A 72,089-nucleotide genomic window follows, 5' to 3' on the forward strand; every position below is an offset into this window, starting at 1 on the left:
CTTTTCTGAAAGCAGGCTGCTTTTAACAGAATTATTGCTTTCTTCTTGAAGCCAGAGCACAGCCTGTTAAGTAGCTGAACCGGAAAAGCCAGAGACTCCGGGGTGTTAAGTGTGTCTACATATCGCAGACTGAAGTGATCTATGATTAGAACTGCGTTTGTGCATGTCTGACTAGAGCCAGACTGGGAAGCACGGGTGAACAGGATGCCAAGCTGCCCCACAGGTGAGGCTCAGAATGACAGGGCTTTGTTCAGGGTTCTGAAAAGGTTTCATTTTTCCCTTCTGTAACAGATATGAATGAATATAAAATTAAGTTTCAATATGGTGACATTTCTTGGAAGTCCTGCCCTTCTGCAAAAGCACCCAGTTGCTTTGTCACAGGTTTAAAACTGTAATTATTATATTCCTACTTTCCATATAGACGCACTTTGTAGTTCTACAATTACTGACTGTAGTCCATCTGTTTCTCGACATATCTTTTTAACCTGCTTTCATCCTCCCCCACAGGACCACCACAGAGCATGTATTATTTAGGTGGTGGACATGGTGGTGGTATGTTAGTGTGTGTTGTGCTGGTATGAGTGGATAAGACACAGCAGCACTGCTGGAGTTTTTAAATACCGTGTCCACTCACTGGCCACTCTATTAGACACTCCTACCTAGTTGGTCCACCTTGTAGATGTAAAGTCAGAGACAGTCGCTCATCTTTTGCTGCTGTTTTAGTTGGTCATCTTCTAGACCTTCATCAGTGGTCACAGGACGCTGCTGTTGGCTGGATATTTTTGGTCGGTGGATTATTCTCAGTCCAGCAGTGACAGTGAGGATTGCTGTGTCTGGTCCACTCATACCAGCACAACACACACTAACACACCACCACCATGTCAGTGTCACTGCAGTGCTGAGAATGACCCACTACCCAAATAACACCTGTTCTGTAGTGGTTCTGTGGGGGTCCTGACCATTGAAGAACAGGGTGAAAGCAGGCTAAAAAGCTATGTAGAGAAACAGATGGACTACAGTCCAGACTACAGTGTTTCTATATGGTAAGTGGTGCTAATAAAATGGACAGTGAGTGTAGAAACAAGGAGGTGGTCATAATGTTAAGCCTATTTATTTATTTATTTTGAGAAATAAATCCTTATAACCGAGACACTGTCCTTCAGTGTTGTTTCTATGCAAACGCAGCAACAAATCAAAATTCAAATACAATTAAAATTTTTGTAGCTTGCACTCTCAAGGACAAGGAGGGCTGCTGATTATCACCCAGACCCTTAAGCACCTTTACATTTTCTGACTGCTTTTTTGCACCTGCCAACAGTGGTTTCTCAGAGAGAGAGAGTATGAAGGACTTTACATACCAACACCTTGATCAAACAGCAGAAGTTGCTGTTGCAGCGAAAATAAGGGAAACTTTATCCGACCTTTCCTTGTGCAGACATATCCAATTGCGTCTACTGACAGAGAAAGTTAGCAGTGTGCTACAACTCAAGAACTTTAACTCTAGATCTAGACAAACTCTCACTGGTGGTGGGCTAGCGTTTGATGGGTTAGTGTGTTAGACTGCTGTTCCATTCAAGCACCCTATTTGGTGACGGATATCAAATAATATAGGCTACACAGATCAGCAACAACAATAAAACCATTAACAGGTTAAGTAAATAACATTGATTATCTCATTACAACAGCACCTGTCAGTGGGTGGGAATGATTAGGCAGCAAGTGAACAGTCAATTCTTCAAGTTGATGGATTGGAAGCAAGAAAAGTGGGCTTGTGCAAGGACTTGGACAAGGGCCAAATTGTGATGGCTAGAGTCAGAGCATCTTTAAAATGCAGTGGTTACCAACTACCAATAGTTTCCTAAGACAAAACAAACAGGAAGATGTTGACAGGGTTATGAGCTCCAAGGGCACATTATTGCACACAGGGAGCAAAGGTTAGCCCATCTGGTCCAATTTCAGGACAGCTACTGTAGCACTAATTGTTGAAAAAGTTCATGCTGGCTAAGATTGGTGTCAGAAAGTGCATGGCTGCTAATAAGACTTTGTAGCAACAGACTGGTAAAGGTACTCATGCTGACCCCTGTCTATTCCTGAAAATGGCTACAGTGGATATGTGAGCATCAGTACTACACCATGGAATAGAAGAAGGATGGCATCAGAATTCACTATGGAATGGAAGCAAGCCAGAACTTAGGCTCTGATGTTAAAGGTTTGGACTTGACTTCCAAATTCTGAAGATCTCAATCTGACTGAGAATGGGATTTACTGGACAAATAAGTGAAATTCATGGAGGTCCCACCCTGCAACTTATAGGACTTAAAGGACCTGTTACTAAAGTCTTGCTGCCAGATACGACAGGTCAACTTCAGGAGTCTTGTTAAGGCCTTGATGGGTCAGAGTCACCAGAAGGACCTACACAATATTAGGAAGGTGGTTTTAATGTTATGGCTGAACAGTGTACAGTCGACCCTTGACTTACGAATTTAATTGGTTCCAAAGGGCTGTTCTTAAGTCAAAATGTTCGTTAGTTAAACCTACTTTTCCCATAAGAAATAATGTAAATAGAATTAATCCGTGCCAGACCTCCCAAACCACCCTCTTACCTAACCTTTCTAATGTCTTAAATTTTCTTTTTTGTTATAAATACAAGTATATTTCCCTTAAATCTTAAATTATAGAATAGACATTCCTGTAATAAACAACAATAACCAACAATGAACAGTAGTACTGCACATAAAACACGTACATCACATTTCATACACCATAATACACCATCACATACACCATAATACATTTCCTTCTTTTATATAAAATGTATCTACCAGAAACAACACGAACTCTCATATTTCTCTATTATTTCCTTCTTTATTTCAATAGTGTTGTATTTTGTAGGTGTAATTGCACGAAAGAAAGAATACTTTACTCAGCGATTTCCTTCTTCTCTCTCACTCACTGTCTCCTCTGTCTGATACACAGTAACATCTACTGGCAGGAGTAATTATACAACAACAAATGTAATGGATTTTTTTCATTTTCTCAGATCTGCGCTCTCTCTGCACCTTATTTGGGGACATGTTAATATTGAAAACACTGGAAAAACAACGTCCGCTGTGCGAATGTTCACTCACTGTAAATATACAGTGTATCACAAAAGTGAGTACACCCCTCACATTTCTGCAGATATTTAAGTATATCTTTTCATGGGACAACACTGACAAAATGACACTTTGACACAATGAAAAGTAGTCTGTGTGCAGCTTATATAACAGTGTACATTTATTCTTCCCTCAAAATAACTCAATATACAGCCATTAATGTCTAAACCACCGGCAACAAAAGTGAGTACACCCCTAAGAGACTACACCCCTAAATGTCCAAATTGAGCACTGCTTGTCATTTTCCCTCCAAAATGTCATGTGATTTGTTAGTGTTACTAGGTCTCAGGTGTTCATAGGGAGCAGGTGTGTTCAATTTAGTAGTACAGCTCTCACACTCTCTCATACTGGTCACTGAAAGTTCCAACATGGCACCTCATGGCAAAGAACTCTCTGAGGATCTTAAAAGACGAATTGTTGCGCTACATGAAGATGGCCAAGTCTACAAGAAGATTGCCAACACCCTGAAACTGAGCTGCAGCACAGTGGCCAAGATCATCCAGCGTTTTAAAAGAGCAGGGTCCACTCAGAACAGACCTCGCGTTGGTCGTCCAAAGAAGCTGAGTGCACGTGCTCAGCGTCACATCCAACTGCTGTCTTTGAAAGATAGGCGCAGGAGTGCTGTCAGCATTGCTGCAGAGATTGAAAAGGCGGGGGGTCAGCCTGTCAGTGCTCAGACCATACGCCGCACACTACATCAAATTGGTCTGCATGGCTGTCACCCCAGAAGGAAGCCTCTTCTGAAGTCTCTACACAAGAAAGCCCGCAAACAGTTTGCTGAAGACATGTCAACAAAGGACATGGATTACTGGAACCATGTCCTATGGTCTGATGAGACCAAGATTAATTTGTTTGGTTCAGATGGTCTCAAGCATGTGTGGCGGCAATCAGGTGAGGAGTACAAAGATAAGTGTGTCATGCCTACAGTCAAGCATGGTGGTGGGAATGCCATGGTCTGGGGCTTCATGAGTGCAGCAGGTGTTGGGGAGTTACATTTCATTGAGGGACACATGAACTCCAATATGTTCTGTGAAATACTGAAGCAGAGCATGATCCCCTCCCTCCGGAAACTGGGTCGCAGGGCAGTGTTCCAGCATGATAATGACCCCAAACACACCTCTAAGACGACCACTGCTTTATTGAAGAGGCTGAGGGTAAAGGTGATGGACTGGCCAAGCATGTCTCCAGACCTAAACCCAATAGAACATCTTTGGGGCATCCTCAAGCGGAAGGTGGAGGAGTGCAAAGTCTCGAATATCCGCCAGCTCCGTGATGTCGTCATGGAGGAGTGGAAAAGCATTCCAGTGGCAACCTGTGAAGCTCTGGTAAACTCCATGCCCAGGAGAGTTAAGGCAGTTCTGGGAAATAATGGTGGCCACACAAAATATTGACACTTCAGGAACTTTCACTAAGGGGTGTACTCACTTTTGTTGCCGGTGGTTTAGACATTAATGGCTGTATATTGAGTTATTTTGAGGGAAGAATAAATTTACACTGTTATTTAAGCTGCACACAGACTACTTTTCATTGTGTCAAAGTGTCATTTTGTCAGTGTTGTCCCATGAAAAGATATACTTAAATATCTGCAGAAATGTGAGGGGTGTACTCACTTTTGTGATACACTGTATATATACAGTGTATCACAAAAGTGAGTACACCCCTCACATTTCTGCAGATATTTAAGTATATCTTTTCATGGGACAACACTGACAAAATGACACTTTGACACAATGAAAAGTAGTCTGTGTGCAGCTTATATAACAGTGTAAATTTATTCTTCCCTCAAAATAACTCAATATACAGCCATTAATGTCTAAACCACCGGCAACAAAATTGAGTACACCCCTAAGAGACTACACCCCTAAATGTCCAAATTGAGCACTGCTTGTAATTTTCCCTCCAAAATGTCATGTGATTTGTTAGTGTTACTAGGTCTCAGGTGTGCATAGGGAGCAGGTGTGTTCAATTTAGTAGTACAGCTCTCACACTCTCTCATACTGGTCACTGAAAGTTCCAACATGGCACCTCATGGCAAAGAACTCTCTGAGGATCTTAAAAGACGAATTGTTGCGCTACATGAAGATGGCCAAGGCTACAAGAAGATTGCCAACACCCTGAAACTGAGCTGCAGCACAGTGGACAAGATCATCCAGCGTTTTAAAAGAGCAGGGTCCACTCAGAACAGACCTCGCGTTGGTCGTCCAAAGAAGCAGAGTGCACGTGCTCAGCGTCACATCCAACTGCTGTTTTTGAAAGATAGGCGCAGGAGTGCTGTCAGCATTGCTGCAGAGATTGAAAAGGTGGGGGGTCAGCCGGTCAGTGCTCAGACCATACGCCGCACACTACATCAAATTGGTCTGCATGGCTGTCACCCCAGAAGGAAGCCTCTTCTGAAGTCTCTACACAAGAAAGCCCGCAAACAGTTTGCTGAAGACATGTCAACAAAGGACATGGATTACTGGAACCATGTCCTATGGTCTGATGAGACCAAGATTAATTTGTTTGGTTCAGATGGTCTCAAGCATGTGTGGCGGCAATCAGGTGAGGAGTACAAAGATAAGTGTGTCATGCCTACAGTCAAGCATGGTGGTGGGAATGCCATGGTCTGGGGCTGCATGAGTGCAGCAGGTGTTGGGGAGTTACATTTCATTGAGGGACACATGAACTCCAATATGTACTGTGAAATACTAAGCAGAGCATGATCCCCTCCCTCCGGAAACTGGGTCGCAGGGCAGTGTTCCAGCATGATAATGACCCCAAACACACCTCTAAGACGACCACTGCTTTATTGAAGAGGCTGAGGGTAAAGGTGATGGACTGGCCAAGCATGTCTCCAGACCTAAACCCAATAGAACATCTTTGGGGCATCCTCAAGCGGAAGGTGGAGGAGCACAAAGTCTCGAATATCCGCCAGCTCCGTGATGTCGTCATGGAGGAGTGGAAAAGCATTCCAGTGGCAACCTGTGAAGCTCTGGTAAACTCCATGCCCAGGAGAGTTAAGGCAGTTCTGGGAAATAATGGTGGCCACACAAAATATTGACACTTCAGGAACTTTCACTAAGGGGTGTACTCACTTTTGTTGCCGGTGGTTTAGACATTAATGGCTGTATATTGAGTTATTTTGAGGGAAGAATAAATTTACACTGTTATATAAGCTGCACACAGACTACTTTTCATTGTGTCAAAGTGTCATTTTGTCAGTGTTGTCCCATGAAAAGATATACTTAAATATCTGCAGAAATGTGAGGGGTGTACTCACTTTTGTGATACACTGTATATATATATATATATATATATATATATATATATATACAGTGTATCACAAAAGTGAGTACACCCCTCACATTTCTGCAGATATTTAAGTATATCTTTTCATGGGACAACACTGACAAAATGACACTTTGACACAATGAAAAGTAGTCTGTGTGCAGCTTATATAACAGTGTAAATTTATTCTTCCCTCAAAATAACTCAATATACAGCCATTAATGTCTAAACCACCGGCAACAAAAGTGAGTACACCCCTTAGTGAAAGTTCCTGAAGTGTCAATATTTTGTGTGGCCACCATTATTTCCCAGAACTGCCTTAACTCTCCTGGGCATGGAGTTTACCAGAGCTTCACAGGTTGCCACTGGAATGCTTTTCCACTCCTCCATGACGACATCACGGAGCTGGCGGATATTCGAGACTTTGCGCTCCTCCACCTTCCGCTTGAGGATGCCCCAAAGATGTTCTATTGGGTTTAGGTCTGGAGACATGCTTGGCCAGTCCATCACCTTTACCCTCAGCCTCTTCAATAAAGCAGTGGTCGTCTTAGAGGTGTGTTTGGGGTCATTATCATGCTGGAACACTGCCCTGCGACCCAGTTTCCGGAGGGAGGGGATCATGCTCTGCTTCAGTATTTCACAGTACATATTGGAGTTCATGTGTCCCTCAATGAAATGTAACTCCCCAACACCTGCTGCACTCATGCAGCCCCAGACCATGGCATTCCCACCACCATGCTTGACTGTAGGCATGACACACTTATCTTTGTACTCCTCACCTGATTACCGCTACACATGCTTGAGACCATCTGAACCAAACAAATTAATCTTGGTCTCATCAGACCATAGGACATGGTTCCAGTAATCCATGTCCTTTGTTGACATGTCTTCAGCAAACTGTTTGCGGGCTTTCTTGTGTAGAGACTTCAGGAGAGGCTTCCTTCTGGGGTGACAGCCATGCAGACCAATTTGATGTAGTGTGCGGCGTATGGTCTGAGCACTGACAGGCTGACCCCCCACCTTTTCAATCTCTGCAGCAATGCTGACAGCACTCCTGCGCCTATCTTTCAAAGACAGCATTTGGATGTGATGCTGAGCACGTGCACTCAGCTTCTTTGGACGACCAACGCGAGGTCTGTTCTGAGTGGACCCTGCTCTTTTAAAACGCTGGATGATCTTGGCCACTGTGCTGCAGCTCAGTTTCAGGGTGTTGGCAATCTTCTTGTAGCCTTGGCCATCTTCATGTAGCGCAACAATTCGTCTTTTAAGATCCTCAGAGAGTTCTTTGCCATGAGGTGCCATGTTGGAACTTTCAGTGACCAGTATGAGAGAGTGTGAGAGCTGTACTACTAAATTGAACACACCTGCTCCCTATGCACACCTGAGACCTAGTAACACTAACAAATCACATGACATTTTGGAGGGAAAATGACAAGCAGTGCTCAATTTGGACATTTAGGGGTGTAGTCTCTTAGGGGTGTACTCACTTTTGTTGCCGGTGGTTTAGACATTAATGGCTGTATATTGAGTTATTTTGAGGGAAGAATAAATTTACACTGTTATATAAGCTGCAAACAGACTACTTTTCATTGTGTCAAAGTGTCATTTTGTCAGTGTTGTCCCATGAAAAGATATACTTAAATATCTGCAGAAATGTGAGGGGTGTACTCACTTTTGTGATACACTGTATATATATACAGTATATATAGATATATATATATATATTTACAGTGAGTGAACATTCGCACAGCAGATGTAAATATTCACACTGTAAATATATATATATATATATATATATATATATATAGAGAGAGAGAGAGAGAGAGAGAGATGCTCGAAGTCAACTTGTTCGTGACGTCACGTGTTTCGCGAATTTCTGTTCGTAATCTGTAATTTGTTCATACGTTAAGTTGAAAAAGATCGCTCGTAACCCGAAATGTTTGTATGGTAAACCATTCGTAACTCAAGGGTCGACTGTATGTTTTAGTATATGTTATTTAATTAAGAATATAAAATGAAGTTGACAGGCAATGTTAATATTATCTGCAAAGGGAGGCATTTTAAAGTCTAAAGTTTGAGCTGGAGACATCTGGAATGATTATTTCAACCTGTACAAAAGGGCTTTATGGGTGGAGGCCAAGGAAAACCCCACTGCACAAAGAAAGGAATAAAAAAGTGATAGAACTTTGCCAGAACTTACACAGACAAATCATAACCAAAAAAGTTCTATGAACAGATGAATCCAAACTAGAGCTCTTTGGCAAAGCATATCAGTGTTATGTTTATAAACAACAGATTAAAGCCTATAAAGAAAAATGCAATAAACTTTTAAATTAGTAAAACATAGTGGAGGATCCATAATGTTGTGGGGCTGCTTTGCTGCCTCTGGGACTGAAGGCCTTGAACAAGTTACAGAAACAATGAAATCAGAGGATCATCCGAGCAAAATGTGCTCCCAAGTTTAGGAACCAGCAATACCACCATCGGTGGCCAGCAATAAGTCCTGATCTCAATCCAATTAGAAATCTTTGGAGAGAGCTGAGATCTGCTATTGGGAAAAGGAACCCTGTATTCAAAGGGTTGGGAGAATTGCAAAGGGAGAGTGAAAGAAACTACCAGCAGGCAGGTTTAAAGGTTTGGAGATTGGCATTTTGTTGAATGTACATGCTAATAAAATATTGTAATTATAAAAATTATATTGAATGTAGTTGGACATGCTATTAGAATATCCTTATGATACACAGTTGGTATATATTCAGTTATTTTTGAGGATATTGGCTTTCATACTAAACAATCAAGGGCGCCACAATTTTGCAACAGGCAATTCTGCACCAATTACCTGATGCAATCATGTAGGTGGAATTCATGCCACAAAAATATGGCTTTGTTGGAATAAGTGTTTAGACTAAAATAGCCATAAACATCAAAAACAACATTTAATAACTTAAATTAATTTAATGTTGTTCACATTAATATCAGTATTATGGAAGAGAAGCAGAAAAACGTTGGCATGTATGTATCTGATGAAATTGAATGCATTTGATGTTTAGATCGTAGCTAAATATTTATGGGCACTTGGGTGGCGCAGTGGTCTATTACACTACCCCACGACTGCTAAGATCCAGGTTCAAATTTCAGCGGTGCTATCAGGCGGGGTGGTATCTACACAGACATTACTGGCCATGTCTGAAGGGTGGTTGGAAGGGGGATGGCCAAAACCTTGTGATGGATTGTTGCTCTGTTCAGGGAATTCCCGTCTTGTGTCTTGTGTTTCCCATGGAATCATGTCTGCCCCTCCCTGAACTAGATATATGGGTTAATGAAAATGAAATATTTCTAGGTTTGATAAACTGAATCAAGCTTTTCATCAGATATACCAGTGAAATATTAGCCTTGGTGTTGGGTTTCAGCATCCAAAAAGCTAAAAATAACCCACGTCTTTAAATTTGATTTGATATACATTTGTTTTCATGTCGTTCATTGAGAAACCCCGGCTGAGACAGGTTACTAATATTGAAAAGTTATGACAGTGTGTGCTGCCGACACAGTCTGTATTTATGAGCTTCATTTATGTGTTTATGAAGTAGCCCCAGACAGCCACGGCATACAGCAGGCCCCAAGCTGCACGCATGATCAGCGGGAAACTGCATCCATGGCAACATCTCCATTTCACTCCATTATCATATTATTTCCAGATGTGCAGCCAGTGGTGTTTAGCATTGGCTCTGCCACAACTGTACACATCTCTTGTTTTCTCAAGATTGTTAGATTTGTTTAGTTAGGTGTTTAGTCAGGCAGAACGGTTCACAAGTAGGTGGTGTGGGTGCCGCACAGCACCAGGGTCCTCAGACATGGGTTCGAACCTCAGATTTGGAGGAGTTATGCATGCACTCCCTATGTCGGCTTACGTTTGTGTCTCCCACATTTCAAAAACATGTCTAAGTGTTTACGACGGCTACTATGAATGAGTAAACATACGCTAGATGTCCAAAAAATACAACCCCAAACCAGAAAAAGTTGGGACAGCATAATTATGTTGCTCTAAGATCTCAATGTACTTTTCTGCATTAATGCTGCCATCACAGACACAGCCCCATACCATGACAGACCCTGGCTTTTGAACTTGTTGCTGATAACAGTCTTGATGGTCCTTTTCATCTTTGATCTGGAGAACACGGCGTCCATTTTTTCGGATTCATCTGACCACAATACATGTTTCCACTGTGTGATGGTCCATCCTAGATGTCTTCAAGCCCAGAGAAGTCGACGCCGCCGTTAACATGGTTAACATAAGGCTTCTTTTTTGCACAGTAAATCCAACCTGATTCCTTGAATGGTTTAATGATATTATGCACTGTAGAGGGAGAAATATGCAAATCCCTTCCAATCTTTGTTTGAGGTACATTGTTTTTAATCATTTAAATCATTTTCTCACACATTTGTTGACAAACTGGAGATCCTCTGATCATCTTTGCTCATCAAAGACTCAGCCTTTCCTAGATGCTGCTTTTGTACCAAACCATGATAATTATCACCTGTTGACATCACCTGTTTAAAATCGCATCATTATTAAATTTTTTCACCTCACTACTAGCCCTAAATTGCCCCCGTCCCAACTTTTATTGGAATGTGTTGCAGGCCTAAAACGCAGGAATGGAGGTATATTAACAAATGAAATGAAGTTGAGCAGACAAAACATGAAATATCTTGGGTTCAAACTGTCTGCAATCAAATAAAAGTCAAAGTAAATGTAAGGAACACTGCATTTTTATTTTATTAGCATTTTCCATAGTGTCCCAACTTTTTCTGATTTGGGGTTGTAGTAAACACATGACCATAAGCTTTTGGACATAGTTTTCAAAAGACATGGGCATTGCATTGTGTTGCTCACTCCCCTTTGCACCTACAACAGCCTCCACTCTTTTGGAAAGCCTTTCCACAAGATTTAGGAGTGTGTCTATGTGAATTTGTTGCCAGGAACATTTGTAAGGTCAGGCACTAATGTCAAAAATCAGATAGTTTTTCAGATCAGCATAAAAAGGTAAGACAAATTTAATTTACCTCCTATTTATTAATACTTAAAGTAGGTTAAGAAAACTTATGAAATAAGACTTTTATGACTTTAAGACTCCTGGTCTTAAATGAAAAGAACATTCAAGATGTTTAACGTTCACATACAATCATCAAAATTAAATACCCGTTTGTGTCTCTGTCACACTACCATGATGCTGCTTTAAATGTGTGGCCACAATCGATGCATTGTTTTTACTACTGTTGAGGAATGGTCTGCCTGTAAACAGCTTTTGGATCCGCCCACCCGTTCACCTGCCACGCCTGTTTTTATACAGTGTTTTTCCCCCATTAACTTCCATTAATTTTTTTAAGTTTGAGATATCGACGCCTTTCTAACTCTAAATCGTCCGACTCGTTAATGACACTCCTGCTTGTATACAGCTTTTGGATCTGTGCACCCGTTCACCCGCCACGCCCGTTTTTATATGCTTTTTTGGCCCCATTGACTAACATTCATTTTTCGAAATTTCGAGATATCAACGCCGTTCCAACTCTAAATCATACAGCCCGTTGATGACACCCCGACTTGGATACAGCATTTGGATACGCACCCCCGCCCACCTGCCACGCCCATTTTTTTTGTCCCATTCACTTCAATTCATTTTTTCAAATTTCAAGATATCAATGTCGTTGCAATTCTGAATCGTCTGGCCCATTGATGACACCCCGACTTGGATACAGCATTTAGATATGCACCCCCGCCCACCTGCTGCACTGCAATCACACTCGCATTTTTTTCAGGAAATGCACCTCTCTAGTTATATTTTGTGTTTTGCTTGAAAAAAACTGTTAGACTATTTTGATGAGAAGGTTTGGCTTGCAATGTTCGAGTTCATTTCAAAGGTGTTCAAATGGGGTTAAAATTAGGGATGTATAAAGGGCACTAGATTTTCTCCACAACAGACTACAGTTTGTGCTCAGAGGCCTTAAACTGCTGCCCCAATTATTTACTATAACTGAGGCTAAACACCATTTAGTAAGGGATACATGCTCTTCGTCTTTTTTAGACCCTTTTTAAAGATTACAGAGGTGCTTTTAAATACAAAAACAATTTACAAATGTGGTCCATCCAACAAAAGGATCTGCTAAAAAACTGACCACATAGAAATGATTAAAAGTTTTGAATATTCAGTCAGACAATGTGGCATTGTTCTCTATCAAAGCTTGCCACAAATTCCTACATACTAAAACCACCCAGTCTCATTGTGCCCTGTTATGTGGCAATGTTGTTTTTGTGGTGCAAAAAGCAGCAACATGGGGCAGCTGGAATTCAGGAGTCAGGACAATGTTCAGAATGTCTGGAATGTCACTCACTTTCAGGATTTGAGCGGCTTAGTTTTGCGGACACTACAGGCACTTGGGAGCGAAAACCGACATCGCTATAAATCGCAAGGTGTTGTAAGCCAACTCTTACTGATCCTCGCACACAAAACATGATGTGTTGCCACATTCTTTATTTATTTATTTTGTTTTGACTCTGGGTGCAATGCATGAATTCACCCTGGACAGACCATAACAGGTAACACAACTACACCTTCACTTGCTCACTCACACCTAGAGATATCAAGAGACCTTCTGAATGATTTTGGGAGCTGGGAGGTATCCAGAACAAACCCATACAGACACAGGGAGAATGTATAAAAAATCCCCAGAGTCCTTGACCAAAGATAATTATTAACCCAGGTCCACAGAACCGTATGCAATGTGCCACCCACTCCAACACTGACGCAGCCCACATCCAAAATTGATTAATCTGTGGGGCTCTGGTCAGAAGGGTGCAGTCACACCACCTCAGAAGGCAGCTTGCTCGTCCAAGCAAAGCTCATTATTTTCTACTGGGGTGGGGGCCTAAATAAATATTAATAAGGCTCCTCAAGGAATCAAAGAATAAAAAACACTGAATGTATAGTAGTGGATTAAAACTTATGAGTGCAAGAAATATCTATTACTATTATTGTTATTGAATATTTGTAATGTTGAATTTTAGTGCATGCTTTCATATTTAAGACATCTTGTAGATTAAACACGAATTATTTATTTCTTCTAACATTACAATTAATATAATATAATAATGTGTGTGTAGGTTTGCCCTTTGTGACCACATACTCCCATTTTATAGATTTATATACAGTGGTGTTCAAAAAAATAGCAGTCCAGCACCATTAACTTGATAAATCAAAGTTTTTAGTAGAAATGCTATTTCTACATAGCAAAAAATGTACTTGAAAGTGTAGTAGAGTATTGAAAACAAAACAAGCCCAACAATTAGGACATGCATGTCGTTCATTATGAGTAATCGAAGCATTGATTGAAAGGCGGTTGTTCAAAATAATAGCAGTGAGATGTTTAATTGGTGAAGTCGTTCATTCTGCAGAAGAACGGGTGTAAATTTTGGCCCTTATTTAAGGTAGGAGGGTGGCAAATGTTGCACAGGTTGGTCATAGCGCGTTTCCTTCTGAAATACTGGGGAAAATGGGTTGTTCCAGACATTGTTCTGATGAACAGCGTACTTTGATTAAAAAGTTGATTTTAGAGGGAAAAAACATACAGAGAAGTGCAGCAATGATAGGCTGCTCAGCTAAAATGATCTCAAATGCCTTAAAGTGACAACCAAAACCTGAAAGATGCAGAAGGAAGCGTGGAACTACTGTTCGAATGGATCAAAGAATAGCCAGAATGGCAAAGGTTCAGCCAGTGATCACCTCCAGAAAGAACAAGGAACATCTGAAGTTACCAGTGAGTACAGAAGATGATTAAGTGAAGCCAATTTACCAGCAAGAACTCCTTGCAAAGTCCCGTTGTTAAGAAAAAGACGTTTCCTGAATGGGTTCAAATTTCCCAAAGAACACATTGACTGGTCCAAAGAGAAATGGCTCAACATTTTGTGGACTGGTGAAAGCAAAATTGTTCTTTTTGGGTCAAGTGGCTGTAGACAGTATGTCAGACGACCCCCGATCACTGAATTCAAGCCAAAGTTCACTGTGAAGACAGTAAAGCATGGTGGTACAAAACTATGATATGAGGATGTTTTTTATACCATGGTGTTACGTCTATTTATCACATACGAGGGATCATGGATCAGTTTAAATATATCAGAATACTTGAGCAGATCATGTTGCCCTATGTTGAAGAAGAAATGTCCTTAAAATGGGTGTTTCAACATGACAATGACCCAAAACATCTTGGTTACAGACAAACAAGATTGAGGTAATAGAGTGGCCAGCACAATCCCCTGACTTCAATCCCAGAGAGAACTTGTGGGCTGACGTCTGAAACGCGTTTTTTTGAGGCAAAACCCAAAATTGCAGAAGAACTGTGGAATGTAGTCTAATCATCCTGGACTGGAATACCTGTTCAGAGGTGCCAGAAGTTGGTCGACTCAGATCTCGGAAACAATTGTAATGCCACTAAATATTAGTTCAGTAATTTAAAGTAAAGTGAAACCTCAAACATTTTCAGTTTATAGATACATTTTTTGAGTTTTTAAAGAAAAATGCTGGCACTGCTATTTTTTTGAACAGCCTAATATTCATTTTTCTTAACTTTCTGTAAAGGATGAACACAAACTGGCTAAATGTTGTTAATGTTTTGATTTAGAATTGAAAGTGTAGTATTTTCAGTGCATTTGCATTTATGGAAATAAAAGTTATTATAATGATTTTGTGCTTTATTCACTTTTTTAAAATCACTGCTATTTTTTTGAACACTACTGTACAGTGGTACTTTGTAACTCGATGTCCCCTAAACTCAAAATATTTAAAACTTGACGCACTTCAGGGTGAAATTTGTACCCTTACACTCGACATTCCCTTAAATTCGACGTGCTCAGCCATTTAAAAAAATATTTATTTAATTTCAAATTAACAATGAACAGTCACTTGGCTTGGGCGGTGCAGTGAAACGTCAGTTTAGTGCGAATATGAGACGAATAACGTTACAGCTGGGGGTTCTGAGAAATTGTGAGAATCACCTTTTTCCAGTCTAAAACGCTTATCGTAAAAAAATAAAGCTTAATGTTTAATGGGATTAATGTACTAAAAGAACAACACAAGAACACTAAACTTCCCTTAATTATTACTGCTTATAAGTTCTCTCCACTAATTCCTTGTCTTTCCTCGCGCCTTTACTGAACGGAAACAGTAAAGAAGTGCAGGTTTCATTGTATTTTTATATTGATTTTCAACTGTTTTTCAATTGTATTTCAGTGTTTTTATATTATATTTGTGTTATTTTTAGTGTATAAGTGTCAAAAACAACCCCATTATTTTACATTAGCCCAAAATATATGCAGTTCCACAGGACCATGGAACGCATTAACAGGTTTCCCATACATCCTTATTGGAAATAATATCTTGAAACTCAACATCTTTTAAACTTAACGCCACTCCCAGAACCAATTAACATCGAGTTTCAAGGTACCACTGTTGTCACATTCTAAAGACTCATCATGTATTGGCCTTGCAAACATCATCCTTTTCCAGCAATAATGTGTGTTGGGTATTACTTTGTGGTCAGAGAAAACATACAATTATATAACTTTACTGTTTTATTCCCAATAAAACTGCTGATTTCCACCCATAAAGTCTCCATTATCATGCAACAGCTTTCAGTTCTGGAGGCTGAGGGTTAGCACATTCTTCCTCCCAGACATTCAAAGCCCAGAACATTATTTGATAAACCAGTGTATCTATGGAGGGGCTCACTGTTCTGACTGATAGGGAGAGCAGAGCCGAGCCAGTATGCTATCCTGGACCAATGGTTATGGATGGCTCTAGAATTGTTTGGCCTTAAGCTTTTTTTTTTTCTAGTCTTTTTTGTTGTAATAAGCAACTGACGTGTAACATGAATGGAGTGTGCAATAATGCAAATAAAAGTCAAAGAGACAAACAACATTAAATATTCTGTTTACATTTCTGTTAGTTTATTATCTTCTGACTCAATACGGGAAAGGATTGCTGATACAACAGTAACTAAATACATTTCTACAAAGTAACACTGTAATTCTGAAATGTCATAGTGTCTATTCCAGTAGAATCTCTGAAATACAATATATACACATATTTTATATTATACATTTATACTGGCGTAAACACTAACAATAGCAAAGCTTTGCAACTGTTATTTGTTTAAAGATTAGCTAACTAAACTTAAATACATTCTTCGCTCTGCTTAAGTAAATGGATTTTAAATGATAATATTTTCCGTCAATACACGTACAGTACGTTCTTTTTAAAAAATATATATTCTTTTAAAAAAAGTCCATTGGCTCAAACCACAATGTTAGGAAGAGGAATTCTTTAAAGGTAAAAATGATGCAAGCAGCACGGTCCTGGTGCTCACATTTTCTCTGTGTGGATTTAAAAAGCTGTTCTGTAATTTGTCATTTTTGTTAAGCATCCAGTTTTTGTTTAAGCTAAAATGGTTTAACTTGCCAATATTTGCTTTTAAAATAGTTGACTGTAACCACTTGAACTTCTGTCAAACTAATAGGATTATTAACTGAGGTTAGAGTTTCCTGCAGATCTGATATGCAGATGTATGTTACGATAAAAGAAACATAAGAAAATCTACAACATTGATGTGAATAATTACAGGAACATTAGCCAACCTTTCTTACTGTAGCTCAGAAACTGCACTTCATGAATAATGAAAATAGCTGAAAGGAAGGAGCTTTCCGACTCCACTATCAACTGCCTGAAATATTAATATAGCAACATGGTTAACTGCTAATTAGGACTGGATCACATCTATTTATTCATCAGATTAATTATATATATACTGATCTGACACACTGATCAACCATAATATTAAAACCACCTCCTTGTTTCTACACTTACTGTCCATTTTATCAGCTCCACTTACTATATAGAAGCACTTTGTAGTTCTACAATTACTGACTGTAGTTCATCTGTTTCTCTGCATGCTTTGTTAGCTCCCTTTCATGCTGTTCTTCAATGGTCAGGACTCTCCCAGGACCACCACAGAGCAGGTATTATTTGGGTGGTGGATCATTCTGTTATAATGTTAATGTTATGGCTGATCAGTGTATATATATATATATATAATCTTTATTTAATGACTTGAGAAAATAAATGAACCTGATTTTGATTTAAACTAGAATAATCATAATGGTAGTAGATTAGCTGGGAAGACGGGGGGGGGGTACACTTTAAATCTGCTCATGGACTCAACATATATTTATTTTTAATCATGACCTTCTGTTTAAAAGGCTTGAGCAGCAAAGCAAATGAGAAGCAGAACACACACACAACACTTTTTTTTTTTTGCAGTTCTATGTAATAGCTCTGGGTAATTTGTGCATAGATGGCACATTCCCAGGTAATGCCCGTTGGCCTATATTAGTCTAACAGTGTACACTAAGCCCAGCACACACGCACACACGCATACACACACACACACACATAGCTTATGGTCCTAACAATACCGGCGACAAAAAGCATACAAGGGTTGTTAAAGCATTTTCTTTCGAATCCCCAGTGGTGCTATTGGTCATTCAGACATGACTTGCAATGTTAAAAAAGGTGGCCAAGGCCCTGCGATGAACTACCATGCTGTCTGTGGGTCTGTGGTGTTACTGCATTGCGTCCAGTGATTCTGTGAAATCCGGACACACTACAACCATGACCAGGATAAAGCGACACAAGGCATATTAGGTGACATACACTAGAATAGTGATCTAAGTTAATGATTCGGTCAAGTATATTGTATTACATCACTATTTTATCTGCTGCTGTTCTGTTTCTTGTAGTCTTACTCCCTGAGAGTTTTCCTAACACTCTCATTGGCTGTTGCTTATTACAAGTTGGAAAACATTGGAGACCCTGCAACTGATTAGCAACTGGATGAATAATGTTTCCCCAGGAGGTGCGGTCCGGGTCCTTCTCCTTCTGTGTTGAGTTTGCATGTTCTCCCTGTGTCTGTGTGGGTTTCCTACGGGAGCTCCGGTTTCCACCCACAGTCCAAAAACATGCAGTCAGGTCAATTGAAGACACTGAATTGCCCTATAGGTGAATGGGTGTGTGTGTGTGTCTGCCTTGCGATGGACTGGCGCCCCGTCAAGGGTGTTACTGTGTGCCTTGCGCCCATTGAAAAGCTGGGATAGGCTCCAGCGCTTAAGAAAGTGAGTGAGTGAGTGAATAATGTTGCTAAACCACTCCCCTAACACAAGTGGCATAAGCCAAGTTTATGCGCCTACCTACTCTGAGTAAAAATCGGACCTAAAATCATGCAGTGTGCACTAGGCATTAATTCTAATCCATCACCAAGGAGTTTAAAGCATTGTGGGTAACCTCAAGCATTTTTTTGCTGCCCTAGGATAAATGAGTTCTGATTGGTCATCACATTAGTAGGTTTACTGTAACAGACTTCTACCACACACACGTTCAAGTTCTTGAAAATGGGCAGTTAGCTTGGTATGATATTTAAAAAATAATTAAGACAGCTTCCACAAAAACATCTAGTGGTTTCTTCTTGGTCATCCTTGTTTTCCACAACAATGGACACAATAAAGTCCGAATGTCACCAAAGGCAACTGGTTAAAAAGTTAAAACTGACGTTGGGAGGTTCCAGTTTCACAGTTTACAGGCACATTCCGGAGGTCTGTGGGTTGTGCAGCAAGTGCCAATGAGGAGAAATAAAGATCCTACGCGAGACCTCACGTGATCACTTGCTGTATGACAGACCGTTCGTGAGGGCATGACTTTTTCCCACAATGCAACCTCTTTAACAGGCGCTGGAGCTTATGGGCGAAGTTTTTGTTCATCTTTCTGTACATGAGCGGCATGGCAAAGCTGCTGGTAAACGCCAGCAGCAATGAAAAGCTCCTCAAGAAGGCGTAGGTTCCACCGGGTCGCATACCAGGTGCCTCAGCCACCGTCAGCACCAGCAGGGTGGTGTAGTAAGGTGTCCAGAGCACAAACTGGATGGCCACGCAGGCCAGAAGCAGCCTGTGAATGGATGGATCCATCCTTCCTGAGTCCTGGTCCAACGGTGTGGACTCTTTGCGAATACGCAGGATGAGGCAGAGCGCATACAGTACGGCGGCGGCCGGTACGGCATAGCCGATGAGCGTCATGATGGCGTCGGCTGCTTCTTTGTTCTGCATCTTGGAGCACTCCAGGATCTTGGCTGAGACGTGGTTGCACACGTAGAAGAGCAGGGAGGAGAAGCTTGTGAGCACGGCACCGCCCCAGATGAAGCCGCAGACGTGCTTAGTGTTATAGACGCTGGACATGTAGGTGCGCGGCAGTGCCCGCTCTATGTAGTAGTCCAGGCTGAGCAATGCCGTTGAATACATGATGACCAGGGAGGAGATGTTAAACAGGATCAGAAGGGTGATGTAAACCTCGTCGTTGGGCTCCCAAGCAGGCCAGAGAATAAAATCTGGACCCAGGAGCTCAATGGGAGCCACCAGGTTTAGCACCAGACCAGCAATGGCCATGTTTACAAAGTAGACGTCGGGCATGGTCATGGACACTTTGTTAGAGAGGTTCACCACAACCAGCAGGGCATTGTAGCAGAGGGCCACTGGAAAGCACACGATGAGGTAAAGAAGGGAGAATATTGACAGGGTAAGGCCCACATCTTGGCATAGAGCCAGTTCCGCACCGCCTTCCGTCTTATTATAAACCATGCAGCTCCACATTGCGAGAACACCTCCGTCTTCTTGTTCTGCTCACGGAAAATACTGCAGAAAAAAAGAATACACAGTGTTATTACACTGTTCAGATAATGTTAATTAACATCAAACTGTTCATACTGACTAGGTTAATATTAGTTTATTACATATGATTAAACTAATATTTAATGCTGGAACTGATTCTTTCTTATCAGCTTGATGGTTAGTCTCAAGATATTTTAAGCTAGTCTTTAAACATGCTAGAGATAAACTGGTAAAAAAAATCTATCAACACAGCAGACACAGTATGGTCATTGTGTCCACACTAACACCATTCATTCCACTTCACTGGCTACATAAAACAGCACCATGTGATGCACTGATCAGCAAGGCCCCTTCATTTCAGAGATTGGGCAGCGTCCTGTGACCACTGATGAAGGTCTACAAGATGACAAACTCAAACAGCAGCAATAGATGAGCGATCGTCTCTGACTTTACATCTACAAGGTGGACCAACTAGGTAGGAGTGTCTAATAGAGTGGACACGGTATTTAAAAACTCCAGCAGCGCTGCTGTGTCTGATCCACTCATACCAGCACAACACACACTAACACACCCCCACCATGTCAGTGTCACTGCAGTGCTGAGAATGATCCACCACCTAAATAATACCTGCTCTGTGGGGGTCCTGACCATTAAAGAACAGCACAAAAGGGGAAAGAAACAGCTGGACTACAGTCAGTAACTGTAGAACTACAAAGTGCTTCTATACGGTAAGTGGAGCTGATAAAATGGACAGTGAGTGTAGAAACAAGGAGGTGGTTTTAATGTTATGGGTAAATAGATGAAGGTATTTTGTTGTTACAGAATGTAATGGGAATGCTGTACAGCAAACAAAATAGCATTGCTATATTAGAAATAATAACACATTTTTAGGCAGAATTTCAATTTAAAATATAGTCAACTATAAGAACATTAAAATAAATAAACAGCATTCTGGAACAACATTCTTTATGCAACCTTCTATGCAACCTAGAAAAAAATATGGTACATAAATTCCCCTAATGTTTTTTTCTTTCTTTTTCAAAGCTATGTCAGCTGCTATAGCTATTATCACAGCTGAATAATAGGTTCCGTCTTGAAAAAGTCAAAGAGAGGGGTTGTTTGCTTTCTTTACTTGTGTACATAGAAATTAGGATGTTCTTTGCATGACTGTGGGGGCGTAGAGTTTACTTGATTTTTTTCAAGTCCTAGTGCTTCTAAGAATGTAAAGAGTGTTTTGTAGGGGACTGAGGTAAAGATTTTCCAGTGGTTTGTATTGTAGAATTTTGTTCTGGTGTTGTTCATCTTTTGGCATGCATAGAGGATGTGTTTGATAGAGGTTCTTGATCCACAGAGGGGGCAAGTAGGAGCCTGGTTTCCCTTTAGCAGGTAAATATGAGTGAGTCTGATGTGTCCTATGCAGCATATTGTGTAAATAATTAGTTCTCCTCAACACTGAATGGTATGAGAGAGAAAAAAAACTGTTGAATGCAGTGAAATGAAAAGGAAAAAATAAATAAAACTGTGATCTTGTGCACTTTATGCTTAGTTCACACTACACACCGTCACTACAGGTCACCGCTAGATGTGGCAGCTCGGAGGCAAATCTGCGTTCGCTCAGGGCTCGAAAACCGGCGCTCGATCGCTATGTGTGAGCTGTTCAACGACTCAATCTAAGACTCAGATAGCTCGCAGACTCGAGAAAAATATCTAGCATGTTAAATATCTGGACCTGTCGGCGACTCAAAATCATGTACTGTGAAAGGTGTTGCGATCAGGTTGTAATTGTTATGATTGTTATGAACACAAAATACAAAAGGGAAACCAGGGGGAGGAGTGTAAATATGTGGAACATGGGCATAATACAGTTTATATCAGAATATATCGGCACACACACAAGCTTTACAGTATTTGTGACTTTCACGCCAAAGAATGCATTACAAAGAATATTTGGGTGGCACGGTGGCTAAGTGGGTAGCACTGTCGTCTCACAGCAAGAAGGTGCTGGGTTCGATCCCCAGGTGGGGCGGTCTGGGTCCTTTCTGTGTGGAGTTTGCATGTTCTCCCCGTGTCCGCGTGGGTTTCTTCCGGGTGCTCCGGTTTCCTCCCACAGTCCAAAGACATGCAGGTGAGGTGAATTGGAGATACTAAATTGTCCATGACTGTGTTTGATATAACCTTGTGAACTGATGAATCTTGTGTAATGACTAACTACCGTTCCTGTCATGAATGTAACCAAAGTGTAAAACATGACGTTAAAATCCTAATAAACAAACAAAGAAAGAATATTTTTTTGACCTCCAACACACTACAGAACAGACAATCCCTGCTGGTCAAACCCACTCCTTCACCCACATTCACTTTCTTTTCTCTTGGCTTTTACGCTGCATATTAGTGCACAAACAACTTCGATCGCTTGCTACTTTTGCATTTTTGGACATGGTATCGTAATACGCCATGTCACTTTTCGCGTATGTTTTCGTGACAAAACGTAGTTTGGGAGACCAGACAGACTCGTCTGAGATTCCTCATGGTGATAAATCATATCGCCGATCGGTTGTGTAGTGTGAAAACCACAACGACTTGTACAGCAATCTGAGCAACTTGAAAGTCGTGTAGTGTGAACTTGGCATTAGCTTGTATTAGAGATGCATGAGTACCGATACTGGTATCGGGTATTTGCCCGATACCGCGCTCATTAACTTGTACTCGTACTCGCAAACGAGGCTCCGATACTAAACATCCGATACCGTGTGCCTAGTGCACGTTGCTGCGTTATGCCTAGTTCACACTACACGATTTGTGCCCTGATTTTCTCTCTTCGACTGGTCGGCGCTAGATTTGCCGGCTCGGGAGCAACTCGGCGTTCACAACTCGGCTCTCGATCGCTAAGTGTGAACTATCCAACAACTCGATCCGACCGGCTCGCCGAGCGCTCGGCGACCGGATCGAGTTTTCTAGCACGTCGGATATCTGATCTGAGATGTGCGACTGGCAGTGAGTGACATGTCGAACAGCCAATGAGAACGCAGGATACGGTGTGAGGGGAAATGCAGGAGAGGAGTGTAAACCGGTGGGACAGGGTGATGATATAGTTCATATCAGAATACACCGGCACACACACACATTTTACTGTATTTCTGACCTGATCGTTCTCTACAAAACATAACAACAAAACACCAACATTGCAAAAATATTTATTAACCTCCAACTCACTACAGAACAATCCATGCTATTCGTGTTGCCAAATCCACTCAGATTCATTTATTTTTCCTCCTTGATTTCATCACATCAGCGCACAAACACTTTGATCACTCGCTACTTGTTGACGTGCATTTTTGGACGTGGTATCATTAAACTTCTCGTCACTTCTCACGTGTGTTTTTGTTTAAAAAAAAAAAGGGTATTCTAAATAGGTATTGGTATCGGCAAGTACAAAAATACATGTACTTGTACTCGGTTGGGAAAAAATGGTATTGATGCATCCCTAGCTTGTATACTATTATTTCATTTGTATATGAGCTATAATTTGATGTATGCTGTATAAAACAGTAGAACAGTAGGAGGGGTGTCAGGAGGCATGGCTGATAAATTGATTGATAGCAGTTAAATGAAATAAAAGAAGACGAGAAAGCATTATCTCAAGGCTGAAGGAGCAGATGCCAAAAAGAACAAAGCCAACTCTGATAAAGCAGGCATGCCTGTTGAGAATAAGAAGAAAAACCCACGTCTGATTTTAATCTAAACACAGACAGCACAGACAGATCATGAGACATAGAAAGAGCCAACAGCACAGAGCTAAAGTGGCTAGGATTTTACATGTTAATGGTAAGTGCTTTCTGTACATGTAGACCTACTGTGCATAATTGCCTATATGGGATCATGCATTCCTATAAGACGACTTAAGTGCTACTTGGAGGTTTTGTTTTGTTCAGGGGTGGTACTTAGCCTAAAATATTTAAGAAGCAACATTCTAACACAATGTTTAAAATGACTATGTGCTTCACTGCAGCTTTATCATGAGCTGGCTTGTGTCCTGGCCTTTTCACCTTTACTTGGCAGGTTATGTTGTTTTATGGACCCTGACCAAAGAACGGCAGGTTTCAGGTCTGTAGAAAGGTCAGTCACTCTCTATGGCAAACAAAGCATAAGGTTTAGGGTATTCATGGGGTGAAACATGATGCACTAGGGTCAGTGTGAAGTGGATTTAAGAAGCTGCAGTTCGTGATAAGGTCACAGATTAAGATCACATAAAAACTACCACTTCGTCACTAATCCCAGAACCATTCTTCATCGCTAGAACCCAGCCAGACCTATAGCTTTTCACTGAAATATAGTTATCAAAAATCATGTATAATGTATAATCAATAAATAATATTGCTTCTGATGGTCAAGTGTGTTACTAGAAATATTAGGCTCTGTGAAACCCCTAAAAAAAAGCATTAATTTGCCCCTTGGTCACACAACTTGTGCCAGGAATTTGTTATAGTTACATTATACTTGCTGTTTTTTTGATAGGCTATAGTTATGAACATAATTAGTAGTTTCCTATAAATTAATTAAGCAATTTTAAGATTGTTTCAGTTTTCTCGCCTAATCTAGTCTTGTGCAATCCCTGATTGCATCCTCCACTGATTCAACCCTCAACCGTTGACTGAGGACGCTTCTCAACAGACACACGCCCCCTCCGACACATGCTCGGTACAGACTGCCCAGCCAGACAGCCCAGCCGGGTGGCAGAGATGAGTTTCGATACGATGTATTCGAAAACCCAGCTCTGGTGTGCCAACGTATTTTACCGCTGCGCCACCTGAGCGGCTTATTTTAAGATATTTTTTAAGAAATCTCATAATAAAAAAGAGTAACCTTTAGAAACACATCCTGTGGTGAACTGGCTTTTAGACAAAAGGGAGACTGAACAAAGCTCTCCCTATTTCTAAGTAAGTATATTTGCCCACAAGAGTATGGTGAACAATAGAAATTTTCATTTTGTGATTTATTGTGATTAATTACTAGCTTTCCTATCCATGGTTTAAATATTTTCTGAGATGAATTGATTCCCCATTTATAATTCCATTGATTTAAATACAGGTGCTCAGGTGGTGCAAAAGCCCACTACTGCTAGGTTCAAGTGTTGGTATCACCAGCACTGCTATCGGCCGGTCGAGCGTCTACATACAGCCATGATGGACTGGGTCTGGGGGAGGAGGAGAGTGTCTAAGGCCATGTTATAAACTGGCATCCTGTCTGAGATGTTTACATTGACATTTACATTTTTGGCATTTAGCAGACGCTTTTATCCAAAGCGACTTACAGCACTGTGACAGTATATTGTCTAAGCAATTGAGGGTTAACATCCTTGCTCAAGGGCCCAACAGTTTGCAACCTGGCAATGGTGGGGCTTGAACCAGCAACCTTTTGATTACTAGTCTAGTACATTGACCGCTAGGCTTCAATTGCCCTATTAGATGTGTTGCTGAATTGTTTCCAATGATTCTGGGAAAACCAGACGCCCCTGCGACCCTGACCAGTATAAATCTGCGCTATAGATAAAAATGAATGAATGAATTAAGAAATGTATGTAAGATTTAAATATAGACTTTTTCATTTGACTTAGAATTATAATTCACTCCTCAATGATCAACTGCATTTGACAGCAGGGGAGCAGAATTAGGCATAACACCCATGTTGCAATAAACTCATGCTGTAATAAACAGGTACATACAGGTCCTTCTCAAAAAATTAGCATATTGTGATAAAGTTCATTATTTTCCATAATGGAATGATAAAAATTAAACTTTCATATATTTTAGATTCATTGCACACCAACTGAAATATTTCAGGTCTTTTATTGTTTTAATACTGATGATTTTGGCATACAGCTCATGAAAACCCAAAATTCCTATCTCAAAAAATTAGCATATTTCATCCGACCAATAAAAGAAAAGTGTTTTTAATACAAAAAAAGTCAACCTTCAAATAATTATGTTCAGTTATGCACTCAATACTTGGTCGGGAATCCTTTTGCAGAAATGACTGCTTCAATGCGGCGTGGCATGGAGGCAATCAGCCTGTGGCACTGCTGAGGTGTTATGGAGGCCCAGGATGCTTCGATAGCGGCCTTAAGCTCATCCAGAGTGTTGGGTCTTGTGTCTCTCAACTTTCTCTTCACAATATCCCACAGATTCTCTATGGGGTTCAGGTCAGGAGAGTTGGCAGGCCAATTGAGCACAGTAATACCATGGTCAGTAAACCATTCACCAGTGGTTTTGGCACTGTGAGCAGGTGCCAGGTCGTGCTGAAAAATGAAATCTTCATCTCCATAAAGCTTTTCAGCAGATGGAAGCATGAAGTGCTCCAAAATCTCCTGATAGCTAGCTGCATTGACCCTGCCCTTGATAAAACACAGTGGACCAACACCAGCAGCTGACATGGCACCCCAGACCATCACTGACTGTGGGTACTTGACACTGGACTTCAGGCATTTTGGCATTTCCTTCTCCCCAGTCTTCCTCCAGACTCTGGCACCTTGATTTCCGAAAACAGTACTTTGGACCACTGAGCAACAGTCCAGTGCTGCTTCTCTGTAGCCCAGGTCAGGCGCTTCTGCCACTGTTTCTGGTTCAAAAGTGGCTTGACCTGGGGAATGCGGCACCTGTAGCCCATTTCCTGCACACGCCTGTGCACGGTGGCTCTGGATGTTTCTACTCCAGACTCAGTCCACTGCTTCCGCAGGTCCCCCAAGGTCTGGAATCGGCCCTTCTCCACAATCTTCCTCAGGGTCCGGTCACCTCTTCTCGTTGTGCAGCGTTTTCTGCCACACTTTTTCCTTCCCACAGACTTCCCACTGAGGTGCCTTGATACAGCACTCTGGGAACAGCCTATTCGTTCAGAAATTTCTTTCTGTGTCTTACCCTCTTGCTTGAGGGTGTCAATGATGGCCTTCTGGACAGCAGTCAGGTCGGCAGTCTTACCCATGATTGCAGTTTTGAGTAATGAACCAGGCTGGGAGTTTTTAAAAGCCTCAGGAATCTTTTGCAGGTGTTTAGAGTTAATTCGTTGATTCAGATGATTAGGTTAATAGCTCGTTTAGAGAACCTTTTCATGATATGCAAATTTTTTGAGATAGGAATTTTGGGTTTTCATGAGCTGTATGCCAAAATCATCAGTATTAAAACAATAAAAGACCTGAAATATTTCAGTTGGTGTGCAATGAATCTAAAATATATGAAAGTTTAATTTTTATCATTACATTATGGAAAATAATGAACTTTATCACAATATGCTAATTTTTGGAGAAGGACCTGTACATGCTGCTACATGTCTCTGATGTGAGTAATATCTAAATATTTTCTCTCAATTCAAATAACAACGAATTACAGGAATTGAATTCCCAATGAATTAAAATGATCAACAGTGTTGATTAATTACTTACGAGTATTAGGTAGTTAGCTCAGGTTTAAAGTTCCTATTTCAGAGAACTGTACAATCTATGCTGAAGAGTATTAAATTGTTCTGGCACTTCATTTTGGCGCAACATCTTCCCAAGAAACTTTGTTTTTCCTTGTTAGCTTTCTGTATCGATATCTCTATTATGTGTGTATTACGTGTTCATTAACGTCAATGCCTGTGAGCATGCATTCCTCAGATTTCTGTACTGCAATGCATTAAAATAGATCGAAAAAACAAACAGAGCATTCTTATTGTGCCTTGCATAGCTCAGCTGTGAAAAAGCTGGCTTGGCTTCAGTACAAAAACCACCAAACATCTAATACACAACGTGTGTACCAGTGGACGTGATCCTTCAACCTTTTACACGTTCAGTGTACTTTCACCTAGACAGAACCAAAAACATCTAAATACTAAAGTTCAATCTGGTGCCACACGGTCATCTTATTGAGAAATACACTATATGGCCAAAAGTATCTGGACACCTGACCATGAGCTTGCTGGATAACCCATTTACATTTTCAGCATTTAGCAGACGCTTTCATCCAAAGCGACTTACAATTATGACTGAACATGATTTTTGAGCAATTGAGGGTTAAGGGCCTTGCTCAGGGACCCAACAGTGGCAACTTGGTGGTGGCGGGGCTTGAACCGGCAACCTTCTGATTACTAGTCCAGTACTACCACTGCCCTACCATTTCAAAAACAAGTAGGGATGTAACGATACACTCTACCCACAATGCGATACGATTCACGATACTGGGTTCACGATGCGATTTTTCCCCAATTTTTTTTAAACAAAATAAAATTGAAGACAAATTATGACAAAGTTTCCTTTTATTATTTCTCTTTAAAATAATAAAATAAAATAATGTATTTGTGCTTATCTTTTATTTATCTAAATAATAAATGCTCTTTTATTTCTGAGGTAGATACAAACTATGCCACATAATGCTTATTGTGTAAAAAAACAAATGAAATTTTAAAACAAATCCAACATTATATAAATAAATGAATAATACAAATAAAGAAAGTATCCTCACATTCTCCTTTTCTTGGAAAATCCCCCTACCTGGCAACTTTGTAAAGTGTGAATATCGTTTCATCTTAAATGAATAACCAATTCGAATCGTGGCACATATGCACCGATTTTTAACTGTCAAAAACAAGTGGTATTAAGATAGAGTGACCTGTATGTGATCTGTTGAGCAATAACAGCCACTCTTCTGGAGAGGCTTCTCATAAGACTTATGTCTTGGGAATTTGTGCCTATTCAGTCAACAGAGCATTTACATGTTGGTCAAGATATCCTCAATTGATGTTCTAGTTCATTCCAAGGCTGTACAGTGAAGCCGAGGTCAGGGCTCTGTACAGGCCACTGAAGTTTCTTCAAACTAAGTTTTTTTTTTTGTCTTTATAAAGCTTGCTTTGTTCACATGGGTGCAATCATGCTGGAACAGCAAAGAGTCTTTACTTAACTGTTGCTACAAAGTTGGAGACATGTAATTGCCTTCATATAATTGATTTATTACACCTGTTAGTGGCTGGTGGGTGTCCCAATACTTTAGTCCATATAGTGTATCATGTTTAGAACAAACAACACTCTGTGACTCCCTGCTGTTGTAACGTTGTTGTTTGTGATCTCCTGCCAGTTCTACAGCCTTTGGGATCCTGACATCGCCAAGAAGACTATGGGTTGGGGGAAGGAGGAGTGTAGGATTACACCGAGAGCACAGAGCACAAGAGTAAACAGTAACTCTGTTTACATTCAATTCTGAGCAATACTATGCCACTTACTTAGACCGTTGTTATTGTGGAAATGATTCCTATAGCTTTAGATGTCTAACAGAACATACAGTGAGTGTGCTGACTGGGGAGTTTCATGTGTGTGAACCAGTCCATATTATTTCCTGTCTTGTCCATACTTATCGCATGACTGGGAACCAGAAACACCAGAACAATTCTCACTGTACTCGAGCCAGTCCTGCCTTTATAAATACATTACATTAGAAGCATTCCAGAGTCGCTGGCTCGCATAAAAAAGCATAATTGAGGAGTTAAATTCCAGAGTACAACAGCACTGAGCATGGTCCTGCGTCATTAGTTGCACTTCCCCTGAAAAGGCCAGGCTCGCCCTGGCACGGCTTTACAGAGCGACTGCTGAGCTAGTCATGCTGAGTGGATTTGACGGGACGTGAGCGATAAGGCCATTCCTTCCTCTTGCCAGATCCCTGTTTGAATGTACAGCAAAATTTCCTGAACAGGCTGAGTGGGGTCACATGATGTCAGGTGCCGGGTGAAACTGTACATAAAGTTTCAATTCCTTTTTTTTACGTATTAAATGTTTATTCTCCTAGCCTACACAGGGCATAGCCTGGTATTTACCTGGCAAATGTACTACGCTTTTACCAGATAAACTGATTGTCAGTTAACATGACATTTTAAGGGGTGCTTTTACACATAATCTCAACTAAGATAAAAGAACATGTGGAAAGTGGCTTTGGTAATGAACTTACATGCCAGACTCTGTTTATCCAAGCTGTGTACCTCTAGTGTGCAATAGTATAGACACCACATAGTATCATTAACTAACAAGGGCATCCGACAATGAACAGAACAACCGCTGTTTGTGCCAAGTGGATTTAAGTATCTCAGAAAAGTACGTAACAGCTGTGAACTTCTACTTTACTATGAAGTGTTGCAAAACAACCTTCTGACACCGGAGTGGACTGGAATATGACAGAAGGAATTTGGAAAAGCCTGCAGAGTTCTAGGACACAGTACCATGGAGTGACGAATCAAAACAAACTATTTGGCGATTTGGATCAGCAGCTTGTCTGCATGAAATGTGAGGCTCATAAATACTATGGGGGTGTTTTTTCTGCTGCAGGAACTGGCAATCATGAATCTTAAGTGGCATCATAGATTCACAGAAATAGGAATGTTGTGGTGAAATTGATCCTTGGTGATAATTTGACTTCCCAGCAATAAAATCATCCCAAGCACACTTCCAAGTCAACCAAAGCTTGGTAAAGGAAATAGTCCTGAAGTCGCCTTTTCGGCCTCCAGATTTAAATCCCATAGTAAATCTTTGGTGGGATTAAAAAAAAAGTGGTTGCAGCACACAAAAGTCAAATCAAAGCTTAATGAGCTAGAAGCTTTTACATGAGAAGAATGGGTGAATATTCAACAATAGAGGTGTCAGAACCTTCTAGCACTTCTGAAAATCCTTTATTAGGGGTTATGAGGCAGAAAGATGTTTAACCCAAGTACTGAGACTGTGGATTGAACTCAAAAATATGTAACTTGTGTTATCAAAATAGTTTATATAAAAAAAATTAGGGCTGTCATTAATTGCGTTAATTAACATGATTACCACTTTATAATAAAAAAAAAAATTTGGTGCACCGGGGCCCATGGTTGGGGGGGGGGGGGGGGGGGGGGGTGTTCCTCCACAACATGAACTCAACCAATCACCTCACTGCCCCCCCTTGGCTGCACTCCCCTGGCCATAATTAGTATATTACAATATTTTCTGCATAACTGTTCAAATTTTGCTTAGTTATTAGTTTGCGATTAATTGCGATTAATTTGGTTCTTTAATCGCGATTAAAAATTTTAATCGTGTGACAGCCCCCCAAAAAAATCTTTCTTTCTAGTCTTCATTGTATATCCTCCTTTAATTCTATACACATCACCATAACACCTTTTATTAGGTATTTCTAATTGTACTGTTCCTATTCATGTTGGTTATATATATTTTAACTTATTAAATGTTCATTCCCCTACCCTAGCCCAGATGTTTGTTTATGACATAACCTAGAATTTACCTGGCAAATGCACCAGATCTTTACCAGATAAACTGCTTGTCAGTTAACATGGCATTTTAAGGGGTGCTTTTACACATAATCCCAACTTGTGTACATGTAATGGGAATAGGGGTTTTGGTAATGAACTCATGCCAGACTTCACATAGTACATGTGGAGTCTGGCATGGTGTCACATGTATAGGCACCACATAGTATCATTAACTTAAAACAGCATCTGGCAACTAACAGAACAATCCCTGTGTTTGTGAGATTTACACACTTTATAAAAACACAGTATAAATACTTTTAAAATGCCTTTCCTTACAAAGTTACCTGAGCTTGCTAGTGCAGGTGCTTGTCCTGTATTATCAAGTGGCTAAATGTCCTAAACATTTGCATCATAGACATGATATTGTTACAATATCATGCTTACTTTTTTCAAGATTTGTATATTGTACATAGAGATGCATGAGTACTGATACTGGTATCGGGTATTTGCCCGATACCGCGCTCATTAACTTGTACTCGTACTCGCAAACGAGGCTCTGATACTAAACATCCGATACCGTGTGCCTAGTGCACGTTGCTGCGTTATGCCTAGTTCACACTACACGATTTTTGCCCTGATTTTCGGCGTTCACTCGGCGATCAAAACTCGGCTCTCGATCGCTAAGTGTGAACTATCCAACAACTCGATCCGAGCGGTTTGCCGAGCGCTCGCCGACCTGATCGAGTTTTCTAGCACGTCAGATATCTGATCTGAGATGTGCGACTGGGAATGAGTGACATGGCGAACAGCCAATGAGAACGCAGGATACGGTGTGAGGGGAAATGCAGGAGAGGAGTGTAAACAGGTGGGACAGGGGGATAATATAGTTCATATCAGAATACACCGGCACACACACACGTTTTACTGTATTTCTGACCTGATCGTTCTTTACAAAACATAACAACAAAACACCAACATTGCAAAAATATTTATTAACCTCCAACTCACTACAGAACAATCCATGCTATTCGTGTTGCCAAATCCACTCAGATTCATTTATTTTTCCTCCTTGATTTCATCACATCAGCCCACAAACACTTTGATCACTCGCTACTTGTTGACGTGCATTTTTGGATGTGGTATCATTAAACTTCTCGTCACTTCTCACGTGTGTTTTTGTTTAAAAAAACGGTATTCTAAATACGTATTGGTATCGGTATCGGCAAGTACAAAAATACATGTACTTGTACTTGTACTCGGTTGGGAAAAAATGGTATTGATGCATCCCTAATTGTACATACATACTATGCAGCTTTTAGGACAATAAATTCGACTGAAGGAGGACAAAAAATCTTGTAAAATTATGTGTGGTAAAGGGAATAAAAAATTATTCATGTATGACATCATGAAAAGCCAACAAAAAGATTAAAATAATCCTGGAGTATCAATAAATGAATATAAAGATTGTATGTGTATGTGTATAGCATGTCCTCGGCTTGTGAAAACGAATCCCCTTTTAATGATCACTATGTTATCCACTGATGGGCCAAAAACGTTAGGACCACCTTGCATAAATGTGCATGTGATGGTCAGGAATATCCGTAGCACATGTTTTGAGTGCAGCAGATACGATCAGGCATCAGGCAACCTTCATGTGATGTTGATAAGGACCAATGTAATGGCCAGGCAAATGGATTAAATTATCTCTAAAACAGCAAGGGGTGCTCACAGGCTGCCATGGTGACTGCCCACTGACAGAGGTCATAGTACAGACAAGTCACAAACCCTCTGAAAACTTGGTGGGCGGCCAGGACTCATTAATGCCAGAGAACATAAAGACCATGGCATCCGGTACAGAACAACAGAAGAGCTACTGTAGCTGAAATTGCAGATCATTTTAATACTGGTGGTGAGGGAAATGTGTCAACACACAGTGCGCTGAAGCCTTCTGTGTATGGAGCTGCATAATTGCAGGCCAGTCAAAGTGCTCAGTCTAACTTCTGTCCACTATCAACAGCACCCCCAATGGGCACACATGCATCAAAACACCAAAGCAATGGAGAAACGATGACTGGTCATCCTGTTTACGCCAAGATCACGTAGACGACAGGGCAAGTGTGCATTGTTTACTTAAGGAAGAGATGACACCAGGATGCACTGTAGGATGTCGATTTACCTAACAACATACAGTGTATCACAAAAGTGAGTACACCCCTCACATTTCTGCAAATATTTCATTATATCTTTTCATGGGACAACACTATAGACATGAAACTTGGATATAACTTAGAGTAGTCAGTGTACAGCTTGTATAGCAGTGTAGATTTACTGTCTTCTGAAAATAACTCAACACACAGCCATTAATGTCTAAATAGCTGGCAACATAAGTGAGTACACCCCACAGTGAACATGTCCAAATTGTGCCCAAATGTGTCGTTGTCCCTCCCTGGTGTCATGTGTCAAGGTCCCAGGTGTAAATGGGGAGCAGGGCTGTTAAATTTGGTGTTTTGGGTACAATTCTCTCATACTAACCACTGGATATTCAACATGGCACCTCATGGCAAAGAACTCTCTGAGGATGTGAGAAATAGAATTGTTGCTCTCCACAAAGATGGCCTGGGCTATAAGAAGATTGCTAACACCCTGAAACTGAGCTACAGCATGGTGGCCAAGGTCATACAGCGGTTTTCCAGGACAGGTTCCACTCGGAACAGGCTTCGCCAGGGTCGACCAAAGAAGTTGAGTCCACGTGTTCGGCATCATATCCAGAGGTTGGCTTTAAAAAATAGACACATGAGTGCTGCCAGCATTGCTGCAGAGGTTGAAGACGTGGGAGGTCAGCCTGTCAGTGCTCAGACCATACGCCGCACACTGCATCAACTCGGTCTGCATGGTCGTCATCCCAGAAGGAAGCTGACGCACAAGAAAGCCCGCAAACAGTTTGCTGAAGACAAGCAGTCCAAGAACATGGATTACTGGAATGCCCTGTGGTCTGACGAGACCAAGATAAACTTGTTTGGCTCAGATGGTGTCCAGCATGTGTGGCGGCGCCCTGGTGAGAAGTACCAAGACAACTGTATCTTGCCTACAGTCAAGCATGGTGGTGGTAGCATCATGGTCTTGGGCTGCATGAGTGTTGCTGGCACTGGTGAGCTGCAGTTCATTGCGGGAAACATGAATTCCAACATGTACTGTGACATTCTGAAACAGAGCATGATCCCCTCCCTTCGAAAACTGGGCCTCATGGCAGTTTTCCTACAGGATAACGACCCCAAACACAACCTCCAAGATGAGAACTGCCTTGCTGAGGAAGCTGAAGGTAAAGGTGATGGACTAAACCCAATTGAGCACCTGTGGCGCATCCTCAAGTGGAAGGTGGAGTTCAAGGTGTCTAACATCCACCAGCTCCGTGATGTCATCATGGAGGAGTGGAAGAGGATTCCAGTAGCAACCTGTGCAGCTCTGGTGAATTCCATGCCCAGGAGGGTTAAGGCAGTGCTGGATAATAATGATGGTCACACAAAATATTGACACTTTGGGCACAATTTGGACATGTTCACTGTGGGGTGTACTCACTTATGTTGCCAGCCATTTAGACATTAATGGCTGTGTGTTGAGTTATTTTCAGAAGACAGTAAATCTACACTGCTATACAAGTTGTACACTGACTACTCTAAGTTATATCCAAGTTTTATTTCTATAGTGTTGTCCCATGAAAAGATATAATAAAATATTTGCAGAAATGTGAGGGGTGTACTCACTTTTGTGATACACTGTACATATTGTGAAAGACCTGCTGGTAATGTCATAGTTAAATACCACAAGACTTCTTCAAATGTCTTTAGGGGTGTATGCCTCAGCAGGTTAGAGATACATGAGGTGGGTTGTCCTCACATTTTGGCTCATTGGTGTACACTTGTATACTTTATCCATTCTTATTTCCCCCCATATTTCCTATTTTGCCATTTCATGCCATAATTTAATGTAAAGCCTATGGTAGCTACAGTGTGTGACTCTTTATAATGTCACATCTACAGTCTAAGATGACATTGTATTTTGTCCTCATTCATTCATCCGTAGCAGCTCAGCTTTTAAAGATTTAAGCCCCACCGCTGCCAAGATGCCACTGACAGGCTTTTTAGCAAAACCCATTTTATCAGCTCCACTTACCATATAGGAGCACTTTGTAGTTCTACAATTACTGACTGTAGTCCATCTGTTTCTCTACATACTTTGTTTGTACTTTCTACATACCTGTTCTTTAATGATCAGGACCCCCACAGGACCACTACAGAGCAGGTATTATTTGGGTGGTGGATCATTCTCAGCACTGAAGTGACACTGACATGGTGGTGGTGTGTTAGTGTGTGTTGTGCTGGTATGAGTGGATAAGACACAGCAGACACCTCACTGTCCCTGCCGGACTGAGAATCTAGACAACTGCACCTCGTGGGCAGCGTCCTGTAACCACTTATGAAAATCTCAAAGATGACAAACTCAAACAGCAGCAATAGATGAACATCTCTGACTTTACATCTACAAGGTGGACCAACTAGGTAGGAGTGTCTAATAGAGTGGACAGTGAGTGGACACGGTATTTAAAAACTCCAGCAGCACTGCTGTGTCCAATCCACTCATACCAGCACAACACACACTAACACACCACCACCATGTCAGTGTCACTGCAGTGCTGAGAATCAGCAAAATAATAAATAGTACCTGCTCTGTGGTGGTCCTAGGAGAGTCCTGACCATTGAGGAACAGCATGAAAGGGGGATAACAAAGCATGCAGAGAAACAGATGGACAGTCAGTAATTGTAGAACTACAAAGTGTTTCTATACAGTAAGTGGAGCTGATAAAATGGACGGTGAGTGTAAAAACAAGGAGGTGGTCATAATGTTATGGCTGATATATATATATATATACAGGGGTTGGACAAAATAACTGAAACACCTGGTTTTAGACCATAATAATTTATTAGTATGGTGTAGGGCCTCCTTTTGCGGCCAATACAGCGTCAATTCGTCTTGGAAATGACATATACAAGTCCTGCACAGTGGTCAGAGGGATTTTAAGCCATTCTTCTTGCAGGATAGTGGCCAAGTCACTACGTGATGCTGGTGGAGAAAAACGTTTCCTGACTCGCTTCTCCAAAACACCCCAAAGTGGCTCAATAATATTTAGATCTGGTGACTGTGTAGGCCATGGGAGATGTTCAACTTCACTTTCATGTTCATCAAACCAATCTTTCACCAGTCTTGCTGTGTGTATTGGTGCATTGTCATCCTGATACACGGCACCGCCTTCAGGATACAATGTTTGAACCATTGGATGCACATGGTCCTCCAGAATGGTTCGGTAGTCCTTGGCAGTGACGCGCCCATCTAGCACAAGTATCGGGCCAAGGGAATGCCATGATATGGCAGCCCAAACCATCACTGATCCACCCCCATGCTTCACTCTGGGCATGCAACAGTCTGGGTGGTACGCTTCTTTGGGGCTTCTCCACACCGTAACTCTCCCGGATGTGGGGAAAACAGTAAAGGTGGACTCATCAGAGAACAATATATGTTTCACATTGTCCACAGCCCAAGATTTGCGCTCCTTGCACCATTGAAACCGACGTTTGGCATTGGCACGAGTGACCAAAGGTTTGGCTATAGCAGCCCGGCCGTGTATATTGACCCTGTGGAGCTCCCGACGGACAGTTCTGGTGGAAACAGGAGAGTTGAGGTGCACATTTAATTCTGCCGTGATTTGGGCAGCCGTGGTTTTATGTTTTTTGGATACAATCCGGGTTAGCACCCGAACATCCCTTTCAGACAGCTTCCTCTTGCGTCCACAGTTAATCCTGTTGGATGTGGTTTGTCAGCAGCGTCATGACCGCATCTTTTAGAACTCATTTTTAATGTATTTGCTGAACGAAACACAATGGGATTTTTTCCGAGCATGAAATTACTATTAAATAAGCTATAAAGATAAAGGATAAAATTGGCACTTGCCACATTTTGGGTTTTTTCTTTTCTTTTTTTTATTGATGTATATTTTTTAGCTTAGAGTAAGTGTTGGTTCCATGTAGAGTGTGTGCTTATCTTCCCTTCAGAAAATCAATGAAACCTGGAGTACAAACTTGAATGTGCGAATATGTGTACTGGTCTGCAAAGGTCATGTGACTAAATGCACAAACTCACTGAGGTCGAGCATGGGACTGCACTAAGACAGAGTGAAATGTCATTCATGACAATGACGTTACAACCACTAATAGAGTTTTAAGTCATGTGCTTTGATAGCACACCAGCTTTGCATGCAATGTAACCCAAATCATTTGCTAACTGTACTTGACTCTAGGAGTATCCTATAGCGGTTTGTCTTCTCTCTGTACTGCAGGGCTTGCTATACTGGTTCATTCAGTAATGCTATTTCACATAGTTAATAAACCATTCTCAGACCAGACCATCATTTAAAATAACAGTTATGCCTAGCAGACTTCTAAGTTTTACTGTCATTTTCATATTTCTGATGCCGCTAATGATTAGGCAGTTGAAACACAAGAGTAAGAGACTCTCATACACACACACACACACACACACACTGTGAAAGGCACACACCATACCACACATACTTATTTTTTAAATCGTCCTGTGCTTGCTTTGTTAAAGCACAAACAACAAAGCCACTAAATGCAAATTGATGTTTCTCCTAGCACAAAAATAAGCAATTATAACTATGTTCATTTATTTATTTATTTCATTTTATTTTATTGAGATTTTAACATCATGTTTTACACACTTGACAGGTGGTTACACTCATGACAGGACAGGTAGTTACTGGTTACACAAAATTCATCAGTTCAAGTTTTTAATGTCAAACACAGTCATGGATCATTTTGTATCTCCAATTCACGTGCTTGGACTGTGGAAGGAAACCCACACAGTCATGGGGAGAACATGCACACAAAAAAGAACTCCCCCTGGGAATCAAACCCAGAACCTTCGTGCTGTGAGGCGACAGCACTACCCACCAAGCCACCGTGCCGCCCACTTTTCACTGTCTGTCCAGCAAGGACAACAAATGTGACCTGGAGCCTGGTTTTATCTCTAATATGAGAGAGAAACCATTAACTATGGTCAAGAGAATGTTCATTTTTTTGGCTACATATACACTATATTGCCAAAAGTATTCACTCACCCATCCAAATCATTGAATTCAGGTGTTCCAATCATTTCCATCACCACAGGTGTATAAAACCAAGCACCTATGCATGCACACTGCTTCTACACACATTAGTGAAAGAATGGGTCGCTCTCAGGAACTCAGTGAATTCCAGTGTGGTACCGTGATAGGATGCCACCTGTGCAACAAGTCCAGTTGTGAAATTTCCTCTATACTTAATATTCCACAGTCAACTGTCAGTGGTATTATAACAAAGTGGAAGCGATTGGGAACGACAGCAACTCAGCCACGAGGTGTTAGGCCACGTAAAATGACAGAGCGGGGTCAGCGGATGCTGAGGCGCATAGTGCGCAGAGGTGCCAACTTTCTGCAGAATCAATCGCTACAGACCTCCAAACTTCGTGTGGCCTTCAGATTAGCTCAAGAACAGTGTGTAGAGAGCTTCATGGAATGGGTTTCCATGCCCGAGCAGCTGCATCCAAGCCTTACATCACACAGTGGTGTAAAGCACGCTGACACGGGACTCTAGAGCAGCAGAGACGTGTTCGCTGGAGTGACGAATCACGCTTCTCCGTCTGGCAATCCGATGGACGAGTCTGGGTTTGGCGGTTGCCAGGAGAACGGTACTTGTCTGACTGCATTGTACCAAGTGTAAAGTTTGGTGGAAGGTGGATTATGGTGTGGGGTTGTTTTTCAGGAGTTGGGCTTGGCCCCTTAGTTCCAGTAAAAGGAACTCTTAATGCTTCAGCATACCAAGATATTTTGGACAATTTCATGCTCCCAACTTTGTGGGAACAGTTTGGGGATGGCCCCTTCCTGTTCCAACATGACTGCGCACCAGTGCACAAAGCAAGGTCCATAAAGACATGGATGAGTGAGTTTGGTGTGGAAGAACTTGACTGGCCTGTACAGAGTCCTGACCTCAACCCGATAGAACACCTTTGGGATGAATTAGAGCGGAGACTGTGAGCCAGGCCTTCTCATCCAACATTAGTGTCTGACCTCACAAATACGCTTCTGGAAGAATGGTCAAAACTTCCCATAAACACACTCCTAAACCTTGTGGAAAGCCTTCCCAGAAGAGTTGAAGCGGTTATAGCTGCAAAGGGTGGGCCGACATCATATTAAACCCTATGGATTAAGAATGGAATGTCACTCAAGTTCATATGCGTGTGAAGGCAGACGAGTGAATACTTTTGGCAATATAGTGTATGTTGAATGAACTTTGCGACTGCTGGCATATCAACAGCATAGTAAAATCTGAAACATACCATCAGCTTTAAAACATCTTGAGCTAAATGTTAAAAAATATACTTACGTTCTAAAACGAAGTTTTTTGAGCAGATTTTACTAATAAAAAGTCTTACTTTAAATTGTTTTACATTCCCAATACGACTGTCATTTGTCATGTTGCCCTACTGCACTAAATATTAAATAAGATTAAACCAGTTTAATGTGGCCGAAACAGCCTAGCAAGGGGGAGATGCACTTGTCAGTGTGTTGTCAGTGCTGGTCCCAAGCCAGGATAAAAATAAGACGATTGCATTGGGAAGGGCCTCCAGCGTAAAAACTGTGCCAAATCTGGTATGTGGACAAGATCCGCTGTGGAAACCCCAATGCAGGAGCAGCCAAAAGTAATAAAGAACAATAATTGTTTTCTTTCTATTTCTTTATGCTATTTCTTCATTATAGGACCAACTTTTACCCATTAAAAAAAGAACTCATTTGGCCAACTCTGTATGAACATGACTCCTACGCCTTAGGCCATGAGTGCGACTCTCACGTCTATTGAATTTCTCCTGTGTTGACAAACACATCCCCTAACCAACAAAACATGACACTAGCTTAGTAAAAATGTGTTAAGCAGGAAAAAGGCCCCTCGTCAGCTTTGTTTTCAGAGTCAAAGGTCAAAAGGCAAAAGTCGTGTTAACATCGTGCTTAGTATAAGCTGTAAGAGTGATCTGATAATGTTAACCCAAATGACTATTAGCTTCAAAGTAAAGTTGCATGAAGTATTTCCTGAAGTTTATTTATTTCCTGATATTATTGTAATATCTGGATCTGAGTTTGTGTTCTAATTTCAGGGTGGTCTGACCACCACAGAGATAAAATATTGTTAATACAGAGAATGGCTCGGCCTGGAAAAACAGTTTAGAGTGACGGAACGCCTCTTATTCTCCACCACCTGGGGCAGTTCAAAAGTTAGAGCAGGAAACCGGCTCAGCAAGCGGTGTAAAGCTACACCGAACTTCAGCATCAACTGTTAAGTGTTAAAGAAAAACTTTCTTTTACGTTCTTTCTTTAAATAACTTAATAAAAACCTGACACACTATCACAATAAACTACACTACTCCTTTAGTTACACAGACACATGTACAACACATCAAGCCGAGATGTTAGGTTCAAAAATATCCTGTGTTGAGATTGTCCAACCATACACCGATCAGCCATAACATTAAAACCACTTACTGTCCATTTTATCAGCTCCACTTACGATAAAGGAGCACTTTGTAGTTGTACAATTACTGACTGTAGTCCATCTGTTTCTCTGCATGCTTTTTTAGCTCCCTTTCATGCTGTTCTTCAATGGTCAGGACTCTCCCAGGACCACTACAGAGCAGGTATTATTTAGGTGGTGGGTCATTCTCAGCACTGCAGTAACACTGACATGGTGGTGGTGTGTTAGTGTTGTGCTGGTATGAGTAGATAAGACACAGCAGTGCTAATGGAGTTTTTAAACACCTCACTGTCACTGCTGGACTGAGAATAGTCCACCAACCAAAAATATCCAGCCAACAGCGCCCCATGGGCAGCATCCTGTGACCACTGATGAAGGTCTAGAAGATGACCAACTCAAACAGCAGCAATAGTTGAGCGATCGTCTCTGACTTTACATCTACAAGGTGGACCAACTAGGTAGGAGTGTCTAATAAAAGTGGACAGTGAGTGGAAACTGTATTTAAAAACTCCAGCAGTGCTGCTGTGTCTGATCCACTCATACCAGCACAACACACACTAACACACCACCACCATGTCAGTGTCACTGCAGTGCTGAGAATGATCCACCATCTAAATAATACCTACTCTGTAGTGATCCTGTGGGGGTCCTGACCATTGAAGAACAGGGTGAAAGCATGCAAAGTAACAGAAGGACTTCAGTCAGTAATTGTAGAACTACAAAGTGCTTCTATATGGTAAGAGGAGCTGATACAAGGGACAGTGATTGTAGAAACAAGGAGGTGGTTTTAATGTAATGGCTGATCATTGTATATCCACATGAACCTTTAAACAGAAAAAAATACATTTATATTAAAAAGCTTGACATGAGGTTAAACCTTTTAAGATAACATGTTAAAAACAACTATTTAAAAAGTCTTTAAAAAGGGATGTCATGATAACATGTTTTCAATCCCCAACCCATTCTGATATTATTATGAATGGCCAATTCTACTACCCAGCTAGTACTAACATCCTCACATGAAGTTAATATTTTCCCTACTAGTAAATTCTATTTGAAAACTTGGTTCAATATCATATTCCAGCTTATTAGGCCATTACAGGTCTTGATATAATGCTCTGTATTAAAAGGAATGCTTCTTACATGTCATATATACAGTACATCTACACAAGTACAGCACATGAAATGCTGCTTCATCACATATCCTGGCTTGAATGCAAGCTGTGGTCAGATTGCAGGGTCAGCCAATCATAAGACAACTCCAACACCGACAGGGTTATGGGCCTTGCTCAAGGACCCAACAGTGGCTTCTTGGTGGAGGATAGCCCAGAGCTCTAACCACTAAGCTACCACTGCCCTATAAAGCATTCACCCAAAGCAGAGCTCAAACCAGTGCTGTAGAGCGTCTGAGATGACCGATCTACAGCATGAGCTAACAAACTCTCACCAGAAGACATTAGACTGAGTTGTTACTTTTAAATAACTTTTGGTATTTAAAAAAAAAAGAGTGGGCAAGCTATAGCACCATAAATCCCTCTCTACTGGTGCTAACCCGTGCCCCGACTGAGGAGAGCCCCCTCCAACACGTGAGCAATAGCCAACTGCATCTTCATATGTTCATATGCGGATCAGCCTTGTGCATGGACAGCCACACCATGATCCCCATTATCCCTCAACTCTGTGCAGACGCCATCACTCAGCCAGCAGAGGTCGTGATTGCATCAGTTATGAGGTTCCTATCCGGCTCCCTCCCTGGATGAACAACAGCCAAACGTTGTTCATATAGCTGCCCAGCCGGATGGCAGAGCTGAGTTTCTATATGATGTATTTGAAATCCCAGCTCTGGTGTGCTAGCATATTTTACCACTTCACCACCTGAGCGGCTATAATTCTCTTTTTTAAACAATAGTTTGACTGGTTTAGTTTACCATGCCAGGTAGTATGGTAACCTATTGTATAATATATAAAATATAAAACATTACAAAATAAAGCAATAAGCCACGAGAGACCATGCGTTACTGCGATTTTATAATGGGGAAGGATGTTTTGGCACGACGCAAAGCGGAGTGCCTAAAACGTCTTTCCCCGTAATAAAATCATAGCAGTAACGCATGGTCTCGAGTGGCTTATTGCTTTATTGCGGTCAACATAAAATATAATAAAATACAACAATGTTCAATAAATAAATGTTTTTATTTGCAAAAACACTTACAAAAAGCATTCTTCCGCGAAATCACAAGTTTGGGCTTAACCCTTGTATTGTGTTAGAAAGCTGCCCACATCTTTAGTGTTAGCGGGTCAAATTTGACCCGATTTAAATCAGCCTCAAAAAATACTCAGAAACAATAGTTATATGAGTCTAATAGACTAATATCAGAGCACACTGAGCAAAAATTGCTTTTTTTTTTTTTTTTTTAATCTAAACATTATTATCTATAGTGACATCAGCGCTGCTACGGGTCAATTTTGACCCGTATAGATTTTTTTCACTTTTTCATAAAACCAACTTTATTTTACTCAGAATAGCAGGTGTAAATTGAAAATTAAACTATAAATTGAACATAAAAACAATATTTTGTGTGTGTGCATGTGTGTTGTTTACATGCATATATCACAGTATGTGATTGTTTTAGTGTGCTCCTTGCAGATGTGTTTCTTACATGTGTGGCAAGTGGTGCTAGTTTTTCTGTCCTTGTTGAAGGGGCAGGACTGGCACCTCTTTCTCTTGTTCCCCCTGGCATCGCCTGTCTGGTTCCTTGTGCAGGATGCTGGTGTGGGTGTAGCCTAAAGCTCTCTCACCAAATTGACAGAGGCTTGGGTTCGGGGCAGCCGCTGGCGTCTTTCAGTGTGGGGATATACCAGAGTCCTCCCCAACTCCTCCAGAAAAAGCCTCCTTTTGAAGGTTTTTCTGATGTTCCATCCAGGATTAATTTCCATCCACACCACAAATGCATTGTATGCATAAACATACAATATATTATAAAAGACTGCCATTGTCCACCTTTTTGTCTTTCGCTTGCATGTGTATGTGCCAGTGACCTTGTCCAGATTGGCTTTTTGTCCTCCCTACTGTTCACAGCAGCATCCTTGTGGAGAGTGGACATCACAATGACATTTCTGGGTTTTTTTGGACAAGAATGCAAAAAAATCTCTCTAAGAATGCAAACTTCGAGGAGAGAGGTGCTCTGTCCTTTGTTCCAAGAAGTGCAAGAGGAAGCTCAGGTTTGTTTTTCCTGACCGTTCCCACCATGGTCAGCTTCTTCTTCAGCAGTTCTTGGTCATAGAACGTAAAGAAATTATCGCATGTTATATTGTGCCCCTGAAGACCATTTGTCATGTCTAGGACCACTTGCTTGTGTGTTTGTGTGTCTCTCTCTCTCTGTGTGTGTGTGTGTGTGTGTGTGTGTGGTGGGGCAAATTGAGCCATATTTGATCCACAGAGCAACCGACACCTTTTATGTGATGGACGCAACAGCCAGTATTCTATGCCGGGTCATATTTGACCCATAACACCACAAATGTCACTTTTTTTATTAGAGACATTCAGAATGGACTAAAACTATGAAAATTTCTTTTGTTGTGTTAAAATAGCTGTTTCTGAGGATATCATGAAATCTTGTTCCAATACAAAAAAGCAAAGGGTACTTTTTACATAACTGAACTTAAAAACGGGTCAAATTTGACCCGAACACAACATAAGGGTTAAATCAAAATGGTTTTGCATAGTTTGTACCTACCTCATTAATAAAAGGGCATTCATTATTTAGATATTTTATTTTCCTTTTAAAGAGAAATAATATAAGGAAACTTGTAATTTGTCATCAATTTCAGTTTTAAAAAATCGGGAAAAATCGTATCGTGAACCCAGTATCGTGAATCGCATCGCATCGTGGGTAGAGTGTATCATTACATCCCTTATTAATAATGTTATAAAATGCACTTAATGCAGACACTTGTATTTGATTGTGACAACTAGGCTTTCTCATGAGACCTGCTGGAGTGGTGTGTTAAGAAATGTTATAAATATCTTATGAATCTCTAATTACTAAATGGTCTTATACTTGTATATACTTAAATATAATAGCTGATACAGTTTGTGTAAATATCAGAATTATTGCAGTAATTTAAGATGCAGTTATTGATCAGGTTCTCACATTTCACAATTAAACCTAAGACTTGAATACATGGTACAGCCTTAAATGCATTTTAATCCATAATTAGTTAGATTTACACCGATCAATAAAAAAGTCTAATATTAAAAGCCTGACTCACTGTCTGAAACACTCTAGGTGTTAAAAGGAGTCAATAAAGAATAGCTTTCAACGTTTCTTCATTAAAATTCCTCCCCCGGCTGCTGTCCTTTTACTCCTCATTCAATATTTATATACATTACACAGCTAACTGAGCTTCGTTTCTCCTCTGAATGGTGTAAAACAAAAAATATATGCAGCTTGAAGTGGTTTCATTCAGTTTTGTTTGTTTAATGACAAACTGACAAAAAATTGTGATTAGAAATATTCAACCCTGAAAAGAAAATAAGGATTTATAACTAAAGTTTTCTGCAGAGCTAGATTTTGCTTTAAATAAAGGGTTTATGAGTCAAACGATGAAGCTAATAAACATGAATGATGGAGTATTTTAGAGTAACAGGATATTTGTTAATACTGCCAACTGTTCCACCCCTGCACAATATTACTGATCTTAAAACCTATTGCTAGTCTGTATGACTAAAGGTGGATTACAACATGATTAAATCGATTGGGAATCGACTGTGATGTGTTATAAAAACACCACCCAGATAAGTGTTCAAGTTGTGTTACAATCATAGTGAAACCTAATGAGCTCTTACAAAACCTGAGAGCAGATCTTTTCATCTGTTTCAAAAAATTTCTAAGACATTGAACATTCATAAAGACACCACTAAGAATATTGTATCTTTACAACTACTGAATCCATGGTCAGACTCCAAAACCCATTTGAATAGGCCTGCAGAGAATCTATGGAGTGACAAATCACTGGAACTGTTTGGCCATATGGATCAGCGGTTGTCTGAAGCAAGAAATGTGAAGCTCATGACCAGAAGAACACTATCCCCATGATCAAGCAAAGTGGTGGGTCAGTGATGACAGGGCAGTTGAAGCCTAGGTGTTAGGGTACTGGACTAGTAATCGAAAGGTTGCTGGTTCAAGCCTCACCACTGCCAGGTTGCCACTGTTTGGCCCTTGAGCAAGGCCCTTAACCCTCAATTGCTTAGATAATACACTGTCACAGTACTCTGGATTTTATCGTTCTGGATAAAAGCATCAGCTAAATGCCGAAAATGTAAATGTAAATGATGATGTGAGGATGTTTTCTGCTGCAAGAACTGGCAATCTTGACCATTTAACCGGTATTATGGAGTCACAAATATACCAAGGCATTTCAAGGAGGGATATTATGCTTTCTGTGGTGAAATTGAACCTTGATAAAAATTGGACTTTCCTGCAATACAATAATCCTAGGCACACTTCCAAGCCAACTAAAGCTTGATTAAGTATTCAGTACTGGAATATCCTGGAGTATTGAAGTGGCCTTCTCAGACTCCAGATTTACATACCATAGAAAATCTTTGGTGGGATTTAAAGAGAGCAGTTAGAGCATGGAAGCCATCAAATTATAATGAGCTGAAAGCTTTTGCATGAGAAGAATGCGTGAAAATTCCAAAACAGAGGGGTCATGAACCTGATAGCACTTTCAGAAATCACTTATTAATCAAGGCAAAAGGATGTAACACTGGGCGCAAAGCAGAAACACCCTGGACAGTGCACCAATCTATCGCACAGCTTCAGCCAATGCTCCTGCAAGATAGAACCAATCATGTCTGTATAGACACCCAGCTGGCCAATAGTGTATCAGACCACTGCGCTACCAGAGTGTCTATTTTTTTTCTTTTATTTATTAGAATTTTAACATCATGTTTTACACTTTTTGGTTACAATCATGACAGAAACAGTAGTTACTCATTACACAAGATTCATCAGTTTGTTTGTTTGATTATTTGGATTTTAACGTCATGTTTTAAAATTTGGTTACATTCATGACAGGAACGGTAGTTACTCATTACACACAAGGTTATATCAAACACAGTCATGGACCATTTTGTATGTCCAATTAACCTCACTGGCATGTCTTCGGACTGTGGGAGGAAACCGGAGCTCCCGGAGGAAACCCACGAAGACACAGGGAGAACTCTTGTAGTAAACTAATGTAGTTGGGTAGTTAACTGATACATTACATTTATTTTGAACATATGGTAGCCAACCAGGGCATGATGTCACACTGCCAAGAGCTATAAGACCAAAATAAAAACATAGTGCTGATATTATCTTAAATCAAGTGTACAGAACTGACTTGTTTTAAAGAAATAAAAGCAGAAAAAATAGAAGCAGAAAAATAGATTTTATTCATACAGGATTAAAACCTCATAATTCTTTGCATCAGTCATGTCAATCTGACTTTGAGCACTATTTTGTACCACTCTCCCACAAAAATGATAAATACAGTAGACCCTTGAGTTACGAACGGTTTACCATACAAACATTTCCGGTTACAAGCGATCTTTTTCAACTTATCGTACGAACAAATTTCAGATTACGAACAGAAATTCGCAAAACACGTGACGTCACGAACAAGTTGACTCCAACCGTTTCTCTCTCTCTCTCTCTCTCTCTCTCTCTTTCTCTCTCACTATATATATATATATATATACAGCGAGCGAACATTCGGACAGCAGACAGTGTAAAATTCAATATTAAAATGTCCACAAAGAATGTGCAGAGGAAGCGCAGTGTTGAGAAAATCACTATTTGTTGTGTTGTATAATTAATCCTGCCAGTAGCTGTTACTGTGTATCAGACAGAGGGGACAGTGAGTGAGAGAGAAGAAGGAATTCGGCTCAGTAAAGTATTCTTTCTTTCATGCAATTACACCTACAAAATACAACACTATTGAAATAAAGAAGGAAATAATAGAGAAATATGAGTTATTGTTGTTTCTGGTAGATACATTACATATATAAAAGAAGGAAATGTATTATGATGTATGGTACAGCACACGTACTGTACTGAAATGTGATGTGTTTTTATGTACAGTACAGTACTACTGTGTATTGTTGTTTATTATTATTTATTACAGTATTATCTATTCTATAATTTAAGATTTAAGGGAAAATATACTTGTATTTATAACAAAAAAGACCACTTCAGACATTAGAAAGATTAGGTGTTTGGGAGGTTGGCACGGATTAATTCTGTTTACATTATTTCTTATGGGAAAAATAGGTTTAACTAACGAACATTTGGACTTAAGAACATCCCTTCGGAAACAATTAAATTCGTAAATCAAGGGTCTACTGTACCACAAATGTGATATACAATTACTGATACAGTGACTTATTATTTTGACTATATTGTTATTGATAAGTTTGCTACACTTAAAGTAAAAATCAATATTGTCCTTGCACAACGTGTTGTATATCTACACAATATTTTACATTATGTTGTAATACCAACACAAGCAAGTGACCTGTTCTACTAGTTAAACATCTCAAGTGACTCAAGTGTGATTTTTAAACAGGTAAAAAGTTCTTTAAACGAAACCCGACACAACCGATGTAAAACTGTGATAATAGTGTTTTAAAAACATCAGTTTCTGCATGTTAGCAATCTAAAAGATTAGGGATGGAGTCACTGACATTCACCCCCCTCCGAAACCGCCGCCTTTACATCCATACCGTACAAAAGTCAACTGTCACTGAACGACTACACTTACACATTAAACAAACACACATTTATCCTGCCTATAGTCTAAAGTTGCTGTGTTTATTTTGATATTCCAGCTTTTATACATGCACTAGATTTCAAACTGAGGTTTAAACTTTCAAAACAACAACACCAACACAGCCTGACCAACGGTTACTCACCGACCGAGCGATTTTTGGCACCGCGACAGATCTACGGAGGCATCGGGTCCTGCTTTATTTCCACGGACATTTTTCCTCTTCTAGTTTTCCACCATTTTTTTAAATGAACAAAACCCAGAGTCCCTCAACTTCACGTTAAACAAATAAAGTTCGGGAATTTCAAATAAGGCTTTCCAATGTTGCGAAAACAGCGTCACGTATGGCAGGTTAGCTTTAAGTCCGAACAGAGCTTGTTCTGGAAAGGGGGAGGACGCTGGGCTCTTTACTACAGCAGCTCCGAGCGCGCTGAGCCCTACCGTGTGTACACACGTGACCCTCCCCCACCGCTCTCGCACTCCCCTGCGCGCTGAGGCCCGGCTGGGTTGCAGCGCTGTCATTGGACAATAAGAGAGAAAAGGGGCGGATCGATATGGAATATAGAAGAGACTGCGTTACAAAATCAGTTTAAACGCTGAGTTCCACACACAGCGTCTGGGCTAGTGGTGTGTGATACTGCAGTATGAAATACAGTAGACGCTTGACTTACCAATTTCATTGGATCCAAAGGGCTGTTCTTAAGTCAAAATGTTCGTTAGTTAAGCCTATTTTTCCCCATAAGAAGCCAGACCAACCAAACCACCCCCTTACCTGACCGTTCTAATGTCTTAAATGCTCTTTTTGTTATAAATAAAAGCAAATTTTTCCTTAAATCTGAAATTATAGAATAGACATTCCTGTAATAAACAATAATAAACAACAATACACAGTAGTACTGTACATAAACACACCACACTTCAGTACAGTACGTGTGCTGTACCATACACCATGATAAATTTCCTTCTTTTTATATATACAGTATAATGTATCTACCAGAAACAACAATAACTCTCATATTTCTCTATTATTTCCATCTTTATTTCAACAGTGTTGTATTTTGTAGGTGTAATTGCAAGAAAGAATACTTTACTGAACCAAATTCCTCACTGTCCCCACTGTCTGATACACAGTAACATCTACTGGCAGGAGTAATTATACAACAACAAATCGTGATTTGTTCATTTTCTCACCACTGTGCTTTTTGCACCTTCTTTGGGGACATTTTAATATTGAATTTTACAAAATATTACAAAATAAGAAAACACCGGAAAAACGCTTTCCGCTGTTCGAATGTTCACTCACTGTATATATATATATATATTAGGGCTGTCGAAGTTAATAACGCATTAACGCAATCTCAATTTAACGCGATTAAAAAAAATAGTGCCGTTAACGCAAATTCTATTTGGCCCTGCGAGTCATCCGTAGCTCATGTTGAGACTTGACCGTGCACCAACGTTTTAACGTCGGACTTGCCACCGTTTGTTTCATTTGCGGTTTGTTAACATAATGTAACCGAGCATTGTAGTGATGCACTTGCTTAATAAAGAAATAAATACACGGTTTATTCAAAAGTTGTCGGGATCATAACACTTTATTACTTCTTCTGTTACGGAACCGAATAGCAAACAGCTAGAGTCATACCGTTAGCCAAGCATGCTATTCCATGCACTATGGAAGCCCCAAAGGGTCAAAACACACTCACAATGTTTGCTGATGGAGAAATTTTAACCTACAATCTGACATATATACGAAGTCAAGGGTCTCTGCTGGATAGTAGTACTGCCTAGTATGTGAGTGAATAAAACTCCCTTACAGATTTCTCTTGTCCCAGCAGTTTTTAACATAAGTACATTTAGCATAAAATGTGTTCACCATTTTAATTGTAACATTTCACTTAAAAATCCTTGTTTTCTATAACATTTACACAGATTTTTTTTTAATGCGATTAATCGCGATTAACTATATGAAATTCTGAGATTAATCGCGATTAAAAATTTTAACCGTTTGACAGCCCTAATATATATATATATATACAGTATATATATATATATATATATATATATATATATATATATACAGTGTATCACAAAAGTGAATACACCCCTCACATTTCTGCAAATATTTTATTATATCTTTTCATGGGACAACACTATAGAAATAAAACTTGGATATAACTTAGAGTAGTCAGTGTACAACTTGTATAGCAGTGTAGATTTACTGTCTTCTGAAAATAACTCAACACACAGCCATTAATGTCTAAATGGCTGGCAACATAAGTGAGTACACCCCACAGTGAACATGTCCAAATTGTGCCCAAAGTGTCAATATTTTGTGTGACCACCATTATTTTCCAGCACTGCCTTAACCCTCCTGGGCATGGAATTCACCAGAGCTGCACAGGTTGCTACTGGAATCCTCTTCCACTCCTCCATGATGACATCACGGAGCTGGTGGATGTTAGGCACCTTGAACTCCTCCACCTTCCACTTGAGGATGCGCCACAGGTGCTCAATTGGGTTTAGTCCATCACCTTTACCTTCAGCTTCCTCAGCAAGGCAGTTGTCATCTTGGAGGTTGTGTTTGGGGTCGTTATCCTGTTGGAAAACTGCCATGAGGCCCAGTTTTCGAAGGGAGGGGATCATGCTCTGTTTCAGAATGTCACAGTACATGTTGAAATTCATGTTTCCCTCAATGAACCGCAGCTCCCCAGTGCCAGCAACACTCATGCAGCCCAAGACCATGATGCTACCACCACCATGCTTGACTGTAGGCAAGATACAGTTGTCTTGGTACTTCTCACCAGGGCGCCGCCACACATGCTGGACACCATCTGAGCCAAACAAGTTTATCTTGGTCTCATCAGACCACAGGGCATTCCAGTAATCCATGTTCTTGGACTGCTTGTCTTCAGCAAACTGTTTGCGGGCTTTCTTGTGCGTCAGCTTCCTTCTGGGATGACGACCATGCAGACCGATGCAGTGATGCAGTGTGCGGCGTATGGTCTGAGCACTGACAGGCTGACCTCCCACGTCTTCAACCTCTGCAGCAATGCTGGCAGCACTCATGTGTCTATTTTTTAAAGCCAACCTCTGGATATGACGCTGAACACGTGGACTCAACTTCCTTGGTCGACCCTGGCGAAGCCTGTTCCGAGTGGAAACTGTCCTGGAAAACCGCTGTATGACCTTGGCCACCATGCTGTAGCTCAGTTTCAGGGTGTTAGCAATCTTCTTATAGCCCAGGCCATCTTTGTGGAGAGCAACAATTCTATTTCTCACATCCTCAGAGAGTTCTTTGCCATGAGGTGCCATGTTGAATATCCAGTGGCCAGTATGAGAGAATTGTACCCAAAACACCAAATTTAACAGCCCTGCTCCCCATTTACACCTGGGACCTTGACACATGACACCAGGGAGGGACAACGACACATTTGGGCACAATTTGGACATGTTCACTGTGGGGTGTACTCACTTATGTTGCCAGCTATTTAGACATTAATGGCTGTGTGTTGAGTTATTTTCAGAAGACAGTAAATCTACACTGCTATACAAGCTGTACACTGACTACTCTAAGTTATATCCAAGTTTCATGTCTATAGTGTTGTCCCATGAAAAGATATAATGAAATATTTGCAGAAATGTGAGGGGTGTACTCACTTTTGTGATACACTGTATATATATATATATATATATATATATATATATATATATATATATATATATATATATATATACACATTATATATCGTTCGTAACCCGAAATGTTCATATGGTAAACCGTTCGTAACTCAAGGGTCTACTGTACAGGCCAGTATCGCCGATACTGCTACCGATAACGATACTTTTTACTTAGCAGCTTATTTATTTTTTATGTAGGTAACAGCAGTGTCATGATTTATGAGGTGAATGTATCATCAATATGCTTTGATGACTAAACAATTTTGTGTTTATTAGATAATCGCATGCATGTTAAAACCCACAACAGAAAAGTTTTTAGGCGAATAAAAAGAACTCATGTTACTGTAATGAACTCTATATTTAAGTCTAAGGTTTTTTTTTAGAAACAATTACATCATAAGAAAACATAATTTCTCCCTCTCCACTTCTCTGGCTTTTTGTAAAATAAACAACGTACACAAAATGATTAGTTTAGTGAAAGGTTTAGAAAAGTTTAGTGTTTCTATGTTGTTCTTTTAATACATTAAGTTGCATAATTTTTTTTAATGATGTGTTTTAGACTCTCTCAAAAAAGCTGACTCTCACAATTTCTCAGAACCCAGACTGTAACACAAGTTTCAAAGTGAAACAGGAGAAAAATCCAGCTGAACACAGATACATTGGAAGCTTTCAGAGTAAATTTGATGGTTATTCCACACAAATAAAGATTCGTCTCATGTTCGCATGACGTTTTACAGCACCGCTCAAGCCGAGCACCGAGCAAAGCAGCAGTCGCACACACTTTGAGTTTAAGGGAAACGTTGAGTTTAAGGGTACACATTTCTCAACAAAGGGCATTGAGTTTCAAAGATTTTGAGTTCCTTTTCTCATTTTAAAAACTGGGGTGTGTGATTTTTAAATGTTCTTGACTGTTCATGACTGTTCATTTAACCTACAAGAAGTCAAAGAGATGATTTATTTCTCTGGTTAACTATCTTAAATGCATTTTGTAAATATTAACAACATTTTAAATATGATGCCTGCACCACACTTAAACAAAATAGGGACAGGGTCAAATCAAGAGTAAAAAGTTCTTAGAATACTGAAGTTGCACCAATAAGCAGTTGAGGAATCATGATTGGGTATACAAGGCTCAGTCTTTTTAAGCAAAGATGGGTAGTGGCTCACTACTTTGTGCCAAACTCCATGAGAGATTTGCCATTCAGTTTGAAAAGAACATTTCCCGATAGTTTGCAAATAATTTAGGTCTTTTACCATCTACAATAACTAATATTGTGAAAAGATTTATGGAACACAGAGGCAAGGGTTGAATGTGCATGACCTTTGAGCCCCATACTGAAAATATGGCTCAGGAATACTTGAAAATACTCTCTACAGAAAGTTGGCGTGAGCTTATCTCAGACAGGCCCAAAAGATGAGTGGATGAGTTCAAGTTTTATAGCTTGATTTGGGAAAAATGGACATTGAGTTCCCCATGCCAAAGGCAAAAAGGACCACACTGTTTTCAGCAGAGGGGAAAAAGCCAAGTAATGACTACTGTTTTAGCAACTCCTTTAGCTTATGGCTACTACTATTTTATTTATATAAGCCATAGGGCTAAGCCGTCCTTTTAAAACTTAAATCATTGGAATTCATTGTACTTACATGGCCATAGGGCTATAAGCCATAGGGCTAAGCCGTCCTTTTAAAACTTAAATCATTGGAATTCATTGTACTTACATGGCAGCCCAGATGAATAAACGAATAATAATAAAACATATTTGTTACAGTATGTTTGCTCTCTGTTCTCAATACAATAGTCAACATGGGTCACACAAAAGGAACCCACCATGGGCACTGTTCTAGTCCATGTCAGAGCATCACACACATAAACTCAGTCACACCTAAAACTCTAAATCAGAACAAGTTGGGACAGTATGGAAAATGGAAATGGAAATTTTTTTTTCTTACATTTGACTTTTATTTAATTTCAGACAGTAGGAACACACGATATTGCATTCCAAAAAGGGGATGGTAAAACATTTACCACTTTGTAATGTTGCAATTTGTTCTCACGAAACTTTGGCACCAAAAGACATTTAGCACCAAGGTTACAAAGCAGTGAAGTATTTTAGGTGTTATTTTGCCCCATTCTTTCTTCAAACACATCTTAAGGCTTTGGGGTTGCTGTTGTCGTATATATCATTTTAAAATTCTCTACACATTCTCTATTGGAGACAGGTCAGGACTGCAGGCAGTACACTGTACCCTCTTCGTCCATAGCCATGCCTTTGTAATGTGTGCAGCATGTGGTTTTGCATTGTCTTGTTGAAAAACACATGGACGTTTCTGGAAAGAGATGTCTTGAAGGCAACATATGTTCTCCAAACTTATTCTGATTTGGGGTTGTACTTATACCTATGGGCAGAATGGAGTAGTTCATGAACTTCTTGGGTAACATCATGACACAACATGAAGTGTTAATACTGCATAGATATAGGGTTTAATCCTTGTATTGTTTCTTGGTCTTCCCGTCTCTTAATGGGATTCATCTGAGTTTCTTAACACTTCCCTCCAAAAATGATAGTGTATGGGTCTGTTTGAAAACCTAGTTAGCTGCCTTGCTGTCTACTGCCTACATAGGCAGCTGCCTAAGTAAAGATGATTTTAATAAGTCATCGACTTATAAGTCTGGTTATTTGGACGCACTACTTAGACAGCGATTACATCAGTTTTCGCTTACTAAGCTAAAACAGTCAACATCATGCCATTCTAACCAATGGGATGAGGTGGCACAATGGGATGAGGTGGCATAATCTCCCTTCGTGTACCAAAAATTGTCACTGACAAGTCTGAATTTGCAAATAAATTGTACACCGTTATACAAATAAAAAATCAATGACAATTTATTTACATTTGAAAAGAACTCCCCCGCATTCGTCTGCCAGTTGCCCCGCATTCGTCCTCCATATTTGTAACTTTTTTGTGAGAAAAGTTGGGACTGCCTTCACCACTAAGGAAGCATCAGATGCTCTCTCATTATTTAGTCAAAATACTGTTTAAATTTAAGGTACCTTACTAGGCAGCATTTTAAGGCATCTAAGAATTCGAACAGCCTTCTTCTCAGGACAGCACGTAGGATGACGTAAAATGCCGTCCATGTAGAGAGCTCACTAGGTTTTCGAACACACCCTATATTAACGAGTAAGAGAACGAATGAGAAAATGTGTTAGTGTTTAATGCCAACAGTGATGGCATAGTTACCTTTAAAAAGTAACTTAGTTACTTTATTGATTATTTGATTTTAAAAGTAACTTAGTTACTTTATTGATTACTTGATTTTAAAAGTAACTAAGTTAGATTACAAGTTACTTTATTAGTTATATTCAGCAGCTGCCGTATTGTAACTGGAGCTGTGTAGGCAATTGAAGCGGAATAAGAAACAAGAAAGACGCGGAAAACTAAGTCCTCTGTTCACAATTGTAAGTATGATAAATAAAATAAAATTTTTAGAGACAAATAAATAACAAAAAGACGATAAATATCCACAATTTTGGCGAGTGGGGTTTGTAATGAGTCTGTAACTGTGGTGATATTACGTCATCACGTCCCCACGTGTAGTACGTAGCGGTGTTGTGTGCATATTGCACACTTCTGTACTGAAAGTATGTACTTCTTTACCAGCCGAGTAGTGCATACTTCCTCCAATCTAGTGCATACTCTGTAAGTATGCGATTCCGGACGCAGCTCGTGACTTAATTGTCGCACAGGCCAGACGTCACTCTCCGAGACGCAAAAATAGTAACGCACAGTAACTTGGATAAGTAACTTTAATCTGATTACTGGATTGGAAATAGTAACGCGTTAGATTACTTGTTACTGAAAAATGTGGTCAGATTAGAGTAACGCGTTACTAACATCAGTGAATGCCAAGCACACATTGTTTTATAGGATGGGCAAGAAAACCTCTGAAACCATGAAAAGGATAACTCTGTCACTGAAGATTGAATGTTTGGCATGTTTTTGGGATATAAAAGAAATCCAGAATACTTAGAGTAAATCCACACAGACACGAGGTGAACATAAGATAGGGATCAAACCTCTGTCACAGGCTGTGTAGCACCACTGTGCAGCAGGTACTATAATCCATATTTAAATCATTGTAGGAAAGCAAGCTCTGCTAGTGTCATGTTCACCGAACCACCTTAAATCACCTCAAAATATGCTGATGAAGTATGATTGCTCGGTCACTTTCAATAAGGAATCTGATGTGTTCTCCCTGTGTCTGCATCATTCTTCTAGGATTTATATCCACCACCTAAAAACATGCAGATGGTGGATCGGCTAATTCAGATGGCCTCCAGTTGTGAGTGAGCAAGTGAATTTATGAATGTATGGCACCACAGTGAAATGTAGGTTAAGCTACATTAAAAAGAAAAGCAAACATCAAAGGAAAGCAGTTGAAATTACTTTATTTTGCTTTTTTCTATGAGCAGTTGTTGTGTGACACAATGCAAGGACTGGTATAATTATCTTTCATTACCACAAGCAAGCTAGAGGGACCCTAGTCTGCCATTGCCTGTTTAGTGGAGTTTAGCACAATAGGCTTCACGTAACCTCACACTTCAAAGTTGAGTCCTCTTAAATCAGCCTCGGCTGCCTTTACCTAGCAATCTTGACAGGTAATTACAGGGCAGTAGAGTGCTATAAGGAAAAATGGATGCTCACAAGAGTCTCACAAAGGAATCATGTTTCTTTAGAACTGCTTTATGAAATAGCACCTTAAAATGTATTGTGCTTAACAGAACTGTGTTTTCTGCTCCTGAATGACATTAACAGTGGCTTAAACTGGATTAATATTGACTAGAGATTATTGAGAGTCTGAAGCTTACAGAATGACTGTAGTCCATCTGTTTCTCTACATACCTTTTTAAACCTGCTTTCACCCTGTTCTTCAATGGTCAGGACCCCCCACAGAGTAGGTATTATTTGGGTGGTGGATCATTCTCAGCACTGCAGTGACACTGACATGGTGGTGGTGTGTTAGTGTGTGTTGTGCTGGTATGAGTGGATCAGACACAGCAGTGCTGCTGGAGTTTTTAAACACAGTGTCCACTCATTGTCCACTCTATTAGACACTCCTACCTGGTTGGTCCACCTTGTAGATGTAAAGTCAGAGACGATTGCTCATCTATTGCTTCTGTTTGAGTTGGTCATCTTCTAGACCTTCATCAGTGGTCACAGGACGCTGCCCACGGGGTGCTGTTGGCTGGATGTTTTTGGTTGGTGGACTATTCTCAGTCCAGCAGTGACAGTGAGGTGTTTAAAAACTCCATCAGCGCTGCTGTGTCTGATCCACTCATACCAGCACAACACACACTAACACACCACCACCATGTCAGTGTCACTGCAGTGCTGAGAATGATCCACCACCTAAATAATACCTGCTCTGTGGGGGTACTGACCATTGAAGAACAGCATGAAAGCAGGCTAACAAAGCATGTAGAGAAACAGATGGACTACAGTCAGTAATTGTAGAACAACAACGTGCTTCTGTATGGTAAGTGGATATATATATATAAATTTTTTGCAAAATTCCTTACATACACTGATTGGAAGTGTTAATTAAACCCAGGTAATCAGAGCCCATGTTGTTGCAGACCAGCGTCCTCCCTAAAATCTGTACTTTATACTCCATAAACTTTATAGATAATACACTGTCTTTTAGGCATGAAAATGAGGAAAAGTCAGCCTCAACATTTAGTGAATATAAAACTCATCGTCCTTCTCATTATCATATTTATTTCCTAAAAGCTTCATTGTGGCTGAGATGTTTTAAACATTGTCTTTTTTTGCTTTGTGGTGGAACAGTCAGCTCAATCGACTATTGTTTCTGGTTCAAAGCAAAGTGTACAAATCACTTTCTTCTGCTTTCATGTGAAAGTGTTTGGTTTTTGCTTTGTTCTGTCATTGGTTGAAATATTCTCTGGTGAATCTGATCTTTTTCTTCATGCTTTATGAACATATTCTTTTATTAATTTTATATCATGGTGGGTCTGGATCCCATCCTAAACACTTTGTGCAAGGCAGAAATACATCTAGGAATAGGCATTACACACAAACACGATTATCCACTGACTCACACCTACTGGCATGGTTTGCATAAACAGAAATCAGACTACCCAGTGTGTACTTGGCATAATAGGAGGGTGTGTCAGACTCCTTATACACTATATAGCCAAAAGTATTCGGACATCTGATCATGAGCTTGCTGGACATTCCATTTCAAAATCAGATGGTATTAAAATAGTGACCTCTACGTGATCTTTTCAGCTATATCAACATCTACTTTTTAAAGGAGCATTCCTTGTGGAAATTTGTGCCCATTTAGTCAAAAGAGCATTTTTGGTTGGGCACTGATGTCAAGAAAGTTAATTCCAAAACTGTTAAGTGGGACTGAGGTCAGTGCTTTGTACATGCCACTGGAGTATCTTTAAATCCAGCTTTTCTTTATGTCTTTATAGACATTGTGCACAGGGGCACAGTCATGCTGGAACAGAAAAGGGCTAAACTGTTGCTTCAAAGTTGGAAGCATATACAGTAATTTCCTTCATATAATTGATTTATTACTCCTGTTAGCAATTATTGTGGCTAAAACACATGGATTTTAAAATTATGAGTGATATTTACTGTACTTTTGTTCTACAATTACTGACTGTAGTCCATTTGTTTCATTACATACCATTTTAACCTGCTTTTACTCTGTTCTTCAGTGGTCAGGACCCCCACAGGACCACTACAGAGCAGGTATTATTTAGGTGGTAGATCATTTTCAGCACTGCAGTGCAGGGGTGGTGTGTTAGTGTGTATTGTGCTGGTATGAGTGGATCAGACACAGCAGTGCTGCTGGAGTTTTTAAATACCTTGTCTACTCACTGTCCACTCTATTAGACACTCCTACCTAATTAATCCACCTTGTAGATGTAAAGTCAGAGACAATCGCTCATCTATTTATGCTGTTTGAGTTGATCATCTTTTAGACCTTCATCAGTGGTCACAGAACATAGACAGGTGTACGGTACAATGAAATTCTTTTTTCGCATACCCCAGCTTGTTTAGAAGTTGGGGTCAGAGCGCAGGGTCTGCCATTGTATGGTGCCCCTAGTGCCAAGAGGGTTAAGGGTCTTGCTCAAAGGCCCAATGGTGGCTGCATGGCAAAGCTGGGATTTGAACTGTTAACCCTTCTGTTGATAGACCAAAGCTCTACCCACTAGGCTACCACTGTCCCTAGTGTATATAGTGACCAAAGGTGAGGTTTGAATCTAGGTCTCCAGGACTTTGGTGCAGTGTAGCACCCACATAACCTGTTGCACAACAGAAAACCTTTCATTTTTTCAATAATTGTAATGATCGGATTTATTTAAAGCTTTGAAGATAAGAAAAGTATCAAATACATTCTGTTCGAAGAATTTTATTCACAATTAAAAGTTCTGTGGTCACACAATTTTATAAAATATATGTATTTTTTTTTCTTGTTTCTTACTTAACCATTAATTCTGGTCAGCATTGTGGTAGGTCTGGCCCAACCTGCAAACACTGGCTGCATGACAGGAACACAACCTGAACAGGGCCAACCTATTGCTGGTTACCGCACACTTTGTCATTTACTTATTTATTTTATATCTAGGGCAGCCAAACCACCTCTGCATGTTTTTGAGAAGTAGTTGGAGTTCCCAGAGGTAACCCATGCAAACATAAAATTTAGGTGGGTTACAATATCCTCATGGTACGAATACTGTATGCAGAACACAAGGTGCAGCATAGCAACATGGTTTATATGGCCCTAGGTTCCATTCTGGGTTCTGGTTACTGGCTGTGAAGAGTTGTTTACCCTTGTCCCTTCAAAAGTAGTTTGTTGTCCTGACACAATCATATCCCACTGGTCTAAGTAGGTGAGTTATACTTTGATTCCAGTTTTAATATTGTACAATGATCTTATGCATTTGCCTCGTGTCACTTGATATTCTTACCACAATAAATATAGAGCAGTTGTGTTAAGCTGATTGCGTTGTCTTGTTTCGGTTACTACAACCAGTGCATAGCTACAACAAAACCAATAGGACTCCACAATCCACAATTTATTACATAGATAAGATGGAATTCCTGAAGCAGGGCTGTTAATTCAACACTTGTCTGACATGACTTGTATGAGCTATGACAGGGTGTGAGATAAGATCTGTGGTACATTCATAAAATAAAAAAAGAAAGACAAAACACCAATTTCATCACAGAAGGAGAGACTTACGATGGGTGGTATTATTTTAACCAAGCTAAATATATAAGTATTAATGGAATTTGACAAAAGAATTAAAGATGATATAGATAAACACAAAAGAAAAACCTTTATTTAATATGAAAGACATGGTAATCTGATAAGAAGAGTTGTCCTTTGCATCCAGAGCAACTTTTCACATATTTTGCAACACTTTAATAATAGTGTTTAATGAATTGTGGTGAAATGTTGGAACAGTGTGCTCTTTATTTTAAGGTTCAGTTGAAATCTGGTGATTAGAGAGGCCATGGAAGGTGCTTGATTTCATCCTGGTGTTTCTTAACCTTGCATACCAGCTGTCTTCTCTAATGAGATTTGACGCCTGGAAAATCTTGTCAGAGATTTTGACTTGAAGGTAAGTGGGAATGTCGTTTTACTGAAGTGGAACCAAGCAGTTTAAAATGTTGAAAGCCAAATAATGGCTCTTAAAAACAGAGCTTAAGGTAAGGATGGGAATTAAAGAAGGCTGTCCCAAATTGCATACTACTGTAACATAAAGAATAGCATCTTGGCACACTATACAGGGTTTACACAGTATACACTGATCAGCCATAACATTATAACCACCTCCTTGTTTTTACACCACTGACTGACTGTAGTCCATCTGTTTCTCTACATACTTTTCAACCTGTGTTCTTCAATAGTCAGGACCCCCAGAGGACCACCACAGAGTAGTTATCATTTAGGTGGTGGATCATTCTCAGCACTGCAGTGACACTGACATGGTGGTGGTGTGTTAGTGTGTGTTGTGCTTGTTATGATTCAGGGAGGAAGGACCCAAGGATGCAGAGGGTTTAACTTAAAAGGGTTTTATTTACAAATAATAAACATAATATACAATAAAATAAAGAAATAACAGTAACAAAAAATACTTCGGGGAATCCCGAAGGCAGCCGGTGACGCCAGACTGAAAGAAACAAGGGAAAAAACATAAAGGGGAAAAAGGGAAAGCGCGAGGCGCGAACTCTGGTCGCTCACCTCCAGGCTGGGAGCTTAAGCACGCTGCCACAGCAACGCTGAAAGCAAAACCGCTCCCAGCACTAAAGAGGCGAAGCGACCGGCTGTTCGCGAGGTGGGAAACCTCGCGCTGTTGGCCGAAGAAGGGGGGATAACACCGCCGGTAGATAAATGGCACGGCGCTCACCAGCAGTTAATGCTGGTCAGCGCCATGCCATCTACCGGGTGTGATTTACTTGCGGATTTAAAGATTAAATATAACGGCGCTGTCACCAGCCAGGGTGGCTGGGAAGTGGCCGTTTGTAATAGCGCTCCAGAGGGCGGAACGCGACGCTGTCACCAGTGGTAGCTGGGAGGGGGTCACGTTCCTCTGGGCGCAATAATGGGGTCTCTAGGTGGCGGCGGCACGGCGGCTCGACGGCTCGGCGGCAGCGGCCCGACGGCGACCTGAGGGCGCCAACCAGGCGGCGGCGGCGGCACGACAGCTGCGGCACTATGGCGGCAGCTTGGCGGCGGCGGCGGCGTGGTGGCGCCCACTAGCGGTGGCCCGGCGGCAGCGGCACGGCGGCGGCGGCACAGTGCGGCGGCACAGCCTAAAGATAAAAAACAATAAACATAAAAGGACACCGCAGTGTCAAACAAACTCAAAGAAAGAAAAAAGAATCGGCCAACATGAGCAGAAGGTGCGACGGCTACAGCTCTGCACCTTTCCCTTAAATAAGGGAAGGCACCAGGCACAGCTGTAGCTCGTTCGCCCTAACGAGCTGCCCAGGTAATTAAATGAGCAGCTCGTTTCTGCTCTGTAAGGCCTGTGGTGTCAGGGAGAGATGGCACATTCCCCTGACGCCACAGAACCTAACAGTACCCCCTCCTTAAAGAGACCTCTCCCGAGGTCTCTAGACGGCGGTCCCGTCCCCACCAGTGGCTGAAAGCCACTGGGGGAGTGCCCCCCCAAAAAAAATTTTGGGAGAGAACGGGGCCCTCTGCTGGGTCCTGGAATGGTCGCACCTTACTGTTATGATTCAGGGAGGAAGGACCCAAGGATGCAGAGGGTTTAACTTAAAAGGGTTTTATTTACAAATAATAAACATAATATACAATAAAATAAAGAAATAACAGTAACAAAAAATACTTCGGGGAATCCCGAAGGCAGCCGGTGACGCCAGACTGAAAGAAACAAGGGAAAAAACATAAAGGGGAAAAAGGGAAAGCGCGAGGCGCGAACCCTGGTCGCTCACCTCCAGGCTGGGAGCTTAAGCACGCTGCCACAGCAACTCTGAAAGCAAAACCGCTCCCAGCACTAAAGAGGCGAAGCGACCGGCTGTTCGCGAGGTGGGAAACCTCGCGCTGTTGGCCGAAGAAGGGGGGATAACACCGCCGGTAGATAAATGGCACGGCGCTCACCAGCAGTTAATGCTGGTCAGCGCCATGCCATCTACCGGGTGTGATTTACTTGCGGATTTAAAGATTAAATATAACGGCGCTGTCACCAGCCAGGGTGGCTGGGAAGTGGCCGTTTGCAATAGCGCTCCAGAGGGCGGAACGCGACGCTGTCACCAGTGGTAGCTGGGAGGGGGTCACGTTCCTCTGGGCGCAATAATGGGGTCTCTAGGTGGCGGCGGCACGGCGGCTCGACGGCTCGGCGGCAGCGGCCCGACGGCGACCTGAGGGCGCCAACCAGGCGGCGGCGGCGGCACGACAGCTGCGGCACTATGGCGGCAGCTTGGCAGCGGCGGCGGCGTGGTGGCGCCCACTAGCGGTGGCCCGGCGGCAGCGGCACGGCGGCGGCGGCACAGTGCGGCGGCACAGCCTAAAGATAAAAAACAATAAACATAAAAGGACACCGCAGTGTCAAACAAACTCAAAGAAAGAAAAAAGAATCGGCCAACATGAGCAGAAGGTGCGACGGCTACAGCTCTGCACCTTTCCCTTAAATAAGGGAAGGCACCAGGCACAGCTGTAGCTCGTTCGCCCTAACGAGCTGCCCAGGTAATTAAATGAGCAGCTCGTTTCTGCTCTGTAAGGCCTGTGGTGTCAGGGAGAGATGGCACATTCCCCTGACGCCACAGAACCTAACAGTGCTGGTATGAGTGGATCAGACACAGCAGCGCTGCTGGAGTTTTTAAATGTCGTGTCCACTCACTGTCCACTCTATAAGACACTCCTACGTAGTTGGTCCACCTTGTAGATGTAAAGTCAGAGACGATCGCTCATCTATTGCTGCTGTTTGAGTTGGTCATCTTCTAGACCTTCATCAGTGGTCACAGGACGCTGCCCATGGGGCGCTGCTGGCTGGATATATTTTTATTTGGTGGACTATTCTCAGTCTAGCAGTGACAGTGAGGTGTTTAAAAACTCCAGCAGCGCTGCTGTGTGTGATCCACTCATACCAGCACAACAACCTGGAGTCCTGACCATTGAGGAACAGCATGAAAGGGGGCTAACAAAGCATGCAGAGAAACAGATGGACTACAGTCAGTAATTGTAGAACTACAGAGTGCTTCTATATAGTAAGTGGAGCTGATAAAATGGACAATGAGTGTAGAAACAAGGAGGTGGTTTTAATGTTATGGGTGAACGGTGTATAGCAAACATGATTTAGTTCAGAAAGCAAGCATGAGGTTACGTTCAGGTGCAGTGTAAAAATGTCCATGTCATTATTTACACTGTTCAGTCATAGCAAACTGTACTGTTTAGTTAGAATAATTAAAGTAAACATATTCCCAGTACAGACGGTAAAAATGAATTATGGTGTATTAGAGCTTATATGGAATGAGAGAAAAAATCACCAGTGCATTGAAACACATAAGAGAAACTAAATAAAAATTTTTTCTTTAAAAATAGATTTGATTTGTTTATTAGATGTTGTTTTAAGTGTTTTGTGGATTGAAATTCTAAAGCATTAAACGAATGTAATTTACCTGTGGACATAGACGTGTTAGTTTTAAGCACTGTTAATACCCAACATTTGCCATGACTTATCACAGACACCAAATCATATTAGAAATGATGAGTGTCCTCAAGATACTAGGTGTTCATCAAACCACTCAAATAATTTTAGCAGCATGTATCATCAGGAAAGAGTTTGGAAAATTACCTCATATTAGTAGGGTGTAATGTAACCATGAACAGTGATCATTAGACCTAATGATTTACACAGGATGGATGCCCAAAATTAGTTGACAGCAGATATTTTAGGTTGAAGGCATCATTTGGCTTCTTTCAACAATAATCGATATAGATGTGGGAAAATTGTGAAAGGTCTCTTTATATTAGATAAAATGACATCAAGCTGTACAGTTTTCATTAAGACTGAGTCATAAAGGTGCTTACTGAATTCTGTGATTAATATCATTTAGGTTGTTGTCTTGGGTCATTAGGTAACTATACCGTTAAACATTAAAACCACCTCCTTGTTTCTACACTCACTGTCCATTTTATCAGCTCCACTTACCATATAGAAGCACTTTGTAGTTATACAATTACTGACTGTAGTCTGTCTGTTTCTTTGCATGCTTTGTTAGCCCCCTTTCATGCTATTCTTCAATGGTCAGGACTCTCCCAGGACCACTACAGAGCAGGTATTATTTGGGTGGTGGATTATTCAGACCACTGCAGTGACACTGACATGGTGGTGGTGTGTTAGTGTGTGTTGTGCTGGTATGAGTGGATAAGACACAGCAGCGCTGCTGGAGTTTTTTTAAACACCTCACTGTCACTGCTGGACTGAGAATAGTCCACCAAACAAAAATATCCAGCCAACAGCGCCCCATGGTCAGTGTCCTGTGACCACTGATGAAGGTCTAGAAGATGACCAACTCAAACAGCAGCAATAGATGAGTCTCTGACTTTACATTTACAAAGTGGACCAACTAGGTAGGAGTGTCTAATAGAGTGGACAGTGAGTGGACACGATATTTAAAAACTCCAGCAGCGCTGCTGTGTCTGATCCATTCATACCAACACAACACATGTCACTGTAACTGCAGGGCTGGGAATGATCCACCACCCAAATAATACTTACTCTGTAGTGGTCCTGACCTTTGAAGAACAGGGTGAAAGCAGGCTAAAAATTATGCGAAACAGATGGACTGCAGTCAGTAATTGTAGAACTACAAAGTGCTTCTATATGGTAAGTGGAGCTGATAAAATGGACAGTGAATGTAGAAACAAGAAGGTAGTTTTAATGTTATGGCTGATCAGTGTACACTGTCCTGACTTTCACAGATTCACAAAGTTGGGACCAACTGTTTGACCTCATTGGAACTTTGTTACTTGAGTTTGAGGGTTTTAGTCACAGCAAGGTTAATTAAGTCTGCTATATAATGTAAATCATATACTTGAAAATTAGTACCAACAGCCTCATTACAGCATGGCTGTGACTCCTTTCAAAAAGCGTAGCCAATAAAGACTTAGTTTGATCAGTTTGGTGTGAACCCTGTTAACACTACTAAACACAACTGAGGTGAATTGGAACATTGATTATGAGCCAGATTTCTGTGCCAAAGCATATAAATGCTCTTTTGACTGAATGGACACACTCCAAACTCTTGGGGCCTTTTCAGAAGACTGGAAGCTGTAACAGTTGCAAAGTGGAACCAATGATAATGCCCTGCTTTTGAATGAGATGTCCAACATTATCAGCTCATGATCAGCTCATGATCAGATGTCTACATTCTTTTGGCCATATGGTGTATCATTGAGAAACAAAGTTGTCAAAATTGATTTGAATATTCTTAAATGTTATGGTTTTAGGGACATTTGCATATTCTCTATTTCTCTGACTTGCTTTGATGTTTACTATTGCAAAAAATCTTTACGGGAATCATTTCTTCATACTTGACTTTACGGGAAACCGACTCGTCTGCTTTCAGTTATGCTTCATGGCAGTAGACCAAATATGGTCATGATGATTTTATCTTACATACAGTATTGAAAGTAAATTTGATGATTTATGGCCTGAAGCATTATCTATGTTGAAATCTGACAGGTAAACATGTGGGTCTGATACTAGAAAAGAAATGAACCTGCATGACAAGATGAAGATTGTTCTGCTTCAAATTCAAGCAGTAAACCAGCATGAATGAAGCATAAATGCACAAAGCTTTTCAAAAAGTCTGACTGCTGTTGTGACTAAGTTCACAATATTATGGGCTAAAAGTCTACTGTAGCTTACTGTAGCGTAACTCATTTGATTGTGTCTATTTTATCTTAGAATGAATGCCTACATAAATTGGCCAAACTTCCCATAATCTGTATTTTTTCATAAAACGAGGGATCTTCAAAAAGTTTCCACATTTTTATATTTTGGTTGGAAACGGTGAGGTCAGGAGGAGTAATAATTGTTAGTGTCTGAGAGACTGAGAGAGAGCTTATAGTCCGGATTTAGCACCATCTGATTTTCCCCTTTTTGGATGCTCAAAGAAGCTTTAAGGGGAAGAAGATTTTAAAGTGATGATGATGTAAAAGCAGCAGTGAATCAGTGGCTACACGCTCAACCAAAAACATTTTTTGCTGATGCCATTAAAATAGTAAGACGCGGCGCCCAGGTGGCGCAGCGGGATATTCCGCTAGCACACCAGCGTCGAGATCCTGAACTCCTCGATTCGAAACTCGGCATTGCCACCGGTCGTCTGGGTGCCATCTGGCAGGCAAAATTGGCAACCGTATCTGCAGGGTGGGGACCGAACTATGTTTGTACGGAGAAGACACCTGTGCAGAATGCAGGGGCGAGAAAAGGAGAGCTGTGCACATGTCAGAAGAGGCATGTGCAGCAACATGCTCTCCTCGAATGCAATCGGGTATCACTCAACAGCAGAAGACAAAATTGATCGCACTAAATCGCTAATTTTGTATGTACCCCTCAGTATTAATTGTGGCTTTACTGATGTGCAAGTTGTCCATGCAGCTGGCACCAACACACCATGACAGATGTTGGCTTTTGAACTTTCAGGATGGTCCTTTTTTCCTTTGGCCTGAAGAACATGACATTTATTATTTCCAAAAACCCTCGGTAGACTCATTAGGTCACAGTAGGTGATTTTATTTTGTCAGTCCATTTCAGATTAGCTTAAGTCCTGAGAAAGCGCAGAGTCTTTGTAAAGGCAAACTGTTTTTTTACTGACAAGGGTTATTGAAAGTATTCCAGAAACCATATAAATTACAGAATCGTGATTATTTTAAAGGAGATTTAAGTTCACAGGCATTTAATATTGACCTTCACAGATGCACAGATGTTAACATTATGGACTGTAGATGGTAAAATACCTAAATCCCTTGCAACTGTGCATCAATAAATGTGAAGTACATGTACAACACAGTGCATAGTTACAGTTAATGTTACAGCTTTCTGTTTTTATTTGCATTTTACTTATTGCCTCACTCTTTTTTAAATCATTTATTTATTTATTAGGATTTTAACGTCATGTTTTACACACTTTGGTTACATTCATGACAGAACAGTCAGTTACTTACTATTCATCAGTTTAAGTTCAAAGTTAAACGCAGTCAAGGACAATTTTGTATCTCTGATTCACCTCACTTGCATTCCTTTGGACTGTTGAAGGAAACTGGAGCTCCCGCAGGAAAACCCACGCAGACACAGGGAGAACATGCACACTCCACACAGAAAGGACCCAGACCGTTCTGCCTGGGAATCAAACCCAGGACCTTCTTGCTGTGAGGTGACAGTGCTACCCAGTGAGCCAGCATGCCGCCCCTACTCCTTTTAAATAAGTGTTGACTGTTGCTGAGGTTAGATATTATTGCCTAAATGACAAGTCAGATGTGAAAAGTGACTCTATGACCCAATATGTTGTCAGTAGGTATTGTCATTTGCATTTTTATTACCACATACAGTATTTCTAATGCAGAAAACTGCAAGTCTTAGACTAAAGTGATGTTTGCATACACTGTTGGCTGGACTGGAGTAAATTAGACTAGATGGCTGTGTTTCTTAGGTGAACTTAGCTAGTAAAATATGACATACTTACCTTTTACATTTACATTTATAACATTTAGCAGACCCCTTTATTCAAAGTGACTTACAGTTGTAGCTAATTATACTGAGGGTCAAGGGCGTTGCTAAAGGTCTCAACAGTGGCAGCTCAGTGGTCTTGGGATTACAAGTACAGTACATGAATCCAGTTACCACAGCCCTGATAGTAAAATATATAGTTTTTTTACTGACTCACATTGTTACTGTCAGGATAAAACATAAAAATTGTAACTTTGAATCTGTAGAATGAAGCAGTAGCTCCAAATTCTAGACAATGTTTTAAATTGTTATTCATTCACAAAATGAAGTAAGCTAAGCTGCCAGTAGTAAGAGATTGCTATCTATATTTCTGCTGTCAGACGGAAATGACAGGGAAGGCTTGAGAGACATTAAAGGAGGGGTTAAATCACTGTTTATCCTTAATCAGGCCTCAGGCATTCTACAAGCTGCAATTAGGGTTCCGTTGAGACGTTGGTCTTTCTTTACCTTCCTCAAGTTAAATGACTCAGTTCAATATGTTGTTCCCAACATAAACTCCTAATTGGTCTTATGTAAGCAAAGACAGAAACTGCACAATTAGAAAAGGAGACTCATTTTTAACTGCTGTGCAGAAAGTTCCTCCTATGTGGCTAGACTGCAGTTTATTTGAAGCACAGGTATTTCCTAAGCAAGTAAGATCAGACATGGCTCTTGGTCTTTTGATGCTCTCTGTTGGGCTTCCTGTTTGATAGAAAAAAATGGGCGCTCACTGATTGCAACACTGCACTTGTGCGCCCAAGTATAGAAACGGAAAAGATCACAGGATATTGGACATCAAACACTCTCTTTAAGAATGTCTGATCTGTGATAAGCTGTGCAACCCGGTGCTCCCCAGCAGCACACAAAAGCAGATCACTCTTCACGTGTGTCTAAAGCTCCCAGGCACCATATCTCTCAGTAATCCTATTAGTGCCATGGCCCAGACAAGGCTGACCATCCGCAGGTACAACAGTATCTGACCTTTCCTTTGCCTCAACAAACACCAGCAGGATCAAACAGGGACAATTTATCTCAAATATTCTGGATTGCAGTTAAATTGCAGTTTTAAGTTTTAACGGTGAGGGCGTGAGGAGTATTATCTGTTCGTGTCTGTGACACTGAGAGAGAGCTTATAGTCCGGATTAAACACCATCTAAATTCCACCTTTTTGGACTACTACTACTCCTCCCACCCTCACCTTTTTCAACCAAAATATAGTGCAGAAACATTTTGAAGATCCCTTCTGTATAAATAAATATATATATACAGTGGGGGAAATAAGTATTTGATCCCCTGCTGATTTTGTAAGTTTACCCCCTTACAAAGACTTGAACAGTCTATATTTTTTATGGAAGGTTTATTTTAACAGAGAGAGACAGAATATCAACAAAAAATCCAGAAAAAAAACATTAAATAAAGGTTATAAATTAATTTGTATTTAATTAAGGGAAATAAGTATTTGATCCCCTACCAACCAGCAAGAATTCTGACCCCCACAGACCGGTTATGTGCCCATGAGGCACACAAATTAGTCCTGTCCCTGTATAAAAGACACCTGTCACAGAATCAGTTTCTTCCGTTCAAATCTCTTGATTACCATGGGCAAGACCAAAGAGCTATCAAAGGACGTCAGGGACAAGATTGTAGACCTGCACAAGGCTGGAATGGGCTACAAGACCATCAGCAAGAAGCTTGGTGAGAAAGAGACCACTGTTGGTGCGATAATTCGAAAATGGAAGAAATACAAGATCACAGTCAATCACCCTCACTCTGGAGCTCCATGCAAGATCTCACCTGGTGGGGTAAGAATGATTCTGAGAAAGGTGAGGTCAGTCCAGAATTACACGGGAGGAGCTTGTCAATGATCTCAAATACTTATTTCCCCCACTGTATATACTGTTGGTGGACTATTCTTAGTACAGCAGTGACAGTGAGGTGTTTAAAAACTCCATCAGCGCTGCTGTGTCTTATCCACTCATACCAGCACATCACACACTAACACACCACCACCATGTCAGTGCAGTGCTGAGAATGATCCACTACCCAAATACTGTAGTACCTGCTCTGTAGTGACATAGGGTTCTGACCATTAAAGCTCAGCATGAAAGGGAGCTAACAAAGCATGCAGAGAAACAGATGGACTACAGTCAGTAATTGTAGAACTACAAAGTGCTCCTATATGGTAAGTGGAGCTGATAAAATGGACAGTGAGTGTAGAAACAAGGAGGTGGTTTTAATGTTATGGCTGATCGGTATTCCCTGATGGCTGTGGCCTCTCTTAGCAGAATGATGTGCCCTGTCACAAAGCAAAAATGGTTCAGGAATGGTTTGAGGAACACAACAACGAGTTTGAGGTGTTGACTTGACTTGGCCTCCAATGTCTGACATTGGTTGAAAGAGCATGACCAAGACTTCCGAGTACTACCCTGGCCCCCTAATTCCCCAGACTTGAACCCAGTTGAGCATCTGTGGGACCACCTTGATTGTCATGTTCGCTCTATGGATCCTCCCCCACGAACCCTCCAGGAGCTGTGGCTCCAGGTACCTGTGAAAACCTACCAGGGCCTTATTGAGTGACTCCCAGCCCGTCTATCGACTGTGCATATATTGCATCTTTCATTCATTTAAAAATTTGTATTGCTATCATCTAAAAAAAGTCATTACGCATGTGAGTTCAGTTGAAATCAGTTGTTGTAGACATCTCTACAGATAGTGTTATCAGCATTGCTGACAAACCATGTTATGTTACATCTCTTTAGTTTTTTTTGTCTGGTGTGTATAGACAATGTGTATAGACATTATACACATCCCTCAATATTGGCTTCATAGACACGGAGTGTGTGTGTGCTTGACTGGCCTGCCTGCAAACCAGATCTGTCTCCTGTAAAAAAATTTTGTGAATCGTGAAATGGAAAATCAGACGACAGCAAACACAGACTGTTGAGCAGCTGTCTTGTATCCACTTGCAAAACAGCAAACCATTAGCGTCCACAGTTCCCAAACCATTAAAATGTCCATTAAAAAATAATATGACAGATAATGGAACACAATGTTAAACATGTTTTTTTACTTTAAGAAAATGAACTCACAGATTCTACTTTTTTACATAATGTCCCAACTTTTCTGGAAATAGGGTTTGTAGAAGCACTTCCACCTACAGTGAACTGACACTCAACAAGACTTAGGTGACTGCTATAAGTAACTGACACGTCAGTGATCTGCACCTCCATGCCCCATCTGCTGGCCAAATTTAGCT

General features: G+C 40.8%; 1 protein-coding gene across 1 annotated transcript; it reads right to left on the reverse strand.

Annotated features, from left to right (window-relative positions):
• Positions 1–16,400: 16,400 nt before the first annotated feature.
• gpr146 (G protein-coupled receptor 146) lies at positions 16,401–49,169 on the reverse strand. The gene is made up of 2 exons (XM_062990321.1): positions 49,015–49,169; positions 16,401–20,202 (listed from the first exon to the last, which is right to left on the reverse strand). The coding sequence occupies exon 2, from the start codon at positions 20,158–20,160 to the stop codon at positions 19,171–19,173; it is 990 nt and encodes a 329-aa protein (XP_062846391.1). The 5' UTR covers positions 20,161–20,202; positions 49,015–49,169; the 3' UTR covers positions 16,401–19,170.
• Positions 49,170–72,089: the final 22,920 nt, after the last annotated feature.

This window comes from Trichomycterus rosablanca, chromosome 2 (genome assembly GCF_030014385.1).
Source record: "Trichomycterus rosablanca isolate fTriRos1 chromosome 2, fTriRos1.hap1, whole genome shotgun sequence".
Classification (NCBI taxonomy): domain Eukaryota; kingdom Metazoa; phylum Chordata; class Actinopteri; order Siluriformes; family Trichomycteridae; genus Trichomycterus; species Trichomycterus rosablanca.

Bases quoted from the DNA above. Each gene is read 5' to 3' on its own strand.
- gpr146 (XM_062990321.1), bottom strand. From the start codon at position 20,160: ATGTGGAGCTGCATGGTTTATAATAAGACGGAAGGCGGTGCGGAACTG.